General features: G+C 62.0%; 4 protein-coding genes across 4 annotated transcripts in view; 3 read left to right on the forward strand and 1 right to left on the reverse strand.

The window, feature by feature from the left end:
* The first annotated feature begins 2,452 nt into the window (after positions 1–2,452).
* On the forward strand, positions 2,453–17,618 carry CD81 (CD81 molecule). The gene is made up of 8 exons (XM_079102032.1): positions 2,453–2,580; positions 11,894–12,008; positions 14,724–14,821; positions 15,576–15,650; positions 15,880–15,984; positions 16,295–16,396; positions 16,909–16,995; positions 17,077–17,618. Exons 1-8 carry the CDS (start codon positions 2,515–2,517, stop codon positions 17,137–17,139), a joined length of 711 nt encoding a protein of 236 aa, XP_078958158.1. The 5' UTR covers positions 2,453–2,514; the 3' UTR covers positions 17,140–17,618.
* Positions 17,619–18,192: 574 nt separating this feature from the next.
* Positions 18,193–20,729, forward strand: TSSC4 (tumor suppressing subtransferable candidate 4). The gene has a single exon (XM_079102748.1). It carries the CDS (start codon positions 19,627–19,629, stop codon positions 20,533–20,535), a length of 909 nt encoding a protein of 302 aa, XP_078958874.1. The 5' UTR covers positions 18,193–19,626; the 3' UTR covers positions 20,536–20,729.
* A 1,197-nt stretch (positions 20,730–21,926) lies between these two features.
* TRPM5 (transient receptor potential cation channel subfamily M member 5) lies at positions 21,927–36,570 on the reverse strand. Its single transcript, XM_079104922.1, has 24 exons — positions 36,329–36,570; positions 35,682–35,862; positions 34,750–34,916; positions 33,997–34,180; positions 32,577–32,641; positions 32,208–32,399; positions 31,797–31,899; positions 30,793–30,911; positions 30,036–30,386; positions 29,827–29,967; positions 29,602–29,725; positions 29,017–29,162; positions 28,603–28,715; positions 28,334–28,426; positions 27,961–28,219; positions 27,483–27,601; positions 27,212–27,344; positions 26,865–27,039; positions 24,550–24,703; positions 23,993–24,174; positions 23,598–23,730; positions 22,850–22,922; positions 22,446–22,512; positions 21,927–22,106 (listed from the first exon to the last, which is right to left on the reverse strand). Exons 1-24 carry the CDS (start codon positions 36,443–36,445, stop codon positions 22,000–22,002), a joined length of 3,498 nt encoding a protein of 1,165 aa, XP_078961048.1. The 5' UTR covers positions 36,446–36,570; the 3' UTR covers positions 21,927–21,999.
* Positions 36,571–53,132: 16,562 nt separating this feature from the next.
* Positions 53,133–67,510, forward strand: part of KCNQ1 (potassium voltage-gated channel subfamily Q member 1) — a 321,727-nt gene continuing 307,349 nt past the window's right edge. Inside the window, exon 1 of the mRNA XM_079104939.1 lies at positions 53,133–53,176. The gene's annotated coding sequence lies outside the window, so the exon portion shown is untranslated. The remainder of the gene's footprint in view (positions 53,177–67,510) is intronic.

Here is a 67,510-nt window from a genome sequence, read left to right on the forward strand (position 1 = left end):
GCCCCCTCTTCGGTCGCCAGCCCTTCAGCGGTGGCTGGACGGGGAGGCCCAGGGTGGGGCCGGCCTTCCCAGGCACACCTGTAGGCCAGCCCTCCCCTCCTGCCCTCACCCCGGCACAGCTCATGCGTGTGTCCACTGTGGCTTGCAGCAACCGCAGAAGCCATTCCCAATAAGCCTGCGGGTACCCACCAGCCACGGAAGCACAGGGACACATGTCACATATGCTGCCCCTGGGGGTCCTGAGGTCCTTATGTGGTTGAGCTGGTGGGCTGCTGGGCAGGGTGCTTCAGGTGCAGACCCCAAGAGGAGACCCATATGCTCTTGCAGCCGATCCCCTAGCAAGCCTCCAGGTGTCCAGGGGGCTGCGGCAGCTCCTGCCACTGTGTCCTCATTCAACCCCAGTGCCAGGCCTGGGGACCCTCCCATTGCCCCACTGCAGTAGGGACGGAAAGTAGAACCATGCTGGCCTAGGGCCCAAAGCCTGCCCACCTAGTCCAGAGCTTGCCACCTGCCCGCCCTGTCTAGACCCGCCCCCCGCCATCTGTTCCCAGTTGGAGAACTTTCCTTCTGTTCCTCCCACCTTACCCCTCTGCCTGGAAAGCACCTCTCGGCTCTGAGGCTGGCTCCAAGCAGGCGTCAAGGTCTGGATCCATCCTGGCTCCTTGAAGAAGCCCTGCAGGGGGGGAATCCCATGCCCCTCCATCGACATCCTGGGAGCCCCTTCCCTCCTGAACATGGATATCAGGAGACACCTGTCACCCCCACCAGAGCCTAAGGTCCTTGAGGGGAGGGGTCCTGGCAGCCAGGTGCTCCACAGCCAGTTCCTGGAGCAGCGCCTGGCACACAGTGGGCACCTGAGAAATGTTTGATGCACGACCAGGGAAGAGGACAGAACGAGCTGACCAGGCACGGCCTGCCTCAGGCTGATGGGCCAGGGACAGGACATGCATCCCACACCTATGGGGAGAAGCATCCCCATCCCTGGGGAGGGCAGGGAGCTGATGGGAAAGCAGGCATCCAGGGCATGCAGAGAAACATCCCCCCACACAACAGAAAGCATCTCACAGACCCCCACATGGAGGGTTCCACCCTTCACTCTGGTTCTCTCCGACATGCGCAAACAAAACCACACTGTGCTTGTCACTCAGGCACAAGCATGAAGCAAAAACGAATTTACAAGTTGACCGCCCAAGAGAGTTGCTTTGTCCAGGATGGTAGCCACTGGCCACCCAAGGCTATTTAAATGCAAACTACAATGACATACAATTAACACTTCAGTTCCTCGGTGGCCACATTCCCAGTGCCCACTTCTGCCGCGTTACCTTATGCAGAACAAACTCATCACAGCAGGTAGCTCCATCAGACAGCCCTGGGATGCTGCTGTTGCTGAGATGAACTGGCCTGGTGATGAAGGCTGGGTTTCCATAGGTGGCCCACACGGTCCCCAGGTGAGGCCCTGCTCAGGAAGCAGCCCCATTCTCCCCCAGCTTTTGGGGGGAGGAGGACATAGGACACCTTGGTAGAGGTGTCACCTAGGGTGACAGACAGCACTTCCTCTTCACCTAGGAGAAAGCACTCCTCACTCCAATGGGAATCGGTCCCCACTTTCTCCTTACTAGAGGCAGCGGGGACAGCAGGACCCCCACCGTCAGGAGGACAGCTGAAAGACCCGGGAGCCTGCAACCAGGCCGCCCGCGGCATGAGACGCAGTATCTGGACGTTCTTGCAGGCGTTTGGGGCCCGCTAGGTACATAACGCTGGTCTGGGGTAATCTCTGGGTGCAGCAGTGACCTTTCCAAAGGCAGACTCCACTAACAGCAGCCAGCGACACCCCTTTCTATGGGACAAGGAGATGGATGACTAGAATCGCTTTCTAGACCGTCAGGCCCAACTTCATGCCCACCCACTTTCCTTCCCGAGAGAGTACTGCGAACAAAGCGCCTTCTTAGCAGCACATTTCGCAGGCGCATCTCGGCTTCCAGGAGTCCTCCTGGAATGTCCAGGGAGTCTGAGGGAGGAAGAAAGAGGTCGCTCCTCAGGCGCGGCTCTGCAGGCAGCCCCGGGGACTTGGAGCCCTACTTAAGCTCCAGGACGCGTCCCGGCCGCACCAAGGTCGCGAACCCCAAAGTATTCGAGCACCCGAAGGTCGAAGGAGGTTCTGCAGCCCCTGCCCCGCGGCCAGTGGCAGGAGGCGGGGCAAGGGGGAGGGGCGCGGAGCGCTGCGGAGGCGGGGCCTGAGGGGGGCGGGGCCGCGGCGGCCTATAAGCGACGCGGACGGGTCGCGCGCCCGGCCACAGAGCGAGCGCGCAGCAGCAGCAGCAGGAGCAGCCGCAACCCCCGCGCAACCCTCCGGGCACCGAGTCTTCTTCTCGCCAGCGCCCCGCGCCCGCAGGTCGCTCGCGCCCCGACGCCCCCTGCCCATCAGGCCCTCCGGCCCGCCCGGCCCCGCGTCCCCGCGCGCCCGCCGCCCAGGACCGGCCCGCGCCCCGCAGGCCGCCCACCGCCCGCTCGGCCATGGGGGTGGAGGGCTGCACCAAGTGCATCAAGTACCTGCTCTTCGTCTTCAATTTCGTCTTCTGGGTGAGCGGCGGCGGGGTGGAGGAGCGGCGGGCGGGGGCCGGGCGCACCCCCCTTGGGCAGGCGCGGCGGCTGCGCTAGGCCCCGCGAGGGGTTGCAGCGCGGCGCGAAGTTGAGGGGCCACCTGTGGGCTCGGGGCGCAGGGCGGGATCCGGGGCCGCCGCGCCCCTGGGCAGCCGGGCCAAGTCTCCGCGCGTCGCGGCCCAGCCCCCACCGTCTGGCCCGGGCGTCTGGGGACCGTTAACCTGACCCTATTGCGTGATGGCGATGGTGCGGGGCGTGCGAACCCGGGCCCGGGACCCCAACCCCTCCGCGGCGGAGGAGCCCGCGCGGCCCTCTTGGCGGCTGTTTCGGGGACCACCCTGCTTCGCTAGCACCGAGGGGCCTCGAGGGCGGGGCTCCCGGCGCCCCGCCCCCATGAGCTCATCCGGGCCACCGCCCCTAGATGGGCGGCCGGGAGCTGGGGCTTGGGGGCGCACACTCTTCTCCAGCCGTGGGGACCATCCACCTCACTTTTTCCCTTTCCCTGCTCACCCTCCACTCTGAAGTCGCCACCCTGGAGAGCGTCCTGGGGGTCGGGTTTAGGGCGGAGTGCACAACAGGATGGCCTGATGACCCTCCTGCTGGTGCGCGCCTTGCCCCAGTTCCTGGAAGCGGATCTTAGCCTCCTCAACCGCAGATTCCAGCCCCAGTCTGGCCGCTGCCGGCCTATGGAAGCTTTGGGGGAAGAGGGGGCCTGGGATCTGAGTTGACACAGGCTAAGGGTGACCGTAAGAACAGAGGGTCTGTCTGCTAATGTTCAAGGTCTGATCCACTTTGGAGAGAGTTGCCCACCCATTTGTCCTCTTGGAATGCAGACTCTAGTCTCCTTGGGTCTCTGGGCAGAGAAGTACTTTCTCCTGGCCCCAGTCTTCACTGCTGGGAAGTGATGATGTTGCTCTGGCCTTTTGTTTCCATTTCCTGCGGTGTTGGAATTGAGAAGGGATGGAGACTCTTCCCAGCCTGCAGGGAATGTGGGTGGGCGTTGCTGGCCACTCCTCTGGGCCTCCCAGCTGCTGTGCACCCCAGGGCTCCCTTCACAGGCAGTCTGTGTCTCAAGTTGAGACAGGATGGGTAAACTTTCTAAAGCAGCCCCTGGAGTGAGTGCGTGGGACCAGGGACATCTGTTTTCCATCTGGACTGCCGAGGATCCCAGGGTGGATCTAGGGTCAGTGGGATGTTTGTGGGGGGAGACAGATTAGTCTGGACTCAGCTGGAGTAGATTGGGGGGAGCACATTGTGTCTTCCCAAGCCAGGAAGTGTTGCATGGCCTGCTGTGGGACGCCAGTTGGGAGTCAAGGTGGCTGTGGGGAACAGCAAGGCCATCTGGGAAGGGCTGACCCTGCCAGGCATGGCCCTCGGGGCCACTGCTGAGTGGCAATGCTGATCAGTGTTTGTCTTCTTTGGACCAGGCCAGTAGGAGGCACGCATATGCCAGGGTGTCCCTGCTGGTCTTGAGCCCAGATGTGGGTTGAGGACCCTGAGAGGAGCTGAAGGGCAGGTGGCAAAGGTGCTCCTTTTCTCCTCTGGGCTGTGTGTCAGCCTATGAGGCCCACCCCTGCCCCAGCTGGGAGTCCACCCAGGCTCCCTGGGAGCTGGACCCAAGCGGCCAGCAAGGCCCAGCACATCCCCACGCGCTGCTCCCCACCCCTCCCAGGGGCCTACCTGGCGCAGACCTGTCTTCACAGTCACGTTCTGTGGGCCCATCCACTCATGCTGGACCCTGCAGTGGCTGGAAATGCATGCTGCATGGCAGGGCTGGTCCTGTGCTAAGGGCCCCCTGGTGCCAGGGCTGGACCTCGGGGTCCTCAGACCCCTTTCTCCTGAGGCTGGGCACAGATTAGCTAATGTGCCTGTCTACAGAGTGATGGGCTCAGCACCGGGAGAGCTCAGGAAACGGATGCTGGGCATGATGTCCAACAGGGAGTCCAGCCACAGAGCGTGAAGCCGAGGGTGGGAAGTGCATGGGAAGGGGCTGTGGCTCCTGGGGTGCCCGGAAGGCCCTGCGGCGCCTGGCCTGTCACGGACACAGCATAGTACCAGGGGCTCAGGTGAAGCTGGGGGCGGGTGAGCACAGATTGATAGTGGATATCTGGATGCGGCACTTTAAAAAGTTCTGTGTTAGCGAGGAAGAAAGCTCCCCTGAGGTTGGAGGTTGGAGGTTGGAGCGCCCAGGCCCCAGCCTGCCTCTGCAGGAGCACTCTCCACGCATGGTCTCGCAGGCACACTCCGCTTGCTGGCGTCCCTCCTGCACTGGGAGGCAGAGCCCCAGGCAGCCTGTGCTCTCAGCCTCTCCTGTCTGGACTTTGCTTTGGGGCCAGTGAGGTTCTGGACACTCTGTGGGCATCAGGCTCCAGATGGGACAGGGCAGGAGGACAAGCAGCAGGCCAGCCCAAGTAGGGAGACTGCACGGGTGCCTGACCAAGCAGTGTGGATGTCCCATCCCTCAGGGTGGGTTCAGGGGCTCCTAGGGGAGCGTTGGTGCCCAAGGCTGGCTGCTTTGAGACTTGCTGCTGGAGGAGGGCAGGAGGAGGGTAGGGCCCTGTCCTGGCAGGAGATGGGCCTGCAGAGTCCCCTTCCTCATCTCGGGGAACGGGTGTCATGAGGGTCTTCTCCATGGCTTCTGACCAGGGAGCCTGGGAGAGGCTTTGCAGCCACCAGTCTTTACTAGAGAAGGGCCCTGTCTCCTGCCCAGGACTGGCCACCCCTCTGACCTGAGGTGGCTAGTGGCAAGGCAACCAGGCCTGCCTCAAAGGAGACTGATTAGCAGCCGCGCGAACTGGCATTTAATTTCCCTCCAGACAGCACATGACTGTCACTTGGCGACTTGCCTTCCTTCCGGCAGAGGGGCTACAATCAGGCAGGCTCTGGGTGGGGGCAGGGCTTCCTGTGCCTGGTTGCACCCAGGGGGCGATGGACTTCCCCTGGTGCCCCGAGGCCCCCAGGTCGTCTGGCTTCCTGACTGCCCGTCTTTGGAGAGACAACCGTTGGTGCAGGATGGGTCAAGAAGAGGAAGTCTGTGGTTTGTCCCTTGGCAGGCTGGCTCCAGCCAGGGTGTCTGAGCAGAGAGGGGCAGACCTGGAGCAGGAGGCAGGGGGACCCCAGTAGCCCCTCAGCCAACCCTGCTCCGTGCCCACGCAGTGCCACTGTCCCAGTGAGAGCCCCTGCTCTGTTCCTCCGAGGGCATGCCGGGTTTCTCCCCACCTCCCACCCCAGCTCAGTTCTGCCTCCAGAAATCAAAGTCAGTCCCAATTCTATCTCAACTCCTTCCAAGCCCAGACAGGGAGGCGACCTCACACCTTCCCAGCCCAAAGTCCTGTCAAGGGGAGGCGCTTCGGCCACCAGATCAATACAGTTCAGAGTCCAGGCGCCATGGAGTGGGCAGGCTGAAACCCTTGCACTGGCCTTGGGTCGTGGCAGGGCTAGGAAGGCGCCCAGGTCCTCATTGCTCTGGTCCTGACACCTGGGCCACAGAACATCCAGGCACAGGTGCCAGGGCGATTGTCCAGCCCTGCAGGTGTCCACCGTGTTCTGGGGACTGCTGCATGGACAACCAGGCTTGTGGAGGATTGTCTTCAGGGCCCTCACCTGTCCAGTGCTCTGACCTGGCATGCTGGGTGGCCTTCCAGGACCCTCCAGACCTCCTGTTGCCCTGTCCCTTCTACACACTACTGAGTACCTCTGGGTGAACAGAAGCCACTTCACCGGGTGGGCTGCAGAGCAGGTGCTGAGTCTGAGCTCAAGACTGCTGGATCCTCCAGATGGCCCTGGTGGATGAGGGCATCCCCCAACCCCAAGGGCTGGCCCATGGTAGTTGGATTTCAGCCCCATCCACAGGTGTCCTTTGCTGTACCAGCACAGGAGGGGAGGGTGCTAGTGGGGGAGCTGTCCTCCTGGCCTGCATAGCTGGGGAAGGCAGAGGGTGCAGGGAAGCCATTAGAACGAGTGCCCAGAGTTTCACAGCCTGGAAACACTGAGTGGGTGGTGAGGGTCCTCCTTGCAAGGGGCAGAGTGCCCAGGTGGGGTCCCAACGCCACGGAGGCGTGGGGCCGCAGGGAGCCGGCCCAGCTGGAGTCTAGGGCTCATGGCCCTGCCCTCCTTTCTGAAGATACGCCCCTTTTCTGATTTGGAGTTGATCTGCCCGTCTTTGTCCTTGCCCCAGTTATCGAGGTAACTCGGCCATTGTCAGGAAGGTGGAGGCTGGAGGGCCCTGGCAGGGAGGCCCCTAGACACCCTGGGCTTCCACGAGGGGTATCTTACCCGCCAGTCACCGGGCCCCATGTCGGCTCGCCTGGGGTCTGTGTGGTTACCTGCGACTACACACCGAGGTGTGCCGCAGCTGACAGCAAGCTCCTAGTGGTGCCACAAGGTGCCCAGCATGGCAGGGCACAGAGCAAGACCCCAGGTCGCCTGCCCTGCCAGAGCTGCAGTCCTGGGGCCGGGGGCCTGAGCCCTGTGCTCCACGTGGGCCCCGCTGGAGGGAAGCAGACCGCAGCCAGCATGGCCGGCTCTCAGCAGCTCCCACAGCCTGGCGGGGCTCCGCTCCCCGCTCTCCTCCTTGGGCGAAGCAGCCTCGGCTACACAGAATACGCCTTCCCTCTTGCCCGAGGAGATGATATTGGTTGCTGAAGAAGCTCTGTGCCAGGCAAGGAGTGGGAGACCCTGGCCTCCAGCTGTGCTGGACTGTTATCCATGGGGTGATAAGGAGACCGAGGTTCCCAAACAACCACTGGAGGAGAGGGCGGGGGAGGCTGGCACTGCAGCCCATCCCACAGCCTCCGACTCCTCTGTGTCCTCATTCGGGGGGGCAGGCAGTCCTGCCAGGTGGGAGCAGGTACAACCCTGTACCAGTGGGTGACACCCAGCCTGCCTGTCCGCCGACCCTGCCCGAGGCCCCCCTCCCACGGCTGTCCCCAGACCTCTTAGGAGCACATGGCTCCGAGGGTCCTGGCCACCTGCAGCCCCCTGCACACCTCTGTGCACATCTCTGGCCCCTCGGGGCAGATGGGCTTCCCAGGAGGCAGACATGGGGTGAGCGAGCCGGCACCTGGGGCTCCCACTCCCCTGTGACCAAGTGCTCATGCCCTGGCCCCCCGCATCCCCCAGATGGACGCCAGGGCCAGGTCTGGGTCCTCTCCTGGCACTTATTTTTAGACACTGGACAGGCAGCTTCCTGAGAACTTCCTGGCCGAGGGGGTCCTGCTCCCGCCAGGCTGCCTCCTTCCTGCCCGGCCACAGCAGCTCTACTTCCAAGGCCACACCAGGGACCTGGCTGGGCAGGGCCATAGCTGGGCCTCTCCCCGCCCACCCCAGCATCCCCTGAGCACTCCTGCAAGGGGCTTGCCTACGCAAGAATCGTCCTTGTCCTCTGGCGCTGTGGTCAGCACTGAAGCGACCATTCAGGCCAGCCAGCTGGGGGGCTAGAGCCTCGTCCCTTTCTGGAAGGGGCACGTGTGCTGAAACGGGAGAGCCCCAGAGAAGCCCTGGCTCCGGCCGGGTCCTGGGTCTGGCTAAGGGTCACTGTAGGCAGCTGGCACAGAGGAGGAAGCTGCCCCGGGCCTGCGCCCCATCAGCTGCTGCTGGGAACGGCAGACAGGCTGGGCAGGGACCCAGCGTGCTTGGCAGCCCCCTTGTTGAAGTCAAGTCTGTTGCTCATTAATCCCCAGGGAGGAGGAAGAAGCCGTCCTCTAGAGGGTCCTGGACGTGCCTTCCTGCTCCCTCGCGCGCGGCCCCCAGAACCTGGACACCACCTGGGCTTTGCTCCACCCCCGGCCCTGAGCAGGGAGTATCTTGGGGTCAGGGAACAGGTGGGGACTGCTGCCTGCAGACCGGCTTTGAGTGGAGGTGTCTCTGAGAGGGGCGCTTGGGGACACTGCGGACTGCTTGCTTCTGATCACCGTCACTGTGCTGTCCAGGGCTGGGTACTGCCCATCGAGTGGCAGCCGCCATGCCTGTGCTTCCTTATTCTACAAGTGAGGATGTTGGGGGCAGGAGCGTTGAGATGGGCCTGTGGTCACTTGGTCAGACGTGACCCAGCAGCCAGGAGCTCAGGCCTTTCTTCATGCCTGGGCCCCTGTCCAGCTCCGTCACTCATGGTTTTCCAGGGACACTGGACTCTGCAGTTGGCCTGTGTGTCCTGTAGTCACACAGTCCCTTACTTTTGGTTTTTCCGTCCCTGTGGACAAGCCCCCAGCACGTGCAAGTGCTTGCTGCCAGCCCAGGGGGTCTGGCTCCTGCCCGGAAGGCGTGAGTGCCCGGAGGGCGGCCAGGTCCCTTCTCCCCTTAGTGGTCGGCGTGCAGGGCACGGGTGGGGGTTTCTAAATGGCTCTGTGGATGCAGTTGGGACACAGCACAGGCTTGGGTTCAAAGTGTGCAGCCGAGTCAAACCGTGAAACCGTGGCCAGCGTCAGGCGGGGTCCTTTGCGGTGCCTGCCTGGCCCTGGCCTGGACCTCCCTCACAGCTGTGCTCACACGGCACATCAGAGGCACCTGCGCTTGTGCTGTCCTGCCCTTTTCACTGATGAGGATCCACGATGGGGTGGACCCCGGGGCCCGGCCAGTCGCCAGCCAGCGAGCACCCAGGCGACACCCAGGAGTTGGGCGACACAGCAAAGTCGTGGGTCTCATGCAGCCCTGTGCCCGTTCTCGCAGTGAATTCCTGGAGGGGCCCCTGGGTACGCGGCAGGTGTAGGGTTGACTTCCAAGGAAGCAGTTTCAGAATCAGCCACAGCTGCGCTGGGCTCGAGAACCCCCTACTGCCCTGTGGGCATGTGGTGGCGGGAACAAGATGGGGGTGGGTTGAGCACTGCCCTCACCCACATCCCTCAGGAGCACGTGACCCCCTGGGCCAGGCCCCCAGCTGCACCGGGTGGTGAGGGTGGCCCAGCCCAGCCCTGGAGGACATGGGCCTGCTGCATGCTCAGCTTTCACAGGCGGGGACACTGAGGCAGAGGGAGGTGGGATGGCCTGCCAGTAGCCCCACAGCTTCCGCGGCTGAGTCAGAGTTGGGACCAGGCCTTTGTGACCACAGAGGGACAGGTGGGGACAGAGGCCCCTCCTCCAGGAGCCACCCCTTGCCCTAGAACATCTCTCCATGAACTCTGAACCAGTTTCCAAACAAAATACATAATGTTGTCAAAGCCTCAGAAGCAGCCAGAGTTACCAGGGCAACTCAGCCTGCCCCCTCCTCCCCGAGCCACAGATGGCAGCCGGCACAGAGGAGCCCAGAGTGGCTCCCTGGGGCTGCCCGCGGTCTCCTCCTGCCCCTTCCCCCATCCAGCAGCCTCCCTGCCTCTGCCTTCCTGATGTGAGGCACAGGGCACTAAGCCCTGGGGAGCCCTGTTGTCACCACAGGGCCTTGTGACATGAGGGGGTGTACTGCCAGGCCGTTTCCAGTGTGGCCAGCAAGTGCACAGAAAGCCCTCAGTGGCAGGAATGTCCACCCTGCTGGCTGATGGAGTGAGCCTCAGTCCGGGGCCTGGGGGTGAGTAGGCCCCATTCCTCTCCTCAGAGAAGCCCACATGGGACGGGCAGGTGCAGCTACCAGAATGACTGAGGAACTTCGGCAGCCGGGTGCACGGAGAGGACACCCGGCCTGCATCCTGGGGGCGGGGCCTTGGCCCTCCCTTGAGTGTGCAGGGCCAGCGCCTGGCCGGCACACCCCCTGGGACCTAAGCCGGCCTGCTTTGGGGCTCCCAGGGCCACCTGGGGCTTTCCTTCGGGCGCCGTTGGTTACGCATGCTCTCCTAGGTGCGTCTCCCTTCCCCGCAGGGCCTGCTGCCGGGGCAGGACCTGGCCACGGGCTCTCCTTGGGGCCAGGTTTCAGTTTCCCTCCCGTCTGACAGCTGGGTCTGTTGTGGGGTGAGCATCAGCCCCCACCTGCAGACAGGGGTGGGCCAGGCCTAGAGGGACGCAGCTGGCCCCTGCAGGCGGCCCTGCACAGCACCCAGCATGTCTGGTGGAGGGCAGCTGGCCGTGGCACTCACAGGGCTGTGCGGGCTGCGTCCCCATGCCCCTGCCTCCAGGAAGCCCTCTCGGCCTGGCCCTCGGAAGGGTGGAGTGGAAGATGAAACCCGGGCTGCCAAGGCCCAAAGGGGCTGCGTGGAAGGTCCCCCACGGGAGACCTGGCGCCACCCAGACCTTGTGCCCTTGCCTCTGGCAGGGGCTCCTCAGCAGGCACCTCCCCAGGGTCTCTGCACAGGTGTTAGGTTTCCATGTCCTCCAGGGAAGCAGAGGTCCCCCAGACAGCCCAGGGATGTTGGCCACCACTGTGAGTCAGGGACCCCAGAAGAGCTTGTTCCTATGGCCCAGGGTCACAGTGTCCCCAGGCTGAAGGAGAGATTGTGCGACTGTGCTTTACACCAAGGACAGGGAGGAACAGGAGGAGTTTGAGGGGACCGTGTCTGTGCCCACTGCTCCCTGGAATATCTGAAGGCTTTGGCTGAGAGGTGCTAGACGGAGGAGGCCGGGGCAGGCAGGACGCAGGGCTTCCAGCTGTGCTGGGGACTCATGTCTACAAAAGCCCTTCGTGGTGCTGGGTTCCAGGATCAGGAGCAGGGCCAGCCTGCAGCCACCACCAGTGAGCGTCTGCAGCCGGAAGAAGGGGGGCTGGGCCTGGCGCAGACCTGGCCGCAAGGACAGACCCCAGCTGGCTAGAGGTGGTCACAGACGCACAGCATGGCGTGTCACTGAGGGCTCCCTCAGCCTGAGCCCTGGCCCCTGCGCGCCAGCCCTGAGCAGAGGCCCCCTCCCCACCAGCCGCTTCCATGAGCCTCTCTCCTGAGTAGCAGGGATTCGTCCCACAAGCCACCGCAGGCCATGCCCCTGCCGCTTCCTAGATGCCACCAGCCCACAGGGCGTTCTCAGCACCTGAGCCCCACCCTTGGAGAAGGCCCAGCATTCCTTGGGGTGGCCCCTAGCCAGATCTGGGAACTAAAGGCACAGGACATCAGGTCAACCTGGCACTCGGGGTGCGTGGGTTTCTGGTGCGGCTCTGCAGCCTGGGTGTGCCTGGGCGGAAGCAGTGTCCTTGTCCATCCGAGATGCACATTTCGCTGCATGTCCAGCATCTCACCTGGTGTCCCTGCCCTGGAGTCGCTGCTCAGATGCTGGGGCGGCCCTGGAGCCGCAGTGAATGGCCGCTGGCAGACCAGCCCGTGGTCCCTGCTGAGGGCCCCTCCTGACAAAGTGGCGGCTCAGGGTGCTTAGCACAGTGGGGCTCTCACTACCTCCTGGGACTGCAGGCCACAGGTGACACTGCTCCCCACTCTTTCTCCAGCTGGCTGGAGGCGTGATCCTGGGTGTGGCCCTGTGGCTGCGCCATGACCCTCAGACCACCAGCCTGCTTTACCTGGAGCTGGGAGACAAGCCTGCACCCAGCACCTTCTATGTGGGTAAGTGACACATGGCCCAGGGTCTGCTCAGAGCCAGGCTGTCGGGCAGCACTTCCAGGAGGATGCAGGACCCAAGGTTGAGTGGGCATCAGTACAGGGTCCTGGCAGCCCAGAAGGGGCTTTTGTGGCTGGAGGATTGACCCAGGGATAGGCATGTGGCTGGTGGGGATCTCACCAGTCACCTCAGACTAGCTGGGGCCCAGGGCGGGAGGGAGGACAGCCGGCAGAGCTGGGGAGTGGTTTCAAGACCTTATTTTAACTCAGGCATTTCTGGGGAGGCTCTGGGTGGGTGGGGCCGGATGCCTGGGCTGCATCTGAGGCTGCCCCCTCCCCCATGCCACTGCCACACCTTGCTGCCTTATTAGGCTGCCTGTGGGGAACTGGGCTGCCAGCGCCCCAGAGGCAGAGTGACCAGGAGGAGGGCCCTGGCTGTGCAGGCCAGTTCTCCCCCTGGCCCTCCCTGTGGAGGGCGGGCCTGGCGCCTGGGAGCTCTGGCAATGTTGTTGAAATGTCTCTGCCCTTTAAAGGAGGGGCCCCTGGTTCAGGGCTCCATCTGGGGCCTGGATGGGGTCTGGCCTTCTCACCAACTTGGAAGACTTGCCTGGCCGCTCAGTAGGCCCTGGGAGCCCAGAAAGGCCCCTCCCCTGTGCACCCAAGTGTCCCAGGGCAGGCAAGAGCTGATCACCCCGGGTGTCACTTGCCTTATCCACCATCCTCCGGGGCCTCTGTCTTCCACGGGTAGGATGGACAGGGCTGGGGTCCAGGGTTGGAGTCCAGGCCTGGGGCTGGGGCTAGTGCTGGTTTCCAGGCCCAGCTGTTCTGGGGAGGGCCCCTTGCACTGACCCAGGTTCCTGGCAGCCTTGGTATTGCTTACCCTCCCGGGGGCCAGCCACCCACCCACCCGGCAGGCTCATGTGCAGACTGGCCTGCGGCATGCTGGTGACCAGCCACCTTGAGCAGACTGTTCGATTTGCCCCACATCTGAGGGGGCCCCTGACCAGTGTCCTCTGAACTCCCGAGGGTGGATTTCTCCAGGGTGGGCCCTCCCTGACATCTTGCTCCCTCTTCCAAGATAATCAGGAGCACTGGGGGTTCAGAGCGGCCACCCAGCTGATAGCAGCCAGGCATGTTCCTCCTCCTCCTGTGTGAGTGCTGCCGCCCCTCCCTGCTCCCGGGCCTGGGGCACCCTGACTGGTCAGTTCTATGAGGCAGAGTCCAGTCCCCTTGGGGCAGGCACCCTCTTGGGGACACGGCAGCCGAGCCCGTGGCTAGAGCAGCTGTGTAGATGGATGTTGACCCCGGGGGCTGAACAGGAGTAGAGGGCTCACTTCACTTCAGATGGGGTCAGCTGGCTGCAGGAAGCAAGCTGGACAGGGGCAAGGACAGGCAGGCAGATGGGCCCTCAGGGCTGCAGCTGCAGGCCTCCTCCGACCCTCTGCAGGGTGGACACCATGGGGCTTGTCGAGGCACCTGCTGAGGTGGTACCATGGGAAGGGTTCCCCGCAGGCCCCACAGTGCCAGGGCAGGGGGCTCAGGCACGGGACTCGTGGGAAGGCTGGGCTGCATGTCAGGGTTTGGCGCCTCTGGCTCTGCCTGTGCCCTGTGGGTATGGGCCACTCAGAGACCCTCTAGCCCCAAGTCTCTCCCCATTCAAAATTGGCCCTCCTGAGTCCCCACTGCTTCTGGGTCGGGTCCTGCAGGGGCAGATGCCAACCCTGACAAAGGCGCTTTGTGCGGCGCTGGGGGAGGGCGCGTGGGCCGCTGCCTCGGCGCCCCGGGACCCAGCGGCCCGGAGGGGCTCTGGGCAGCCCTGAGACTGCTCCTGTCGGTCTGTCCAAGGCAGGAAAGGCAGTGCCCTGCTGTCCTGGCACACAAAGTGGCGCTGAGGCTCGAGGGCGCAGCTCTCCCGAGTGGGCAGCGGCCTGTGATGGGGGGCTCCTCAGGTGTCCTCTGGCCAGGGAGGGGGCCTAGGAGACCAGACCCCAGATCTGCTTTTCTAAGCCTGGTGGTGGGTCCTGGCCCCTGGCTCCTTCTCCCTGGACTGACCAGCCTTGGGGACAATGGGTCTGGCTTTGAGCAGAGAGGTTTGGGCTGCTCAGCAGCGTTGCCATGGTGACTGGGGGATGGGACGAGGGGCTGGGCGAGCCCTGCAGGGACACTGTGGCCTTTCCCATGGGATGGGGGGCTGGCATGGGCTCCAGAACAGCCACATGGCAGACCCCTCCTGGGCCTAGGTGCCCCCTGCCCTTTGGGGTATCTGCCTGCCTCCCCAGGAACACATGCCACGCTGGTGGGTGTGGGCAGGTCAGCAGGGAAGCCTCGCCCTGACATGCTCTCCTCAGCTGCCCCAGCCACCCCTCAGCTCTCAGAGGACTGCGTTGCAACCTGGCCAAACGTGACATCCCTGTGACGGGGTCAGCTGGAGTGGACTGCTGTGTGCTGGCAGGGGACCTCCACCTCCTTGCCCTTCACCACTGACCCTGGGCAGCCCCTGACACTACAGTGGGCGTCCCTCTCGGCCTTCAGGCTGGCATGGACCTGGGTACTGGGTGGTGGGGCACAGGTCACCAGCACTCTGCTCACTTGGTGCCGTGCAGCTGTCCCCTTGGCATTGTAGGCCCTCTCCTGTGTCACAGCAGAGCTGAAGCCCAGGGGAGCTCATGTGCCCGTCAGCAGTGCCAAACAGCAGCTCACCCGGGTCCCTGTCCCACACAGGCATCTACATCCTCATTGCCGTGGGGGCTGTGATGATGTTCGTCGGCTTCCTGGGCTGCTACGGGGCCATTCAGGAATCCCAGTGCCTGCTGGGGACGGTAAGGTCAGGAGGTCGGGGGGTCTGGGCCAGGGCTGAGGGGCAGCATCTAGCTGGCCAAGGAGGTGGGTGGCCATGGGCATGGGGTCCCCAGGGACTTTGGTTCAGTCCAGCAGACCTTGGGGTAGCCTCTGCATCTCCCCAGAATTGGGGCGCTGGGTCGTTTTATTCTTAAATCTCACGGTGCTTTAGTTCCATCTAGTTCCTGAGGCTAATAAGTTCAAAGAGGACTTTGTATTTTCTTTAAAAACGATTCACAAACGTCACAGGATTAAGTCCCTGAGATCAGCTTCAGGTGTCGCTGGGCACCACCCACTGGCAGGAAACCAAGGCCCTGCTGTGCCTCCCAGGCCTGGCCACTCTGGAAAGGGGCGCTGTGCTAATGTCCCCGGCTGGGGAAGGAAGCACGCGTCAGGTCTCCTTCCCAGGGGAAGCGGGAGAAAGGGTGGCATCAGGAGACACACTGCCACATGCGCCGTCCAGGGCTTCAGCTACCTGGCTTGCAGCACGACCCCCAGGAGCCGTCCCGCAGAGCCCTGGCAGTGCGGGGGCTGAGTGCTTTGGCATCTCGCTAGAGGGGCTGTATCTCATGCTGTGCTTCAGGTCGCTGTGTGGCTCACTCCTGGTCGGATGTGGGCTGGGGGACACTGCCGGCCCCTCCCCTGGCCAAGACACGCACACCCGCTGATCCCACGGGCAGCTGCCCTCTTCAGGCCAGCCCCTGCCCGCAGCCTGACCCCTCCTCTTCTCCCCAGTTCTTCACCTGCCTAGTGATCCTCTTTGCCTGTGAGGTGGCTGCTGGCATCTGGGGCTTTGTCCACAAGGACCAGGTGAGCCCGGGTCCCCCAGGGAGCCCCAACGGCGGGAGGCATGCCCTCTGCCCAGGTCTTGGTTGGTGGGTAGATCTTGACCCAGGGTTTTGGGGTTGCTCTGGGGAGTCCTTGTGGGGTCTGCCTGGTAGGCAGATCTCGAGGCTCCAAGAGGGAGCACACTGCGGGGAGCGTAGTGCGGGGCCCACCCTTGGGGACGGCCCCTGCTAACGCAACTGCCCTGCCGCAGATTGCTAAGGATGTGAAGCAGTTCTACGACCAGGCCCTGCAGCAGGCCGTGGTGGACGACGACGCCAGCAACGCCAAGGCCGTGGTCAAGACCTTCCACGAGACGGTGCGGCCGCCCACTTTGGGCCCCCACGGGGTGCTCACCTCTCTGACGGGTCCTGCCACAGCCCAGACCTCAGGAGCAGGATGGGACCTAGCCGGGCAGTCTGTGTGACGCTGGCATCCCCGGGTGGGAACCTCACGTCCTGGTCAGCCAGGAGTGCGGGCTATCTGAGCAGGGCAGCTGAGCACCACCCAGCGCCCTCCACCCGTGCACTGCAGGGCATGTGATGTGTCCCCGCCCCCCATAACGCCCAGAGCTCTGGCTGCTCTCCTCCCACGCCCAGAGCTGACCAAGACACTCTGGGTCTCTGCAGCTCAATTGCTGTGGCTCCAGCACCTTGACCACGCTGTCCACCTTAGTGCTGAGGAACAACCTTTGTCCATCGGGCAGCAACTTCTTCACCAATCTCTTCAAGGTGTGCGGTGGTGGGTGGGGCAGAGGCAGGAGCCTCCGCGTGCCTGGATGGGTCCCGGGTGGGGTGGCACCAAGGCTGCTCTGTTGGGAGGGCTAGGCGGGCCCAGTATGGTCCTCGAGGAACACGGAAGCCACAGATGGACCTTACCCAGGGCCCGCAGCTCCACTCAAGCTAGTGGGCACACAGGGTCCTCAGCACCCGGATCAGTGCACCAGCTGCTGGTGCCCCTGAGGCACAGCACCACGTGGAAGTTGCCCTCGGTGAACGCGCGTCACACCAGTGACCCAGGGGCACCAGTGATACCAATGATCGTGGCCTTGGGGTAGGAAGGGCCACGGGCAGTATGTCCCTGTGCTTTGGATTTCTTTTTAAACAGACAGAACATAACCCTGGGCAGAGAACCAGCTGCTGCTGAGGCAGGGGGTGGGGGACGGTGAGGTGGTGGGCAAAGCCGAGAGCCCCTTCTGCTTTGGGCCTAGCTGGCCGCTGACCGCCCACTGGCTGCCCCACAGGAGGACTGCCACCAGAAGATCGACGAGCTCTTCTCGGGAAAGCTGTACCTCATTGGCATTGCCGCCATCGTGGTCGCGGTCATCATGGTGAGCCAGGGCAGGGTCTGCTCACGGGCGCGGCCCCTCCCCGCCTCCCAGGAGCTGACCTCGCCCTGCTCCTCCCTACAGATCTTCGAGATGATCCTGAGCATGGTGCTGTGCTGTGGCATCCGGAACAGCTCTGTGTACTGACCCCCGGTGCCCAGAGTGACCCGGAGGTGCTGCAGGCTGTCACCACCTGTGTATATAACGTTTCCGGTATTACTCTGCTACACTTAGCCTTTTTACTTTTGAGGTTTTGTTTTTGTTCTGAACTTTCCCGTTACCTTTTGGGAGCTGACGTCACCTGTGGGTGGCGGGTGTGGGGTGGAGCCAACTGAGGCCTTGGGGACCCTGTGCTTCTGGGCCCCATAGAGAGCTCTGCCTACTAAGCCAGGCTCCTCCCAGGGCCACCTGCCCTGAGGCCCTGCGGGGCTGGTCTGGGGGTCTGTTGCCCCATCCTCGGCTGCACCCCACCTTTTTAGTCCTTGTTCCTCTCCTGCGCCCATTTTGAGAGCCGGGTCTAGCACTCTTATGCCTTCAATGCACCTGTCCTTTCTAACACGTCACCTTCAATGTAATTACAACATCTTGAAAGTCATTTAATAAAGAAGGAAAATCAGGCATGCTAACGGACTGTGGAGCCCGTTCCTGTGCCAAGGGCACCTGAGGCCCAGGTGAGCCCCTGTGGGTATGGCTCAGCTCTGGACTTTGCCAGGCCCCGGGAAGCTAATCCAAGAGGGGCTGCTGGCCACAGTGGGTGGGCAAGGTTGGACCCCAGGGACACTCCATGTGGTGATTGACCCTTTTTTTGCTCTCTGCTGCCACAGCAGCCTTGACCTCACTCCCACCTCACACCATGCCCAGAGAGGGGCAGGAGGGGCCCGACAGGGAATTCAGTGCAGGAAGTGCAGGGGGTAGGGCTGCAAGGCCCACCCCAGGCATTCCAGGGTGTCTTCCTACCTAGGTGCCGGGTATCTCACAACCAGTGGGTTGACCAGATACCCTGCTTTGGGACAGCCCCACCCCCCCCCCCCCCCCGGCCTGGGTCAGGCTGCTTTCCCCCTAGTCTGGGCAGGGCTGGGCAGTATGGAAAACTGCCACCCAGCAGCCTCCTTGAGGCTGACGCTGGAGCACCGCGGGGTCCCAGCAGCGACGCCCTGCCCCCTTCCTTGCTCGGGTTGGCTGGTGGCTGGGGGAGCCTAGTGGCCTGGGTGCTTCAGCATGGGCTTCTGGAAGCAAGACCGCCACTCCTGGCAAGGCCCTGGGGCGGGAGGTTAAGGCGTTCTGCGGTGCACGGCAGAGCCGGGGGCGGAGGAGCCGGTGCCTCTAGGAGAGGCCACAACAGGCCCTTGGTCCCGGCCTCCCCGGGGCTGCCAGGAAGGCAGGCCCTGGTGGAGGGAGACCAGAGGTCGGTGGTAGAGCAGCCCAGAGGACGGAGTCGCCCCCAGGGAGAAGGGACAACGGGTGTCGCCTAGCTGGGGCCTGTGGCCACGGCGACGCGGCCTGTCGAGGGGAGAACCGGGCCCTGCGTGCCAGCAGGAAGCTGGCCCGCCCCTTGCCGTGGAAGGCCGAGCCTTGCCCCGCGCCCAGCACTCCCTGGGTCAGCCTTCGGGGCCTGGTGGGCCGGCGGCCTGGCAGCGACGGAGCGCACAGCCGGAGACACGACCGGTCACCGGTATCCGGCACCGGCTCCTGCGGACAGACCGCTTCAACATTGCGGGGGCGGCGGCTGACGCTTCCGGCCACTACCGGAAGTGCGCGGGGAACGGATTCGCGCCCACGGTGCGCTATGACGCACTTCCTGCCGGAGGCGGTCGCTGTCCTCGCGGCCTCCAGCAGGCGGCACTACAGCTCCGGTGAGCGGCAGCCCCGGGGCACTGTGGGACCCGCAGTCTGGGCTCCGCCCTTTCCTCTTCGTCACTTCCGGGGTCGTGGGCCCACGGGGAGGAGCGTTGGCAAGGCAGGGCGTGCGCGCAGGGTGCGCGTCCCGGCAGGCCTCGGGGTGGCCGTCGCGGCCTTCTGGGAGTGGTAGTTCCTCGGGCGCGGCGGCCGCGGTGCGCGGGCAGCCGGGAACTCGGTTTCCCAGAGCACCACGCGCGGGCGGGAGGGACCGCGTCCGGAGGCGGCGGCCGCGCGGGTGTGCCGGGCTCCCGCGAGTTCCCGGTCGGTACTCGTGCGCCACGGTCCTGCCATCCTGCCGGGTCACCCGGCCCAGCCAGGAGCAGAGGCCGCCGTTCGGCCCGGCGGTCTTCCTTGACCGGATGCCGGCGCCGCCTCTCGACCGCGTCACGCCCACCGGCGGAGCGGGTCCCGAGCCAGCCCTGTAGCCGCCGGGGCCCCGCCGCCTCGGTGGCCCTCGCCGCGCCCCTTTTGCGGCCCGCACTGTGGTCCGATGGTCGGTTTTCCTTCCCAGCCCTCGCCCAGCCAGCGCCCGCGCTCCCGAGCCGGAGCCCGCGCGCCTCCGCACCGGGGACCCGCGCCGGCCCTCCGCCGGGCACCGGCACGCAGCGGGCCTCGGGGCCGGGGGCTTCGGGGACGCGCTTCTCGCCGCCGGATCTGCAGGCGCGCCGCGTGCCGAACACGCTCTCGCGGCCGACTCCCGCCGCTTGTCGCCGGGGGCCGCCGGGCCGGGGAGCCATGGCCGAGGCGGGGGCCGGCGAGCCGGCCCCTGGCGTGGAGGCGGAGCCGGCGACGGAGTGTGACACCCTGCCCTCCGACGCCGCCTCGCTCAGCGACTCGGACTCAGACCTCAGCGTGCCGGGCGCTGCCGAGGTGGAAGCGCCGTCCCCGGCGGACTCGGGCCCCGCCGGCCTCCCCAGCGCCGCCGCGCAGCCGTTCCTCCTTAGAGGCGTGAGCTCCACCTTCTCCCAGCGAAGCCACAGCATCTTTGACTGTCTGGAGGGCGCAGCCAGGCGGAGGCCAACCTCTGCCGCCCAGACCCGCACGAGTGACGGTGGTGGTCTCGAGCAGCCTCTGGTGCCCCTGAGCCCGCCAGTGGCAGACCCTGACCCTCCGAGGGTGCCACCCGTGCCCGACTACGTGGCTCACCCTGAGCGCTGGACCAAGTACAGCCTGGAAGACGTGGCCGAGGCCAGTGAGCAGGGCAACCAGGCAGCCGCCCTGGCCTTCCTGGGCTCCCGGAACCCGGCAGCCCCGGCTGACTACACGCCCTCCTTCAACCAGGATCCGTCCAGCTGCGGGGAGGGAAGAGTCGTCTTTACCAAACCTGCCCGAGTTGGCGAGGCCAGACCCGAGAGGAAGAGGGCCCTCAAGAAGGGGGGTGTGCCAGGCGTTGGGGGCGAGGGCCCTGTGGAGCTGGCCCACCTGGTTGGGCTTGGGAGCCCGGAGGCCGAGGAGTGTGGTAGTGCCTTGGGGGTGCAGGATTTGGGGACACCTTCAGAGCCTGTCCACCCCGGGTCCTCTCCAGGACCCCCCGGGGTGGAGACAGTTGGTTTCCACGGCACCAAGAAGCGGAGTCGAGAGCACCTCCGCAACAGGGGCAGCAGCCCAGAAGCCTCGGGGGCTGGGATCCGAGGGGGACACTGACTGACTGCACTACCATTGCCTGCCTGCCTGCCCACCCAGGCTGACTGCTGAGGGGGCCGGTATCTGGAGCCATGGTTGCTGGGGTGGATGGGGACCACTCCCCTGGCAAGGAAGCCAGTTGGCTGCCTGATAGAGGGGTCAGAAACCCTGGCTACTTGCCCGTGAGGGACAATAAAGGATTTGGTTGTTCTTCAGGTTCTGTTTCTGCCTGGGCTCCTCCACCCAAGGGCTCTGTGGACAGCCTTCTTCTGCCTTCCAGCCTCTCTCTGACCCTCCTGCCTAGCATGGGCTCTGAGATCTCCGGTAGACACCTGTGTCCACCACTGGCAGTTGGACCCAGGTGGGAGTGGCAGCAGGAGGCTGAAGCCCCATTTCCCTTCAGGGCTGCAGCTCACAGTCCAGTGTCCAGGCCTGTGTCCTGCAGGGTGGGGAGCAGACCTTACAGGTGGGCTGGAGCTTGAACAGAACCATGGGCAGCCTCCCTCCCAACCCTGGCCACACTTGCCACAGCCTTGGATCCCACTTGGGTGTATGTGAAGATGGGCACATGACGGATGTCCAAGAGTGCACCACCAGGACACCCGACCTGTATGTGGGGCATACAGGTGCCTCGAGTCAGCACTCGAGGCTATTCCTGACTGGGCAGTGGAGGGACAAGGTTGGCTCTACAGGACAGTGGGCAAGACAAAGGAGGGGCCACATCTCCCCTGTGACCCAGAGGGTCTCGGGGTCAGGGTAGCCTACTGTGCCCTGCCCTGGCAGCCCCCATTCCTAGACTCATCTCTGGGGAAAGGAGAGACCAACCCAGCTGGTCATTTCACGTAGGGTTGGGGAGCTCAGGAGGTCAGACTCCACCCACATGGGGCAGTAGACCTCCCTGCCCTCAGACGTACTGACAGCATCCTGGGGCCTGTTTGGTCTGGGCAGATGGGGTGTGGTTTCCAGGATCCTTTGTAAGTAAATCTGGGGCACCTGGCTGGGCTGTGTCCTGGGACCACTGCTATAGATGCACAGCACTCCCCGTACTGGCCACAGGGGCAGATGGTCACTATTGCCATCTGGCCCTTCCCACCAGAAGGTGGTCACCTGACTCCCAAAGGGCGCTTGGGTCTTCAGGGGTAGAGATATCGATCACATGCATTTCAAGGAAGATGAGTTTCTTGTCAGATGATACGGGTTGGGGCAAACCCTTTCCTGGGGTTTGGCCAAAGCTTGCTGTCCAGTCCAGGTCAGCCAGGTTCTGGGTGGGGACGTGGAGGAGCTCACCCTGTGAGGGACACTGCTGCCAGTGCTGCTGGGGTCCTGGGAAGGTCCATTTGCACAGGGACATATCCAGGAGGGCCATTGCTCTGGGAGCTCCATGGAGCTGGAGGAAGGTCGGTGTGTTTCCAAGCCCAGGATGACCAGTGAGGGGCCAGGCCTGGCCTCAGACAGGTGGGCCTGCGGCATGGCAGGCCAAGCAGCTCATGTGTTTGAGGGTGGCTGGCCAGCCTCCGGGTATTCTTTGCCACCAGGACCCGCTCCGTGGCCAGCAGCGTCCTGCTGGCTCCCATTACCACAGCCCCGAGAGCCTGGCGGGAGGAAGAACCCAGCTCAGCTGTTGAGAGCCAGGAGGCAAGGGCAGCTGTGGTGGCCCTCAGACCCGTGGGGAAGGCTGGGAGCCCAGAGCAAGCCTGGTGTCCTCAGGGCTCTGGACTTCGTAGGGTCCAGAGTAGGACAGTGGCCGGCAGAGCCTCAGGATCTGAGGGTGCCAGGCCTTGTATCCTGGCTGGGCATGCACAGCATCCCAGAAGCGGTAGCCAGCCAAGGGGGCGGAGACTCCAGAGTGGGATGGCAGAGCGCAACCTGCCCCTCCTGGTTGTGGAGGGAGCCCATGCCCACCCCCCTCCATGCCCCAGCTGTGCACTTACGCCAGTAGGTGCTGCCCGGGACTAGCACGTCAGCTATGGAGGACAGGAGAAGTGTGCAGTAGTTGACCTGGAAGTGGGTGGGCCGGGAGACACCAGTGTATGGTGACAGGGCCCACCCGTCTACCCCACTCTCCTTCAGGGCCCCCTGCCTAAGGACCCCTCCTCAGTGAGGACTCCACGCACGACGGGCAGCTGCAGGATCAGCTCGGAGGGCACTTCCACTCTCAGGTGGTGGCAGGGCAGGTACAGGCTGCGTGCACCTCTGTCCTGGGACTCGCCTGCCGCTTCCACGGGAGCCCACCACTCTGTCCAGGCCCCAGCCCAGCCCATCAGTTTGGATGTGCTCACAGCACAGGTGGATGGCCTAACCCCAGGAAGGAACGGGGCCTGGGATCGCTGCTTGCCTGTGACTCCAGACACCGGATCCGCTTTTCTTGCTCTCTCAGCCCCCCGAGGTACTTGGCAACAGAATCCACTCTGGAGAAGCAAGGGCAGCCGTGGGCCATGACAGCCGGGTACTCCCTCGCCCACCCCCAGGCCTCTGGGTACTGAGTCTGATGTGTTGGCCCCTTCCTGTCCTGCTCTCCCCAGTGGGACCCGCGGCTCGGGGCTGGTTGCATGCCCAACTGCTCTGGATGAGGCCAGTCTGCTCGCAGAGCACCTCCTGCCCTCCTAGGGCCTGGGCCCTGCCCCGCCTGGGCCACATCATTCAGCAAGAGGAGGATGTCCCTCTCTGCCCCCCAGGCATCAGGACAAGGTCCTCTGGAGCCAGGGCTGGGGTCAGACCATTCAGGGACCTGAAAGAAGGAAGGATTCCCCGGGAGGAAGAGGCCCTGCTCTTCTGGCCCGTGTCTGCCAGCTGCAGAGCAGGCAAGTCCCTGGCAGAGCCCCTCCAGGGGGCAAGAGGCTGGGCTGCTGGATCCAGGGACCCAGCTGCGTCCCTGCCACTCTGAGCCTCCGTTTCCTCAGCTCAGATCCTGGCACTGACACTGGAGGTCCTCGCCCAGCTTTCAACAGCTCAACTGTGACCAGTGAGAACAACAGTGGTCTTCCAGATGCCAGGCTGGGCAGTCGCTGCCCAGACCTGCTCCCCTCACACAGCCCACCTGCCTCCAAGGCAAGCCCTTCCCTTTGGACAGCCCAGGTGTGCACCTGTGGGCGGTTTTCCGCAGCACCTCCCCCTCGCTGTCCCTCCTTCTCTTCTCCATGTTGCTCAGGAAGTTCTCCTTCTGAACAGTCTCCCAGGTGACGATCTTCTGGTCCAGGGGGTCCGGCAGGTCTCTCTCTGGGGAGGTGGGTCAGCAGGAGCCATGCTGGAGCCGCAGGGCAGACCCAGGGGCGCCGGGCAGGGGATGAGGCAGGAGGACTTAGGCCCCATGTGGAGACCCCCAGCTGCTGCAAGACAGGCTGGGCCTATGTCCATCTCCTCTGGACCTGGGGCTTTGGTCAGCCTAGAGGGCCAGGCTGGGGGGATCTAGGACCCCGCGCCCCATGTGCATCTTGCCCGGCAGCAAGGCCCCTCAGGCAGGGTCTGACAAGCGCCTCACCCAGATGCTCCCGCTTCTGCTGGGCTGCCTTCCTGAGGACCCGCTTGAGCGCCAGGCTCAGGTGGCTGAGGAGGATGAGGGGCGGGGCCAGCGCCGGGCGCCCGTGGTACTCCACAATGAGGTGGTAGCGCTGGAACTTCCAGAACATGTCGGCGTTCCCCTGCACCACCTGGAAGGTGTAGCTGCGGGACAGCACACCCACGCTGTCAGCCTCCGCCACCTCAGCTGGGGGCAGTCTGGGCCCTCCCTGGAGCCACGGGGCCCTGCACCCTGGGTGCTGCAGGGAGGGTCCACCCACTGGCTCTTCCGCAGCTCTTCTGCCCTCCCGGTAAGCTTGGGCCACTCCACACACCACTGAGCCCCCAGGCCCTGCTTCCCAGGATGAGGGAGTGACTGGGGAGCGCTGGGGCGGTGGAGGACTTGCCGTGCAGGCTACACCCTGGTCTCACCCCGCAGTGAGATACCAAGGACCACCCTCCATCTGCTCACTCCACAGGAGCAGGGCAGGGCTGGTGCAGCGAGGGCAGGGTGGCCCGGGAGGGGCAGGGCACGGGCACCTGAACATGGCGATGAGCAGGTTCATGAGCAGCACGTTGGTGACCAACAGGAAGGTGACCAGCAGGAGAATGACCAGCCAGTTGGCATAGAGGTTGGGGCAGGAGGCCGAGTCCTCCAGCAGCAGCGGGTGGACAGAGCAGTTCACACGGGCTTCTGGAAGACCAGTGGGCACTCTCAGACTTGGGGGCTCTGTCCTGGGGCTGAGGCCACTAGGGCACAGGGTGCTGGCGAGGTGACCCACTGCCCTGGTTCATACAGCATCATCGGGCACTAAAAGCCCACCATGGAAGCCCCAGCCCGGCAACCAGACAGGGGCTGCCCAGCCCATCTCCCACCTCTGCTGGGCTTCCACCAGGAGCCACGGACCCAAGACCATGGGAGCTGGAAACGGAAACATCAGGGACCGACTTCTGGCTCCCGTACGAACTGGCTCCCATGCCGGCCATGGGAAGCCCATCACTGGCCCCAAGCTCCCGAGAGTCTGTGGACTTTCAGGATCACTGCGCACCCCTCAGCCTCCCCACCGTCTCCAGGCTGTGTGCCAGTGTGCACCTGCGTGTCTGTCTCTGTGCACATGTGTGGATGCATGTGTCTGCTCTCTTCTGTACACTCCAGGGTGTTCTGGTGCCTGCCCCTCGGTCTCTGGGCCAACTGACTCCAGGCTGCCCGGGGCGGGCCTCTGGGTCCCCATCTCTCCAAGGCAGCCGTGTCCCAATGTCCCTGTGGTTCCCTCACTGGGGCGAATTCCTGCCTCGTCCTCAGAGTGAGTTAGGGTGCTGGGTGGGGGGTTCATGCTGCAGCCAGAGAGCAGCCCCGCCCTTCCCAGGCACCCTGGCAGCCCTCAACCCGTGAATCTGCTCCGGGACTGATTCGCCAGCCTCCTCCGGTGCCCTAAAGGAGCCAAGCTGTAAGTCTGTCTGACAGAAGCAGCTGGGAGGTACGGAGACTGCCCCCCAGGTTACCAGCAGGCTGGCTGGAAGCTACATGGCCCCTGGCCCGGGAGCCCAGGGGAGAGACCGAGCACCCTGGCCCCAGGCTTTTCCTCCTGGTCCAGGGTGGTAGACTGGCCGTCTATCAGGCAGCAGAGTGGTCTCAGTGAATGGCTAAGGTTGGTGCCTGAGGGCCCAGAGAGAGGAGAGGACGTGGGCAAGGGCGCAGCAAGGCCTGACCCTGCCGGCCATACGTGCAGATCTTCTGGGCCTGGCTGCAGCCCCTGCGCCTTCCCAGCTGCCACTGCCCAGTGAGAAAGGCGCCAGACCAGGCCTGTCCCTTAACCACCATGGAGGGCATGCGGCTGAGACTGACTGGGCTGGACACCAGCCCCTGAGGAAGGAGGACCTGAGGTGTCCACTCCTGCCTCAAGGGCCCTGAGGGGCTGGGGCTGTGGGGACTGCCCGGTGAGGGCAGAGCAGGCGAGAGTAGGCAGGGCCTGGTCAAAGTGATCCCTGAGGGCGCTGAGGAAGCAGCCCCAGGAAACGGGCCCAAGAAGCACCCCCGTAGGAGAGGGTTTCCAGCCCCGGCCGTCCCCATCCCCAAGGCCTGTGTTGCTCCATCTCCCGTCATCCATTGACAAGTGTGTGTTGCATGCCGCGACTGCTGGCCTGGTCGCCTCCACCCCATCCTGCCATGGTGGCCCCACCCCCTGACACCAGGCCCCCCAGGCCCTGTCTCCAAGCCTTGGCACCCTAGGGCCTGCACAGTCCCCCTCCATCCATCACCCCAAGACCCCACCACGCAGCTGCCCCTCCACAGCACACTGCACCCACTCATCTTGGGAACGTGCCCAGAACCCCACCAGCTCCATTCAGGTACAGGGTCTGGCTTGGGGACACCCACACCACAGAACGGCCACTGCCCCTGGTGACAATAGGAGGCACACACATGGGTGGGTCCCCAGCAGAGGCTGTCAGGAAGGGCCTCCACCCTGGTCCCCTGGAGGGTGACAGGGAGACCTTCCACTGAGGCCCCGGGATGGTCAGAGTGCCCTGGACTGCCTTTCTGTGCCTCCTACCCCCCACCCCTCGCTAACCCCCAGGCCAGGCCCGAGGCTGCCAGGCAGGAAGTGAGTCCCATCGTCCCCAGGCCTCAGTTCCTGGCCTGAGAGTGAGGCTGGGGTTCCTCCCGGCCTGACCCTGCCCTACTGCAGTTCCAGGCCTGGCCCATGACCTCAGCAGGCCTTCTCCATCTGAGATGGCCTTCTCCATCTCAGCGGGCTCCAGGCCAGGCCCATGACTTCAGCAGACCCCTCTGGGCAGCAGGGCCTGTCCACTGGCAGGGGCCCCACCAGCCCCCTCCCGCCCGGCTGCGGGCGCACCGTCTATCTCGTCCAGAGGGATCTGCCCAAAAATCTGCAGGTAGGGCCGGTAGAGCACGCGGCGGAAGATCCACTCCAGACGGCCGTCATGCGGGTGCAGCAGAGCCTGGGTGGTCACGCCGTAGGCCACGAGCCACACACTCAGGAAGAAGAGGAAGAAGAAGACGTCCTTCATCTTCGGGGGGCGGGGAGGGGGTCAGTGGCCACCTGAGTGGGCCTCATGGGGCTCACCACCTCCTAGCTGGGGACCCCAGGTTGGAGGGATTCACCATCCACCAGGGTCAGAGCCCCGGGTCGGGGAGCTGGGGCTCGCTGTCCACCAGGGTCAGGGCCAGGGGAGCGCTCACCATCCGCTCCACAATGATGATCTTGGGGCCCAGCTGCTTGTGGATGGCAAAGATGTGGATGAGCCGGAGTGTGAAGACCATGAAGTCAATGGCAAGGATGGTCCGGCCAGCCTCAAACAAGGAGGGCAGCACCCTGCAGAGGACACGGGCCGCTGGTCCTCGGAGAGGGGAAGACATTCCCCAAGGACACAGCTTGACCGGAAGGCAGGGGCCAGGCTTCCAGAGGCCTGAGCGGCTTCACAGGAAGCCCACCGCCAGCCCCGCCACAGACCTGCAGGTGACGCCGACGGTGAACAGGAAGATGGCTACCATGTCACACTTGTTCCAGTTATCCTCCACGTACAGAGTGAGCTTCTTCACCAGGTGTGTGTCCTCATCCGTGAAGAAGCCCTGGGAGAAGGGACAGGCTGAGGGCTGCTGCCCAGGCGGGGCCAGGATGGGGTCTGCAGGATCAGGGCTCCTTTTGTGGCTAGGATTGACCATGTCCAGGGCTAAGTCCAGAGACAGACTTGGAGTCCAGGGCCAGCCAGTGATTCAGGCCAGGATCTGGGGAGACCATGGTCATGCTCAGTCTGGACCTGGGCTCAGTGCGTGACAGGGATCAAGGCTGGGGACACTGGGAAGACAGGAGGCCCTGTGCTGCTCCTGTTCTGCAGGCAGGAGTCCAGCCCCTAGGCAGGCTGTGCCCCCCATGGCCACACGGCCTGAAGCTGAAGAGCCAAGAGCCCAGGGCTGGGCCGGCCACTGACCTGCCGGATCTCCTCTAGCACCAGTGTGAAGACCCAGAAATACAGGGTGACCTCAGGCCCAGACGGCCCCTGGGGAGGCGGCCTGAAGTCCACCAGCAGCACGTAGGTGAAGAGGAAGAGGAAGGCGAAGTACATGACCACATTCCCCAGGAACACCGTCACGGGCGCCCCCCAGAACTTCCGCCAGCGTGTGAGCAGGAAGGCGACCTGCGGGCCTCGGTCACCTCCACCTCTCGGTGCCTCCACTGGCTCCTCCACCCTGAACCAGTGCAAAGAAGGTTGCCGTGGTGAGGCTGGCCCTGGTCACTGTGCCCCCAGAACCCACCTCTGCCCAGCAGGGTCCTGCTTCCTGCCACCCCCACCAGCCCCTGACCGGCTGCCCGAGCCGCACAGCAGGCTCTTCTCCGTGTCCAGGCTGTCCACGTCCTGCAGGTCCTCCAGGCCCGTCCTCAGAGGGGTTTCCTTACTGTGGTACAGAGGGACACTCAGGGCCCTCGGGAGAGGCACCTGCGCAGCCATGAGCGTCTAGCCAGCAGAGCCGCGGTCTGCTGAGAAGCATGAGGCCCACGCGCCCAGCTGAACACGGGGCTGTGGGCGGGGACAGAGAGGCTCTGGCCAGTGTCTGGGGCCAGCATGACCCACCTGAATGTGATGAGGTTGGTGTAAATGAGAGGCGGGCAGGCGAAGGCGCCCAGCAGCTTCAGGACGGGTGTGCCCGCAGCCATGTCCCCCCACCAGATCTTGGTCAGGAAGGCCTGAAATGGAGATGCACGTGGCTGCCCCACCCCTGGCCCCTGCCGTGCCCCCTGCCGGGAATGTCCTTCCCTCAGGCGCCTGACCATGGCCACTGCTCTTCCTCTGCCCCATCCTGGTGGGAAGGGGGGTGGGTCCCCCTAGAGGCCAGATAAGGTTCAGTAAGGGGAGGGGGGTTCGGGCTGGAAGGCTGTACTGAGGAAGCCAGTGGGGGTCTCCCTGAGCCCAGGCGGGAAGGGCACAGCGGCCACCGCCCTGCTGGCTGGGAGGTGGGGAGGGGCCCCGCCCCCAACTGCCCCGCACCTGCACACCGTCGTGGGCGAAGAAGGCCTTGGCGTCCGCCTCAGTGGCCAGGTGCAGGCAGGTGGTCCTGCTCCAGCTGCGGTTGCGGCGCACCAGCAGGGCGAAGGCCCGGTCCTCGCTGTTGCTATAGCACTCAGAGAACAGGTCTGCCCGCAGGGCCTGGCCGCTGCGACGGTGCCGACGCCCACCCCATCTTCCACCCCCGCCAGGCCTCCTGGGGGCCGCTGACCATCCCTGCCTGGCTGCCGGGTGTCCTGCCTAACCTTTGTCCTTCTCCAGCCCCTCTCCTCCCCTGTCAAGACTGCAGGGGTCTCTGTCCCCTGGAAGGTCCTCCACCCTGTGGCAGGACCCAAGGGTCTAGGGCCACCGGGCTGGGCAGTCCCAGCCACGTGTTCTCACTTAGTACTTCAGGGCCTAAGTGGACCTAAGGAGGGGCCGTGCCTCGGTCCCGTTCTAAAGCGAGGCCACGAGGTGTCCGGGGCACACAGCCGTGGAAGGTGGCCTGAGGGGAGCCCAGGCCCCATCTGACCCTCACGTGCCTGTCCCTCAGCCTGTCCTGCAGTCGGTCGGCCTGCTGTCACTCACCCAGGGCCAGCTGCTCGTACTTGGCCTCTCGCATGGTGCGGGCCACCCCAGCCTCGGTCTCCAGGTGGGACATTTCCTTGAGGATCTTACAGGCCGCCAGAGCTGCTGCCACACCCTCCTGGCCCTAGGAAAGGGGGTCTCAGGAGGCCAGCCCACCCAGTCCCCTCTTCCCAGGAACCCCGAGGAAGCCCAGGCTCAACCCAGGGCCCTGTGGCCACTGCTCACCATGGCCCAGAAGTAGTTGGCCATCTCGTGGTGGTTCTGCAGCACCGCCCACAGGAACAGGTCCCTCCAGGGATCCTCGCTCTTCTGGCTGAGGTCCAGCAGCCACTTCTGGCCGGTGGGCCTCTTGGCCGGCCCCCTCTCCTGGAGGACATGCAGACGTTGGGCTCCAGTTGCGGCCCAGGCCCGCGCCCCGCCTGGCCCCTGCTCACCACCCTCCTCCGGCCGGTGGCCCGGCTGTCCTGGTAGAAGCCCCGGCAGGCGTCCTGCAGGAAGTCCTTGAGCACGCGGGAGACCTCGTGCAGGGAGAAGGCCGGAGGCCCCGCGGGCAGGTCCCGCGCCTGCTGGGCGCCCAGGCCGGCCAGCGTCAGCCGGCCCTCCTCGTGCTTGCGCTGCAGCAGGTCGAAGAGCAGGCTCTTGGGGGACACGGAGCGGTAGAGCTGCTGCAGCCGCCCGTAGGTCAGGAAGTCGGCCACGTCCGCACCGCTGTCCACAAAGAGGCGCACGAACTCGGGCTTGTTGCTCACCAGGGCGTCCATCATCACCTCCTCCAGGTCACAGGACTGGACCCGCCCAAGGGAGGGACGGGACAGTGAGTGTGAGGTCAGGGAGGCTGCCGCTGGGAGCCCCACCCAGGGCTGGACCAGCACGGAGCCCCGGTCCCCACGGTCCCCACGCTGGGGCTGCCATGAGGCAGGAGAGCTTGCTCCAGGGCAGGAAGGGCCCAGATGTGCAGGTGAGATCGGGCGTCCGGAGCCTGGACTCGGGCTGGCCCACACTAAGGGCAATCCCACCTGCGCAGTGCAGGTGCCCTGGCCTTGTCTGGACCCTCAGCCTGGGCGACAGCTGGGTCAGATGGGCCCAGTCAGCAGCCCCGGACCCTGGCTGCTCCTGCCTCCAGCACAGGCCCTGCCCTGTTTAGCTGGAACTGGGGCCCAGGATGCACCACAGATGGGGCCAGGGAGGCACCTTCCACTCCACGTCCCCACTGAAGATCTCGCTCTTGGCGATGTCCACACGGTCCCAGGCCACGGCCAGCTTGAGCTCGTCCAGGTAATCCTGAGCCTCTTGGCTGTGGCTCTTGCAGGCTGTGGGGAGGGTGGGGGTTGAGGCCCCGGAGCCAGGATGCAGAAGCTGGAGCTCTGTGCTAGGACTTGAGGAGACTTGAAGGGAAGAGCCTGAGACGGTGAGAAGCCAGGAGCCCAGGGGCACCCTGTCCCCTTGGGACCAGGTCCAGTGGAGCAGAAGGGATTCTCACAGTAACAGGGCCTCAGATGACCTGCAGACCTCGCAGGCCCTCCCCAGCACTGCTGGCCCAAGTCTCCTTCCCTGGGACAGCATGGCCAGCACATGCCCACCTCCCACATTTCCTCCACGGGGAAGGGCTTTTGCCATGACTTGGCCCTGCGGAGCCGCTGGTGCGAGGTCCACAGCGCCTGGCAGGATTCTGCCTCCTCCCGAGAGTCCGGGCACCAGGCCTTGGGTTCTCAGGCTGCTGAGACCCAGCTGCCTGGTGGGAAGCCAGAGGATGCTGGCCCTCCCGTGGGGAGGTGCCACACGGCCAGCCCTGAAGACAGCGAGGAAGTTGGACACAGAGGCCACGCCGTACTCTGTTTCTGTGCAATGCGCCCAGGGGTCGGGTCCACAGGGGCAGAAGGCAGGCGGGTGGTGGCTGGGCATGGGGCGGTGGGGTGCCTGCTGGGGGCAGGACTGCTTTTTAGGGCAACAGAGACGTTCTGGAATTGGTGTTGGCTGCACAGCGTGTGAATAGGTCAGAAACCACTGGACTGAACACTTGAATCTTTTAAAGTTGTGGTAATGCACTGTGTGTGTGTGTGACCAAGTTCCCCAACACAGCACCTCGTGGGTGTGCGCATCACTTCCCCACTGGGGAGGGCAGGCAGGCGTCCATCAGGGATGCTGGCGGGCCACCTGGCCCTAAGTGGCCCAAGTGCAGCAGGGAGCCCGCCCACCTTTCACCAGCGCCTTGAGGATGACAGTGTCCAGGTCCTCGGAGCCTTCCTGCTCGAAGTCGTACACAGTGAGCAGGTGTGGGTGGGAAGTGATGTTCTGTAGCTGTGGACAACAGGAGAGGCCACGGGGTGACCATGGCAGCACTGGTGGCAGTGGGCCAGCCTGGGACCCAGCATGTGTGCCCGCCACCCGCTGGGCCTGGCTCAGGATCACCCCACAGACCCAGGAGCTGGTTGCCAAGTCCCCAAACCCGACCAGGGCCTGAAGCAGGAACCCTGGGGGTCCTGGCAGCGACGGCACGGGCACAGAGGCTGCGCTGGCAGAAGTTCCCAAGAACCAGCCCAGCCCAGGTGGAGGAGTTGGAGGGACGGAGGAGGAAATCGCCCTCCTGAGCCCTAGGCAGCACGTACCAGCTTGGTCCAGTGCACGACGTCCTCCCAGGAGAAGTGCTCACTGGGGAACTTCTCTCTAAACTGCTTCTCAGCCATCTGGGGCACCAGGAGGTGGGGCTGGCTCACCAGGGCAGCGAGCACGTCAGCGATGCCCCCTGAGCCCGCCAGGATCAGCCACGGGGCAGCTTGCTCCACGGCCCTGGAAATCCTCTGGGGGCGGGCAGGCAGACCCTGAGTCGCCCCGAGTGGCGTCTGCGTGCCCACCAGGAGCACCCTCAGCCCTCCCCGCGCCACGCCGTGGGCTCCCTGAGAGCCGCCACTCGCTGCAGGACGCTCTGGACAGCCAGGGGCCGTCAGCCAGGCCCACACCCCCTCCCCAGCACCTACCTCCAGGGTGCTGGGGTCACCGTTGACCAGCAGGCAAAGGACAGGGATCTCAATGCTGCCAGTGCCTGCAGATGAGCAGCCATGAGGTCCCTCCAGTGCCCGGGCAGACCCGGCTAGGGAGGTGAGGAGGGCCTGGGGACCCTCCTCATGAGGTGGGTGACCACTCAGACCTCAGACTCTTGAGCTCCACATGATGATCAGAGGCTTTTCCTCACGAAGGGTGGGCATCGAGCTACATGTCAAACCCATGGGGACCATGGGGACCAATTCTACACCTGCACTGTCCAAGACGACCCCCTGTGGCTAGAGCCAGTGTGTGGCCACGTTAAGATTCTCCTTTTCTCTTTTTAATTGGTGCATAACGATCGCACGCCAGAGAGGGACGCACACCACATCCACACAGGCACATAACAAGATGGGGCCCATCTCCTTCCCCAGTACCCTCCTCACCTGGCCATTTAGAAACAAGGTGAGGCAGAGGCAATTAAGCACCCCATGGCTCTGCCAGCACAGGATGCCTGGTGGGACTGCTCTGCGCCCCAGGAGGCACACTGAGCAAATCACAGAGGCAGAGCGGGGGCCTTTTCCCGGCTTCGCCCCCCACAACAGAAGCTGAAAATGAGACTTCCACATATGAAGTCCCCAGAGAAGCAAGGACCTGCCAGGGTCTTCTGGCAGGGCCAAGAGTCACTGCACACGGCAGGAAAAGCCCTGGATCATCCACAGGGTAGCCCAGTGCTCGGCAGGGACCCTCTAACTATGAAGGCCTCCTGACTGAACTTCCAGGTAAACGGGCTGGCCACAAGGGCTGGCCACAGAGTGCCAGCCTGCTGGGGGGCAGGGCTGGCGCTGGCAGCTGGTGTGGGTGTAGACGCAACTTAGTTTCCAGGGTTGAGCACGCTCAGTCGGCATGCAGAAATTCCATTTTTAAAAATCAATATTTCACATTACTCATACACGTCGTATCTTTTGCTTCTAAATGCTGCTTACACACTAGCATTTTGCTAGTAAATCCAGCTCTCCAGCCTGCCACTGACCACAGCGGTGCCCTTCCTTCAGGCAACGCTGCCCCCTGGTGGCAGTGTGCCTTATGGCCGTGGCGGGCTTCTTAGGAAATTACAGGTCTCTGCTTCTCAAAGGTCCAAGCTCATGGCCAGAGCTGCAGCCAGGACGGCCCCAACAAAAACAGAGACAGACTGCCCTGCTGTCTGACCGGATGTCACTGCCCAGCTGAGGCTGCTCTGCCCCTCCGCCGCCCCGACAGCTCCTCCTCCCAGGCCTGGTCACCTAGGTCTCAATGCTCAGGTACGCTGGGGGCCTTTTGCCCAGAAGACTCTTCCCCCTCCCCGGGCTCTCCCACCCCACTGCTGCGTGCCAGGTCCTGTGTCCCCTGGGGCCAGGTGGCTGGAGCAGACCTTACCCCCGTAGCCGGTCCTCTGCTGAGAGATGTGCTTCTCCAGCCTCAGCCGCAGTTCTGCCAACCCATCGCCCTTCCCTGGGATGTCCGACTCCACCAGGATGAAGTGGGAGAGATTGCTGTCCAGGGCGCAGAGGGGCCCCTGGCTGCCGCCCTCCTCGGCTGGGTAGTGGATGGGGCTGTCCTCCTGTGCCGTGGAGAGGAGAGCCCTCAGGAGGTAGCGTGGGCCGTGCACAGGCCCACGGGGCCCTGGGCAAGGCTTCAGCGTGGGCCTTAGTTTCCCCACCCTTAGGAGGCTGAGCTGCTGGGCCCGGGGCCTCCTGGACAGAATCACAGAGACAGCCGGGACTGCGGAACTCCTCCTTCTGGACTCTTCTGGGCTGGAGTCCAGACTTCGCTGGGGCTGCCTGGGCCTCTACTTGGCCATGTCATAGACCCCCTGCATGAAGGATGTGAACAGGGACCAGCGAGCAAAACCACACGCTGAGGGTTTCTCGGGGCCCTGGGGTGGTGCCCAGGTTGTGCCCCTGAGAGCCAGGTCCACCTCCAGAGGGTCTGTGCGCTGAGTGATGCTGCCACCCGCTGGCACATGCTGGATCTGCGGCCCTGGCCCCGCCCCTCCCTCGGTCCCCAGTTCTGTGTCCAGTCCTCCTGGAGCTTTACTCTGTGGGCAAGGGCTGGCCTGTTCACTGTGGCTTCCCGCCTCCCAGACCTGCTGAGACACTGCGGCCGTGGAAACACGAGCCGGCTGATTACCTGGGCATCCTCTAGCAGCTGATGGTGCAGAACGCGGCCCAGCGAGGCCATGCCGATGGCCACCACACGGACCTTGGTGGACGTGCTGGCCAGGGAGTGGTCACGCACAGCCTGGCCGACATGCCGGGCCAGGCCGACGCGAAGGGCGCTGGTCAGGATCCAGGCGCCTGCGGGAACGGGGCAGGTGAGGGCTCCCGGTGCTGTATGGTCCAGGTCCTCCCCAGTTGGCCCGCCCAGGTCCAGCAGATGGGCCCCGGGTTCTCAGGCCTGGGAGCTGAGGTTGGGCTGCTGGGGACTGCCTTGAGGCAACAGTGGAGAAACTGAGGCCGGGGCGCAGAGCAGCTGCCCGGAGTCGCTCCGCAGCGCGTGCCTGGCCCCAGAGCCCAGCTCTCCAGCCTGGCGGAGCCGTGCGGCCCGGACCCTCTGACCTGCAGGGTGTTCCCGGGGACACCCCACACACTGGTTCTTCCTGAACAACGCAGGGCGCGGCTCTGCCCCGTTGCCTGTGCTGGGACAGAGCCGTCAGCCTGTGCTGGGTGCAGACTGGTTTTCTTTGCTACGCTCATTTCTGCGGCAACCTCGAGTCCTCCTAAGGGTCTGATAGCAAAGCTAGCCTCAGTCAAACCAGAGGCTTGATTCTGATCCCACAAATGGCCACCCAGATGCTCCCCGGGAGGCGAGGGGTGATGGACCCCACCCTGGAGGCACCTGGGTGCCCTGGCACAGCTGAGTGACAGCCATGTGGAGGCGGCAGCCCAGCGTGAACAGGCACCAGCTGGGAAGGCCTTCAGTCTCACCGTGTAGCCTCGCCAGCAGCCTCCTCCACAGCCCTGCACCCACGGAGCGCGTGGGCAGGCATGCCCGGGGATCATGGCAGCCATGCCCGGGACTGGAGGTGGTGGGTGGGACGCTGCCAGAGGGGCTGGCCTCACCTGTGCTTTGAGCCGCCTTCACCAGCCCCTTTCGCAGGACGTCCCGCAGCCAGGACTTCATGGCAAAAGGCCGCTCCTCACCCACCAGGGACACCACCAGGTTGGGGGCTGGCAGGTGCCACTCAGCAAGCAGCAGGTCGAAGAGCACAGAGGGGTCCACACCGCTGGGCACCTTCACAAACTGTGGAGCAGGGCGCTGCGGAGCTCAGGCGAGCGGCCTGCGAGCACGCAGTGGGGCCGACAGGACATGGGCCCCGCGGGGCCTCTGGACACTGGGATGGGGCTGTGCACACGTGTGCCGAGGGAGAGGCCCCTCAGACCCTGGTGCAACAGGACCGGTCCAGCCTGGGCCTCCACGTGGAGGGGCCACCCAGAGCCTCGCTGGCCTGGCTTCCTTCTCAGGGAGTGGAGGCACCAGCAGGGGAGGGGTCCCGGCATGCTGGCCCCCACGCCTCCCACACCTGCAGGTGGATCTTTGGCAGTTCCAGTTACTGCTGGCGGGAGGAGACGGGCACTGAGTCGGCCAGCTCTGAAAATCTGCCTGTCTGGCCTGGGGCCTGACCCTGGCCCTGGGGGCGTGGCCTCAGGAGTGAAGGAGGCAGGCTCAGGGGTTCTGAGTGCGGCGGAGGCCGTGGGGTCACCCCTACCTTGCTTCGCTTCTTCCCGGACCCTCCAAAGTCAACCTCTCCCCGGCACAGGCCCAGCCCCCGCCCGTCTCCTGCATCTGGGGGGCTGCCAGGACAGAAGCTGTGGGCCGTCTGCATGGTGGCTTCTCTGTGGGGACACAGTGGACCCTGAAGATGGAGAGCCCAATCCCCGCCTCCCTCATGGCAGTGGGCTGCAGCTACCTTCCCCAGGGAAGACCCTCTCCAGCCAACAGGTCTGCAGAGATCTGCCCTGGTGACCTTCTCCCCAGCCAGCCCCTGCCCGAGACCTCCAGCCTCAGCATGGCCCGCCAGGCTCCCCCAGAGGAAGTGCCCAGCCCTCTGCCCAACTCTGGCCCAGGGTTCAGTCCACCAGGCCCTGTCCTCAGCCACACCCCTCTACCCGTCCCCAGAGGCTCTGGCTGGGTATCCTGGAAACCCTACAGAGACTTAGCGGAGGACTGGCAGTGCTTACTTAGCCGCCCATTCCACACCTGTCAGCCCCAGCGCAGGCGTGAGGACACCCCAGTGCAGGGGCCTGGGAGCCATGTGCAGGAGGGCGCCCCTCCCTGTCCCGAGCACAGAGCCTCACCCGGGCTTCCAGGTGGGCGCAGTGCCTCGACCCCCCAGGCTCTTCCCACCATCCCTGTCTCAGCAAGGACAGGGAGAAGAGGCTGCCAGCCTCACCCGGCCTGTTCACAGGACTTTCCAAAGGTCATATCAGCAGCGAGCAGGGGTCAGGGATCAGAGGCAACCTGGAAAAGCCAGGCCCAGCCTCACTCCTCGCAGCAGGGACCCAAAAGGCCTAGTCCATGTGACCTAGAGCCTGGTCCCTCAAGACGCTCAGGCACCTGACCAGGTGCCTGGTGTCACCTATCCACCAGCATCAGCCTTAGCTGAGCTGCACCCATGCACAGCGTCTTCCGAAAACATCGTCTTGTGAGCACAAGGCTCCTCCTCATCCCTCGGTGCCCCACTGGGGCCAGGACACTCCATGGGCAAGGGTCCACTCCAGGAGGGACCAGGCACCCTGACCTACCAAGACTGCCCCCAGGTCCCTGCTTCCAGCTGAGCAGTGTCCCAGGTTCAACAGACAGTGTCTGACCACAGATGGCCTCTGGGAAACCTGAGTTTCTTAGCTAGCGGCTGCCTGTGACATGGGGGACAGCAGAGGTGGACAGGGTGACCTCAGAAGGCCAGGGATGCATTCTGCGCCTCCTGGAGCTGGCCTCAGGGTGAGGCCGCAGCTGAGTTCCTCCCCACTATGCTGCTGGACCCAGCACAGGGGCTGTATTCCCCAGAAGAACATGTCCCCTCAAAAGTATGCATCCAAGACCTGACCCCTGGTAGCTTTGGGTGTGCCTTTTGGAAATAGGGTCTTTGTAGATGTGATTGAGGTATTCAGATGCTACTGCCTGTAATCTTGGCAAGTCTGGAGGCCGAGGCAGGAGGATCACAAGTTCAAGGCCAGTCTTAGCAACGAAGTGAGACCCTAAGCAACTTAGCAAGACTGTCTCAAAATAAAAAAGGCTGGGGATGTAGCTCAGTGGTTAAGTGCTCCTGGGCTCAAAACCCAGTACTTGAAAAAAAAAAAAAGATACGCTTTGGCTGGCACACTTGCTGGAAGTGAAACTCCCTTCTGGCACCTCTGCCCTTTTGTGCATAGACACAAAGAGAAACTGCATGCGGGTCATTTTGAACTTGATCAAATGAACTTTTAGCGTTGATCTTCCGAGTTTCTAACGATGAATAGGCAATTTCTCCTCCCCTGACATTGTAATTGTTCCTAGAGTCCAATACCCAATAAAAATGTCATTAATGCTGGGTGCTGTGGCGCACGCCGGTAATCCCAGCTGCTTGGGAGGCTGATTTAGGAGCATCACAAGCTCAGGCCAACCTGGGCAACTTAGGGAGACCCTGTCTCAAAACATTAAAAAGGGGGGGGCTGGGGATGTAGCTCTTTATGGATGCGTTCAATCCATAAAAAGATAAAGGAAAAAGAAAAGGAAAGAAAGATACACTAGATGAGGTCCTGCAGAGGAGGGGAGCCTCTTCCGTGTGAGTGGAGTCCTTATAGAAAGGGAGGTTTTGGGCGCAGAGACACAACAGAGAGAGGGTGTGGAGATGGAGGTGTACTGCAGAAGCTGGCGCCTGGGCCTGGAGCCCCGGAGGCTGGCTGGGGCAGAAGGACCCTCGCTGGGAAACTTGAGAGCTAATGTGGCCCTACACGCCCTAGCTTAGGAGTGTGGCCTCCAGGACTGTGAGCTAAGTTCCTGTCATGTTCAGACACCCTTTGTTATGTCAGCTGCCCACGTGGCCACTGACCAAGATGGACTGCAGCTCGGCCAGCCCTGCCCTCCTGGGCCCATCCTCCTGAGCTGGGCACACTCATCTGCCAGGCCTACAGGCTCTCTCAGGCTGTCACCACCCCACTGGCCTCTGTCCCCGGGAATGCAAATCCTTCCCACTTCCCAGTCCCAGAGAGGAAGCTGGCGTCCAGGGCCCACACAGGGGCAGGGTTTGCATGTGGCCTTTCCGAGCTGGCAGAAGTGGTTTCATGGTTTTCAATTGGGGTCTGAGGACAAGACCTGGCCAGGGGCGGGGCAGACAGGACCCGGGCAAAGAACCACAAGCCCAGATGCCTAGCTCCTCAGAAATGGGTCTCCCGCAGTTCCGAAGGAGGAAGTCTCAGATCCAGGAGTGGCAGGGCTGCTCCCTCCAGAGGCTCCAGGGAGGGTCCCTGGGGTACAGCGAGGACGACATCCTCTGCTACCCCTGAGCCTCAGGCCAGGGAAGGGTCCCCTTCATCCCTGGTGAGGAAGGCGGTGGGCGTCCTGGCCATGGGAGAGCTGCTGCCCGGCTCCCCTACCCCTGAAGTCCCTCTCCCACGAGGCCCAGGCCCTCAGTGGGTGCTTGTCAGCCTGGGGCTCAGTCATGCCCCCTCCACAGGAGGAGCAGCACACGGGGAGTTGGGGACAGGCCGTGAGCCCAGGTCCCCAGCATGTCCCACAGCCCGCCACCTCTTTCCTGGCTGCAGGACAGGGGGGCACGCCTGGACCCCTGCAGCTGGCGGGACCAAGCGCAGATGAGAGCAGTCTCGCCTTTCCTAGGCCGAGGCGGCCACCCCACACTGGCTTCCCAGCCCAGGGGCTGAGGGGCATTTGGACCGGTGCCAGGCCCAGGCAAATGGGGCCACCAGGAGGGAAGGCATGCAAATGGCTGGGGATTTGCATGAGCAGGTGCTGGGTCTTCAAGGCCCCTCCCTGCATGTCCCTGAGGGGTGGGGGAGCCGGGGCAACTGGGGGTCCCGCAGGCTGCTGGGCCCAGAACTCCTGAGGGGCAGAGCCGAGGCAGACGCCTGGCCTTGGCAGTGAGCACTGGGGGCTCTTGCAGGGCAGATGGCCAGGCCAACTGGAGGCTGGCCCCAAAACAGCCCGAGCAGAGGGCAGCCCCAGGGAAGAAAGGGCCAGCGTGGGCAGAGCCGGTGCCGGGCCCCGGGTCCCAGTCCACTTTGTCCCCCGGCTCTGGCTTTGGCAGCTCCCTTGGACTCCTGGGTCACCTGCCCAAGAGTTGTGGGGAGTGGAAGCAGAGGTAGGTCCTGCACATGGTGGGCACAAGGTGGTGGCCTGCCCGTGTCCCTGCAGCAGGATGTCCATGCACATACAGCCTCCCCCTGCTGCCACTCGCTGGCCCTTAGCATGCCTGCCTCCCCAGGCTGCCGCGGACACACTCTGAAGTGTCCCAAACCCTCCCATCCCTGGGAAGGCCCTTTCCTCACCTGTGGCCAGCCTGCTCCTCCACAGCCCAGGAAGAAGGCGCCCTGTGCCTGCTACAGACAAGGGGGCTGAGGCAGAGGCCGCCGCACAGCCCTGGCCCGGCTCCCCTGCCCACCCTGGGCAGGAGTGGCTTCTGCGCTGCACCCTGGGGCCTGCGGGTGGGCCTACCTGCCAAGGGAGCGTTGCCCGCAGCTGTGCCCGAGGCGCCTTCCCCTCCACTCCTCACTTTCCCCACCCACTACACCTGGCGCCTGGGCAGCCAATGGGGCCCAGGAAGCTGGCGAACAGCAAGGCTCCAAGGCCAGGCCTCCTCGGGTCTGATTGGCCGTGGCCCCAGGACACATCCAGGCCAGTTGGGGAACAGTGCCTGCTGCTGAGATGACCCCCACGGTGCCACAGTCAGTCCTGCCGTGGGCCCCGCCTGGGCCCCAGCCTGGACGAGTCCACTAGGGTGGCACCCCACCACCAAGTGGAACGGGGCCCCTGGCTCCAGTTCCCCCCAACCTCGATTTCCCCAGTAAGTGAGAATGGGAGCTGCCCAAGGGCCAGTGGCCACGCCTGGGCTCAGGACCAGGACAGGCAGACAGAGGGACCGTCCTTCCCCTGCGGTCCCCAGAGGCCACGAGAGCAGCTCTGGGTGCGCTGGTGGATGGCCTCCACTCACCATCAGGCAGCTGCTCTGGGTGCTGCCTGGGCACGGTCCCCGCCTCAGGTGCAGGACGGAGGGCAGTGGGCAGACTGCCTTCTGCAGCCCGCAGCCCTGGCTCAGGCCGTGTGCCCCCCACCCCTCACCCTCTTGGCCTCAGCTTGTCCGCAGAGTGGGGGTCCGCATGGTCCAGCCTCCTGGAGTCGGGGTGACACTGGGAGAGCCTGCACACTGGCCTCAGGAGCCAGCCCTTCCCAGGGGACGGCGGCCAGGACCCAACACCCGCCACCAGAGGGCGCCCCAGGACCACGGGCGAGGCCCACAGGCTTTGTCCTGGGCGGAAGGGCTCAGGTCACTCCTCAGTGGCACCTGTGGCAGGCTGGGCATGCCCCTTAGTGCCCAGCACAGCCGGAACCCAGGCCCCAAGAGAAGGGCCATCTGAGGTCCCCAGTAGCTACAGGGGCCTTCAGGTCGAATGCCCAGTACTAGCCACTGGTACATGGGACACCAGGACAGGGACCCCAAAGCCTATGGGGCCTGAGGCCCGGTGGGTCCAGTTCTGAGTGGAAAGGCCCCTCTTCAGGCCTGTGCAGAAGGTGCTGACCTTCGGCCTGGGCACGGGAAGGCGTCCACTGGGACCCGGAAGTCCAGCCTGAGCTTGTAGTCGCCCTGCCAGCCTGGAGCCTGGTCCTACTGTGGTTGCTGCTGGTGTTGGGTGTACGTGAAGAGGGGTCCCCAGGGACCTCCGAGTCTGCAGGAGTGGAGGCAGCCCTTCCCAACGCACCCTCTATCCTGCGCCACCCCCCCCCCCGAAAGCCCACCGCTGACCTGCTGGCCTGAGGGATGGCGGCAGACCCCTTCTGGACATCCCAGTCTCCTGCTTCTTCCTGCCTGGAACCCTCCATGACTCCCTGTCACCCTAACAATGAGACTGAAAGAAGCTTCCAACTTGGTTTCTGCTGCCTGACCACCGGCCTCCATGTCCTTCCTCGAAGACCCTCGTGGTCCTCACCACCCATCCCAGGGCTCCCGAGCTCTCCCCACGTGCCCTGTGCTATCTTTCAGGGTGCCCTGCATCTGAGATGACCTTTCATTTCCTCCTCTGCTTGTCTGCACCTGCTTCCCCCTTGGGACTGTGGACACCAGGTGTTCACTGCTCCTGAGCCCAGAGGTGCTGGCATAGGGCACGAGCTTGGCAGTGGTTGGGTGGGTCAGTGAGTGCATGTGAGGGCCGCTGGGGGGTGAGGCGGGACTCGGCTGCCCACCCACTCCCTGGACTATGCACTGCCCCAAGGGGAGGACGTCCAGCTGGCCATAAGACCAGCCTCGCCCGCCTGCCCTGCGGTGGCTTGTTCTCCCTCGTTAGAGCGGCCCAGGCAGGCCCCATGAGGGAACTTCCTCTTGGGAGGGTCACACTCACAGAGCGGGGCCTGGCCCTGACCCCCACCAGGCCTCTGACTCTGGGCAGCAGGCCCCTTCCAGACCCCCAGTGCCTGCCAGCTGCCTGTGCGGCCCCTCTTAGGCCCTGGGCAGGAGGCAGCCCTGCTGTCCAGGAGGGCCAGAACCCTGGTGGCCTGACCACCCGCACGGGGGCCCTTAGGCCTGGGCTGGCTCCTACCTGTCCCCACAGGCTCCCGGGTCCACCACCAGGCCAGGGAGGACGCAGGCTCCCTGGGGACCACACAGAGGAGTTCAGACTCGGGTGGGAGGGAGGCAGGCAGCCCGGGCCCCTCCACAGCAAGAACTGATGCTGAGGAGAGTCCACCAACATCTCACTGCTGACCACCACTGGTCGGGGACAGCAGGGCTGCAGGCCAGCTCTGCAGGAGGCAGCCACCCTCCAAAGCCTCTGACCAGTCCTGAACACCCAGCAGTGGAGGCTGAGAACTCAGAGGGGGCCAGCAGAGACCTTCCCTTCCCCACCACTGAAGGCCACCCACACGGAGGTGGGCCAGGCACCAGCCCTCCGACTGCCCCGGGAAGCTGCTGCATCCCTGCTGCCCTATCCCAGGACTCCCCGCAGCCCCACCTCAGCACACAGGGCCCAGTCTCCTCCCACGCGGTGCTTCCAGTCTGCAGCCGCTCACGTGGGTGCTTGTCCCTCATGACAGGGTCAGGCTCTCCCCAGGCCAGATCAGAGTCCAGCAGGCTGGAGCCTTGTCTGTGGTCTGTCCCTGGAGAAGGACCAGGAAGGGCGGGGACCCCTGCAGCACCTGCAGTGGCCACCTCTGTGCCTGCCGCCCTCCTTGGACCCTCGGGCCCCGGAAGGGAGACCTGGTCCTGTTCTACAGGTGGGGCTGGAGGACAGGCAGGCTGCATGACCAGCCTCGAGGCCCGGCTTTCTGGGACTGCCGTCTCGTCCTGCGCTCTGGAGCTGCAGGAAGGAGCCCACCCAGCTGGCATGGAGTGGGCCCGGTGGCCCCATGGCAGCCCTGCAAGCAAAGGGCTGCTCTGGGCAGCACAAGAGAGCAGCGGCCAACTCTGGCCATCAGGAGCAGGAGGAGGCCAAGCAGCTGCCTGGCCCCCGGGCCTGGGCTGGGGCCCACACGCGTCTGTGCGAGGCGTGTCCATCCTGCAACCGTGCGCACCTGAACGTGGGTCCCCCAAGTGTGTGCCACGCAGAGCTGGCTGCAGGGTGACCTCAGGGACCTGGGCTCCAGTAGGAAGAGACAGTGAAATGAGCACCTCGCGGGGTGGACGAGCCCAGGACAGCGCCCAGGACCTGCTGAGGAGAGACCGCACCCAAGGGCCAGACAGCGGGGAAGCATGAGAGCAGGCCAGCGTGGGCCTGTGCATGTCAGGGCGGACAGCTGTGTGTGGACGGTGTGTATGTGTCAGGGAGGACAGCTGTGTGTGGACGGTGTGTATGTGTCAGGGAGGACAGCTGTGTGTGGACGGTGTGTGTCAGGGTGGACAGCTGTGTGTGGACAGTGTGTGTGTGCGTGTCAGGGCGGACAGCTGTGTGTGGATGGTGTGTGTCAGGGTGGACAGCTGTGTGTGTGTGTGTGTGTGTCAGGGCGGACAGCTGTGTGTGGATGGTGTGTGTGTGTCAGGGTGGACAGCTGTGTGTGTGTGTCAGGGCGGACAGCTGTGTGTGGACGGTGTGTGTCAGGGTGGACAGCTGTGTGTGGACGGTGTGTGAGTGTCAGGGTGGACAGCTGTGTGTGGACAGTGTGTGTTTGCGTGTCAGGGCGGACAGCTGTGTGTGGATGGTGTATGTGTGTCAGGGCGGACAGCTGTGTGTGGACAGTGTGTGTTTGCGTGTCAGGGCGGACAGCTGTGTATGGACGGTGTGTGTGTGTCAGGGTGGACAGCTGTGTGTGGACAGTGTGTGTTTGCGTGTCAGGGCGGACAGCTGTGTGTGGATGGTGTGTGTCAGGGTGGACAGCTGTGTGTGGACGGTGTGTGAGTGTCAGGGTGGACAGCTGTGTGTGGACAGTGTGTGTTTGCGTGTCACGGCGGACAGCTGTGTGTGCATGGTGTGTGTGTGTCAGGGCGGACAGCTGTGTGTGGACAGTGTGTGTTTGCGTGTCAGGGCGGACAGCTGTGTATGGACGGTGTGTGTGTGTCAGGGTGGACAGCTGTGTGTGGACAGTGTGTGTTTGCGTGTCAGGGCGGACAGCTGTGTGTGGATGGTGTGTGTCAGGGCGGACAGCTGTGTGTGGACGGTGTGTGTCAGGGTGGACAGCTGTGTGTGGACGGTGTGTGAGTGTCAGGGTGGACAGCTGTGTGTGGACAGTGTGTGTTTGCGTGTCAGGGCGGACAGCTGTGTGTGGATGGTGTGTGTGTGTCAGGGCGGACAGCTGTGTGTGGACGGTGTGTGTGTGTCAGGGCAGACAGCTGTGTGTGGACAGGGCGGACAGCTGTGTGTGGACGGTATGTGTGTGTGTGTGTCAGGGTGGACAGCTATGTGTGGATGGTGTGTGTGTGCGTGTCAGGGTGGACAGCTGTGTGTTTACAGTGTGTGTGTGTGTGTGTGTCAGGTGGACAGTTGTGTGTGGACGGTGTGTGTGTGTGTGAGTGTGGACATTGTGTGTGTCAGTGTGGACACCTGTGTGTGGACAATGTGTGTGTGTGTGGACACAGTGTGTGTGCATCCCAGCATTATTTGTCATGGGCGTGCTTCGAGTGCGTGTGGATGGAATCTGTGTGTACCTTTGCATTTGGACACTGTGTGGAGGCTGCAGGTGTGTAAGTGCCCGTTGCGTGCCCTCGGCGTGCCATGCTCTGGGCATCTGTGGTGTGTGGGGCTGAGGGAGCACCACCCTGCTCCCGGCCGTCCGATCACCTGGGGACTCCTCAGTCACACAGCAGACTGTCTGAGCGATGCTGTGTGCCAGATACTGCGGTGGGTGTCGGGGAAAACCAGACAACCAACAAGGACAGACCCCCGTGAGAGGAAGTGGGAAAGAGCGAACAGGAGGCCCAGAGGACGGGTTCCATGTTTAAACGAGCTGGTCGGGGACGATGTCTTAGTCAGCTGTCCTGCTGCTGTGGCTGAAAGGTCCGAGCAGCGCGACTGTGGAGGAGAAAAGCTTCCCCGGGGTCCTCGGCTTCAGAGCTTAGTCCATCGAAGGCCGGCTCCACTGGTCTGGCTCGAGGTGAGGCTGAACATCATGGCAGAAGAGCGTGGCGGAGGGAAGCAGCTCTCGCCATGGGAAGCAGGCTCCACTCACCAGGAACGATAAACACCCACAGCCACACCCCGATTCCCACCTCCTCCAGCCGCACACACCACGTCAGCTACCACTCAGTTAATCCTGTCGGGGGATTAAATCACGGATGGGTTAAGACTCTCAACCCAATCATTCCTCCTCTGAACCTTCCTGCATGTCTCACACGTGAGCTTTTTGGGGACGCCACATCTAAACCATAAAGAAGACCTCATGGAGAAGGTGAGATTTCTGAAAGTAACAAGGAAAGATGGTCCACATGTGTGTCTATTTGTCCACTCTCTCACTCACCTACTCATCTCATGTCCATAACCATACATTGACCTACTCATCCATCTCCAGCCATCCACCTGTCCATCATTCACCCATCCACTGGTTTACCCATTCAACCACTCTTCCACCCACCCACAAACCATCTGTCCATGTTATGTACCCACTCACCCTGATCCTTTCATCCTCTATCCAACCACTAGCCCATTCATTCCTCTCTCCACTCATCATCCCTTCCTCCTTCCATCCATCTACCCATCCACTTGTCCATCTACCCACCTGCTCACCCAGCAACATCAGTCTATTCATCCATCCACCCCCATCCTCTCACTCATCCATTCACCTACCCACCCATCCATTCATCTATCCATCTGCTCATGCATTCTTCCTTATATCTAACTATATAACCACCACCATCCACCCAGGCTTCTACTCACATCCATCCATGTACCTGTTTATCCATGCACATCCATCCATCCATCCACCCACCCATTCATGTGTCTATCTCCTCATCCATCACCACCATCCATTTATTGATCTATTCACCCACCCATCATCATCCACCCACTCATCCACCCACTCAACCATCCATCCACCCATCCATGCATCCATCCAATCATCCATGTACCCACCCATCCATGCCTCTATCTACCAAAGCATCTCCAACCAGCCAGCCACCACTCGATTCACATACTCATCCACCCATAAAACCATTCACAGTTCTGTCTACATACCATCACCATCCACCCACCCACCCATGCATGCTTCTGTCTCCACATCTATCACCATCCATCAATTTATTGGTCCATCCACCCATCCACCCATCCAGCCAGCCATCCAAATATCCACTCATCCACATATCTGTCTACCCAAGTAGCCCCAGCCAGCCAGCCAGTTAGCCACCTGTCAGTTCACCTGCTCATCCATCCATAAAACCATCCACATCTGTCTAACCACCTGTCACCGTCCATCCATGTATCTACCTGTCCAACCATCCACATATCCACCCACTCACTCATTGACTTCTCAGCGGCTGGACCCACCAAGATGGATGAGTCAGCTCCTGGTCTCATGATGCCACACACAGAGCAGAGGCAGCTCTCTCACAAGCTCTGGGTAGCCATGGGGGTTGGGGATTGGTCCAAGCACTCATGGCATGCAAGTTCCATGTGGTCACTCCCTGGGTGCATGTATCTCACAGACAAGGTCACCATCTCCAGAGATTGGGGGCCTTGACTTCCACTCCTCTGGCCTCCCCACACTGGCACCAAGCAAAGCTAGGAATTCAGTAGGCACACAATAAATACCACAGGCTAGCTGAGTCACCCCTGTCTCCTCCCCTGCTCATTTCCTGAGTGCTGCTGTCTCTGTTACCCGGCCCTCCCCACCATTCTGAGTTGGCCTGTTCACCTGCTGCCTGGAGCCCATTCCCAGCTGGGGCAACTCCCAGCTCTGTCCCTGTGCTGTGCCCTGCTAGAGGGCAAACCCTGCTGGTTGTCGTGCTGGGCTGGGAGCTCCTGCTGGGAGATAAAGGCCCCAGCTGGGAACTGCCCACCATGGCTTTGAAGGATCTGGGACAGGCCACCTACTCTGGGTCTCCCACACTCTACTCTCTGAGTTCCAGGAACACCCACACAAAAGACTCGGTGACCTAACAAATGCCTGGCTGGAGGGGTGCATGGGAGGATCTTCTGAGGCTGGTGGGTGGTGGGCTGTCTTATGGGGGCCCTGCCAGGGCTGGGGAGGCACCAACACAGCCACCTGGCGGAAAGAGCCAGGCTCAGCAGCCAGTGGAGGGGACCCTTGAAGGTTTGTTGAAGCTGACCCCTAGCCACAGAGCAAGTGCCATCAGCTCCAGACTTATATATGTCTTTCCTTCACTTTGGAGAACTGACTTGGAGCCCTAGATTGAGGTCCAGACAGACTTTCCACAGCGCAGGCCATCCCCCAGGAGGTGTCTGAGTGGAGAGTGGGGAGCACGGTGTCACCAGGAGTCTGCGTGAGGTCAGATCAAAGCCTCGTACCAAAGCCAGCACAGGGGCAGCAGCTCCCTCTCCAGCCTGGGCTTCTGGGCTGGGACCTGGGGGGGCGGGTGTGTGACTCTGCCGGCCAGTCGGCCGCAGCTGTGTCCCCGCGGGGTGGCTGCCGGTTCTGCCACTGCTCTTCTGGGGGCACCATTAGCAGGCCGACATGTCTAGTTGCTCCCAGCCTGCCTTTCTCCAGAGTGGGGACAGGAGGGTCCCCAAACTCTTTGTGGTCACAAAAGGACTCCTTTGCACATGCACACACCCCTCCTACACACAGCCCTGTCTTCCCGTCAGAGTGGCATCTTGGAGAAGAGGGGCGGGGTGCACAGAGGCCATGAGGGGGCTGGTGGAGCAATGTACAGTGGTGGCCTGCCAGCCTGCCCTTCACATGCTCCCTCTGTACCAGGCCTGAGACGGGAGGAATGTCCAGTTTCACAGGTGAGAAAAGTGCCCAGGGAGACCCTGGCCCTCAGAGGCACGTGGCCTCCTTCACCTCAGCATGCTTAGGCTGCTCGTCCAGCCCTTGCCCACATGCAGGGCACACAGGTGCCAGGGCCCCTGGTGGAGTGTCATCAGACAACATGAGTCAGGGACAAAGGGCCCTGGACTTCTGTCCTGCAGTGACACCCACATTCAGGGACGCTCAGAGAATAGAACTCATCAAAATACAAATTCTGGGCCTCACTGGCCACCCTGCTCTGGGTCTGCCCAGAAACTGTTTGCAGAGTCCCTGGACTACCAGGGGCCCCTCCCCAGGCCTGCTGGCGAAGGACAGGCCGGAGCTGCCGGTCCTTGTACACATGGGGAGGCTAGCTGGGGCTCAGGCAAGGTGAGGAGGGACCAGGAGCTGCCTGTGGGGTGAAAGCAGGGGACAGTGGCCCTAGCCCTGCTGTTGGGGCACCCCGTCCATAAGGGACACTTGCCATCCCTCCCTCTTTAGAGAGACATCGGCTTGAGGAATGTAGGGTGGTGATATTTGTCCCTCTACCTCCCTTGCCATCCATCCATTCTGTATTGAGCACTTGCTGTATGCAGAGTCCTTTGACAGCAAATTTCTCTCAGATTAGCTGAGGGCCCCACTGGAAAGTCTCTGGAGCTGCTCCTGCAGCTCCCACCAGTCCCCTTGAAGGCCTGCTGCCATGCCCCTCGCCCCTTGGTTCTCTCTATTTAAGGTACCTCTGCCTGGTGATCCTGCGCGTGGCTCTGTGGCCCGCATGTTGAAGAGTGCCTGGCATACAGTGGTGTTCAATGCAGATTTGGGGAGTAAGTGAATGGATGAATGGAATCAAGCTGAAGGAAGGTGCTGACCAACAAGGCTTTGGTGGCCTGGCTGCCCCAGTGGCCCACACTTGGCAGCAGACACTGACCCCCGCAGCAGCTATATCCTTTCCTTCACCAGCCTGTTTCCCCTTTCCTCCTGATGCCCTGGGAGGCTCCTCCCACTGATGCCCTCTGACCCTAAGGCACGCTGGTAAAGAGCCCTTGGAAAGCACGTTTGTGGGAGGATGGGCACCATGTTTCCAGAATGTTCCAAGGCCTCAAGACAGCCTGCAGGCAGAGGCAGGGAGAGGGCGCTGGGCAGACCTGAGCCTCTGTGTTCAGGATGCCCCTGGCCAATGCACAACTAGAAGGCCGGAAGGGCTCTGGTGGGGTGAGAGGGGGCCTCTCAGAGAGGGAACCCTGAGGGGAGCAGGCAGCCGCTGGCGGGGGACCCCAGGCTCCTGCCTCTGTGTCCAGAGCTCCAGGCCCCTCTTGCAGCCACTCACTCCCCACTATCAATGTTCCTCTCTCCTTGGCTGATGGCCCCCCGGGGGGGCACTCCTCCCTCCCTAGCCAGGGCAGAGTGGCCATGGGCTGGGTCAGGCCCTGCTACTCACCAACAAATAGGCCTTTCCTGCTGCGCCTGACTGGTCCCTCACTCCCCTACGCTCAGTGTCACCGGAGCCTTGCCCGGCCCAGCTCTTTGCCTCCCCTGTGAGCCTGGCCGCCCTCCCTTCTCGGCTCCCAGCTACCTCAGCCTGGCCCCCACCCCCGGGCCCTCCCCAGCCGTGGTGCTGCTCAGTATCCCTGGGTCAGGCTTTGCCACAGCTCAAGGCCTCCCCAGGAGTTCTTACTTGCTCTTCCACCTGGCCGAGTGCTCAGGAGGCCAGGATGGTTAGAGAAATAGGGCCATGTACATAAGAGCACAGCTCAACGAGAGCACTTACCACCACTCCATGACGGGCTCGAGCCAGTTCTGTTGACCTCCCTGACCCGCCCCTCCTGCAAGTATTTTTCAAGCAATGTCCCCCATCACATACTTCCACCTGCAAATCCTTCAGTGCAGCCTCTGGCGGCTGGTGGCCTCTTTTTGCTCCGAGGTTTGTACAGAGGGGCCCTGGCCCCTGCTGCAGGTTCTCAGGATAACGCACCAGGCCACTCACCAAGAAGTTTCCAGTCTTCTTACATAGTGTTTAAGATTTCTGACATGTTTTAATTCATAATTCTTTTGATGTTCAAATTGTCCTGCTGCCGATCAGATCCTTTTAAAAGTAGGAAGTAGACAACACAGGGAAATCATTTTAAGACAAAATGGCCAAGGAATTGACTCTAAGATTTGCAGTGTTTATATATATATACATTTATATGATTTGGAACTAATAAGACCATCTGCCCTCCATACCTGCGGCTTCTGCATCCACAAGTCCAACCAACCCCAGTTGGCAAATATTTGAAGAGCAAACTGCCAGGAGGGAACATGTACAGACATTTTTCTTGTCGTTATTCCCTAAACAGTACAGTGTAACAACTATTTAAGTACAATTCTGTTGTGTTCAGCATTAGGAGTCTAGAGGGGACTCGGGGTGCACAGAGGGTACACCTGGGCCAAGTGCCAGCGCTACCCTGTTTTATACAAGGATTTGAGCACCTGAGCATTTTGATATCCAAGGGAGGGGGTGGTCCTGAAACCAGTCCCCTGTAGATTCTGGGGGATGACTGTACCAGTTTATTACCAGCAGTAGAATTCTTGGGGTTCCTTGGACCCCTTGCATGTGAGTGGGACTCCTGACCATGATTCTATGTGTGCGCTATACCGTAGCAGAATTCAACCAACCAAAGGGCACTGTCTTTTGCTTGCATAAAAGGTGTAGTGAGGCACAGCCTCACATCCCTATCTTTCTCTGGTGTATCTCTGGGTTAGTTTCTAGCAGTGTGATTTCCGGGTGAAAGGGTACATGTACTTTTGCTAATATTGTCAGAATTTCCTCCCCATGGGTGACGGGGAAAGCACCTGCCACCCTGGCCTCGCCTGAGAGCATGCCATCAAACGTCTGGATCTTCGCCCATCAGATAGGGAGCAATGGTCTCAGAGTGTACTTCAGTCTGCATCTCACTCACTAGGAGTGAGGCTGAGCATTCCCTCAGATGCAGAGGCCCACTCTCTCCCCCCGTGTGCTGTGTATGTCTTCCCTCACGCTTCCACAGACGGTCCCTTTCCTCGCCTCAGTTTCAGATGTCCATGTATCAGTGATTAATTCTTTGCCTGTGATGGAAATCGCAAATACTTCCTCCAGTTTGTCACTTATCTCTTTTACTTCACTGATGGTGGTTTTCTTTTCCCTTTATCTATTACTTCTAGCTTCCAAGTCGTAGTTGGAGATGTTTTCCCTGCCCACTTGTCCCTTCTTATGGAACCTGCACAGCTTCATTTGACTTCTACATGGAAGTTATTCTTGGGCATGGTGAGAAAGGAAGGAGCCTGTGAATCCTTGGTCTTATGGCTATTGTTGCTCCCACATGCTTATTAAAAAAACTCATCTTCCCCCCCCACCCCCCGATCTGAGACGTGGGCACTGGTCACTTGATGTGCCTTCACCCAGAAAGTTTACAGAATGCCTGCTGTGAGCTGGCAGCTACGACTGCTCCTTTCCTGCCTATTTTGTGGCAAGTGGGAAGTTCCCCTCACCTATTGGTCCCCTCAGTCTCCCAATACCTGCCCTGCAACCTGCTGGAACTTCTTTCTGAAACTTCTTTCTGAGTTCAGCCCAGAGCTGAGAGCCCAGGACACTCAGTGAACACCTGCAAGCATCTTTATGAGCTACTGTCCCCTGGCTGCAGGGGAATCACAGCTGAGCTCCATCACTCCTTCCTGCGGAGGGAGAGGGGTTGGCAATGTCGGTGAAGTCAGTCTTTTCTGTTTGCAACAACCCCCCTCAAACACCAGTGCAGCAGGGCTGGGGCCCTGCAGTGGAACACTTGCCACCACATGACTCACCTCTGTACCCACCCAGGGAACCATGAGGTGCCTGTCAAACCAGGTTCTGAGGAAGGAGGGAAAGGAGAGCAAGGGGGACCAGGAGGACAAGGAGCCCATTCTCCAAGTCCCTCCCATTTCTCCCCACCGAGCCCAGCAGCCAAACCCATGGTCCAGCCCCCACTCCCAGGCTCCCACTGTGCTGTCCCTGACCATCTACTGACAGTTCTTCCTCACTCCCCCGTCCCTGGGCGTTAGTGGGCAGCGACTCCAGCCAACCGGGAGCCAACACCTACCCATTCCCTAGTGTGCCTCAGGATGCTCCTCTTCACTCCTTGCCTCCCACTCTCTTCCTGGAAAGGCTCAAAGGGCGGGAAAGTGGGTGCCCGCATCCTAACGGGCTGGGAGGGCAGTTTGCGGAGGGCGGGGCACCTGCTGGCCCCCAGCTTTCCTCCCTTGCTGGGCTGGGGACCTCCCGAGGCAGACGGTCAAACGGGAATGAGGAGCTGGGTTCAAGCACGTGGGCGAGAACCGGGTTTAGCAGGTGAGCGCAGCAGGGAGAGGGCAGAACAGGTGGGCACCCTCCCGCAGCCTTCCCTGCGCACTGGGCGGTCGGGGGCCGGGGTGTCCCGGGAGGGGCGGGGCCTTCGTCCCCCGGGACCGCCAGCGGCTCCCGCCCCCTCCGGCCCCGCCCGGGGCTGGGGCGGGGGCGGGCAGCGACCCGGGCGGCGGGGGCTGCAGCCTCGCTGCCGGCAGTGTGCCCCGGCGCCCGCCTTATGCTGCAGCTCCCGTGAGGTGCCCGGGCCCCCCCGACCGGCTCTAGGCCTCGCTATGGCCGCGGCCTCCTCCCCGCCATGGCCGAGAGGAAGCGCGGGGGCTGGGGCGCCTGCTGGGCGTCCCGGCGGGGCAGCGCGGCCTGGCCAAGAATGCCCCTTCGCCCTGGAGCTGGCAGAGGGCGGCCCCGACGGGGCGTGCACGCTCTCATGCGCCCTTCTGCGCCTGCCAGCACCCTTGGGTCCAGCGTCCCCCACGACCCCCGCTGCGCCCTCGGCGTCCCCGGGTCGTTCGCCGACCTCGGCCCGCGGCCGCCTGTGAGCCTCGACCCGCGCGTCTCCATCTACAGCGCCCGCCGCCCGCTGCTCGCGCGCACCCACGTCCAGGGACGCGTCTACAACTTCCTCGAACGCCCCACGGGCTGGAAGTGCTTCGTCTACCACTTCGCTGTGTGAGTCCCGCGACGCGGCTCGGACGCCTTCGGGGGCGCGTGGGGGAGCGTGGTCCTGGCCCCTGCTGCCGCCTCGACCCCCGCCCTAGCTGTGACCCCGGGCAGCCGCGAGGAGAGGAATGGGTTGACGGGAAAACAGGCCCCATGAAATTCAGGGACTGTGCTGGGGAAGGGGGCTCCCCACAGGCCCTGAGGGGTGCACCTGATCAGGTTTGCTGCGCTCCTCCAGGCAGGGCTGTCTGGGTGGTAAAGCTCTGGGCAGAGAAGCAAGATGGGGAAGCTCAGCCTTGGGCGCAGTGAGAGAATTCCCCCGGGGCGGCAGGGAGAGTAGCCTCATAAGCCCCCAGGAGTAGAAGTCCTGAGGCTCAGACCCTTGGGAGCCCAGGTAGGTCTCGGTCTAGGGGACTCATGGGCAGGGATCCATCAGCACAGCAGGTGCACTGGCCTTCCCCGGGGCTGCAGCAGCACCCGCGGGTCCTGATTAACCCAAGCTCATAAAATCCTGGAAGGGTCCAGAGGGGCAAGTGTTCAGGCATCCATCAAAGGCAGCTGTGCTCCCAGAGGAAGCAGGGCAGCAGCACCTGGCCCTTGTGCTACCAGGTGGTTCCCACTCCTGTAGGCGGGACTCAGTTTGGCACTTGATTTCTCAAGGGACAGGGGCACAGGAAGTTACCCTCCCAGAAGGGTCAGGCTGCACTCCTTGCTGCCTCCCCTGCTGTCCCCGTGGCCCTACTTCCTGGCTGCCCAGCCAGTGGCTGCTTGGTATCTTGCCAACCTCTGGCCTGTGAGTCTGCTCAGATGTCCCCTTGCTGATTGCTGTGGGGGCTCCTTTGGGGCCGCATGGGGTATTCCCACAGGTGGGGTGTGCTCAGCCCTGCTGCCTTGGCTGGCCTGGGAGGATACCCAGGGGCCTGTCGACCCCACGGGTAGCTGTCACCAGGGCCCCTAGCTTGTAGCAGGAGCTGGCTCAGGTAGCTGTCCTTTTGAAGAGAAGTAGGACCTTCTCTTCCTGCAGGAAGGGCAGGTCTCAGGATGGCTGAGCCATGGCCATGCAGGTCTGGGGAGGTGGAGGCTTTGCAGCAGGAGTGGGGAACGTTTATATGCAGTGATTCCAAGGGACTTCACCTGAGTCCAGCCCTGCTGGGAAAATGTTCTACAAACAGCAGACGGGTGGGTGTGCGGTGTAGATGGACTGCCTGCCCCCCAGAAGTCCCCTGCAGGACTCTACACTCCCTGTGGTGCTGGGGTGGGGGAGGCAGTGTAGCCCCCTCAGCAGATGCTGGAGAAGACCTGCCCGGTTACCTCTTGTCCAGGAGCCCCACCTGCCCAGGCAGGATGCCTGCAGGCACTCACTGGATGGCAGGTGGGGGTGCCATCCAGTGGGTGAGCGTTGCCTGAGCACCAGCTGCAGCGCGGGCAGAGGAAGAAGGCTCGCCATGCCCCAGAGGAAGTCTCTGCTTACACTGCGCTTTCTTCCTGATTAGGATTGTTCAGCCCTCGGAAGTTTGCTCAGTGGAGTCTGCCTTCGCCCAGCCTCCTGGAGGCAGGGCAGTGGCAGCTCAACTCCTCTGCTGTGGAGGGCAGGGGAAAGGGATGCCTATGAGTGGCCAAGTGGCAGTGGGCCAGTCTTTTCCAGCTCAGGTCCCTGGCCCTGCGAGAGGTGTGGCTGGCCCTGGGAAGTTGATGAACATCCCCCACCATCTTGGGATGGGGCTGCAGGTGGACCCTGGCTGGGCAGAGCACGCGGCTTGCCTGGGACCTGAGAAGGGGTCTTCTTACCCCCGGAGTCTCCAGGAGGTAGGTGGGGCCCTCAGAATTGGCCAGTCTCCTGAGGGAAGACCTGGCTTGGAGCCAGGGTCCCAAGGGGGCTGAAGCCTGGCTGCAGCCTCGTGAAACACACTGGTCAGTGCCGACTGGCCCTGGTTTTGCTGTATGAAGTCGGATGGGACGGGGACGAGCTTGGGCTCTGTCCTTGTAAGGCAGATTAGGAAACATGAGGGATTTTGGTTTCTGGGCCCAAGAAGGATAAGCCTACCCTAGGAGGGTTGGGTCCCGTGGTGGGCAGGGGATCAAGGTAGGGACTGGAGTCCTGCAGGCATGGACATGCGTTCCCTTGTGCAGCTGGGGAAGCAGGCCCGGACATCCTGTCCCCTCCTTGGGGAACCCCTGCTCCGGCCCAAGGAGAGCAGCCCTTCCTGTGTCCGTTCTGGCCTTCCCTGACTGGCCAGGGAGCAGAATGCAGCACCCGGGCACTGCCCTTTGCTTTATTGGGCTTCCTGTCCCCTCTTGCCCTCAGTCTTCTTTCACGGCCCTTTACATCCCCACTGTGGGGTAACTCTCACCCTGGCTGAGGGCACAGGGGCCAGATGGGTCCAAGCCACCTTGCTGATGGGTCTTGGCAGGGTCGGTCTACTCTGGTTGCTGAGCTGCTTAGAATCCTGGCTGTGACCGAGGGATCTGAGGAAGAGGCACAGAGAGGAGCCTTCCCATATCCCTGACTCTCGAACCCAAACTGGGCTGGCTCAGCACTCCTGCCCCCACCCTCCCACACCCCCGGCCCTCCTGAGTTCTCAAGAACTTTCTGGTGTCTTTTGGCAGCACCTCACAGCATGTGTTAATCATTGATGGAGCTTGCAACTGGGTCTGGCGGTTTATTGGGCTGATCTGGCTGCTTTTCCAAAAGTAGGAGCCATATCACCCTGACTGTGGCCCAGAGAGGTCACCATGCAGACCTGAGAAGGGAACTGGGCAGGGTGGATGGTGGCCAGCTGAGACAGCTGCGGGGGTGGGCTTGGAGGACAGGGCTGTCTGGGTGCCAGGTCTCTCTCCCTGTCCCCTTCAAATCCTGCCACCAGCTCATCAGCCCTGGATTCCAGGTAAAAACTGATTTCCTTTTGGGACTTCTCACTGTGCCACCGCCTCTGGGGCCTGTCCGTTGGTCGCCTGCTCTGGTTGCCCAGAGACCCCTCAACCCTGCTGCAGAACAGCCCACCTTTCTGGAGGCACTGGTGCCCAAGTGCTGAGCACGTCCCCCTGACCCAGTCTTGGTTGGGTGACCACAACACCTTCTGAGCCAGGGCTGGGGAGGGATTGAAGCTCCCTGCAAGGGTCTCCCCCACTAGCATGGAGGCCTGCATCCTCTCAGGGCTGCCTGGGTGAGCAGTGCTCCAGGGCTGGAAGCAGACTGTGTTGAGCTAAGTGGTAGCCAGAGCAGCCGAGGCCAGGCGGGATGGCCTGCTTGCCCAGAGTGCGGAAGTGACCACCCACCGCCCATGCCCTGCTGCTGAGGGGGCTGGTGGCCTGCTCCTGGTGCAAAGGCCAGTTCCTGAGAGCACCTCTGCGTGAAGCATCCTCCCAGGTGTGAACAGAGCTCCTCAGAGCTCAGCAGCTGTGGGATGGGGTTGCTTGAGTCTGCTGCCCTCACCAGCTCCTGGGCCAGGGCAGCTGCTGGTCTGTATTGCGCACGCTGAGCAGCCAGGCTGCAGGACGAGGGCTCTGGTCTCCTGCACCTGCTCAGCCTGCTCCCAACCGGCCCAGGCAGGGCCCGCCTCCCCTGGCACCCAGCCTTCCAGTGGATAAACGGAACGCGGATGAGCCCCAGGGCCTCTTCAGCCCAACATTCCCAGCCAGCTCTTGGCTCCTGGTGTATTTTCCTGTGATCGAATCCCCGGTCCCTCATCAAGAATGATGGGCTGGAGACTGAACCTCAGGTGCCAGAGGTGGACAATGGCTGTCAAGGATGACGGTCTCCAAGGAGGACCGTTCCAAGGCCCAGAAGGAGCCTGGGTGTAAGGCCAGCCTGGGGAGCGTCTGCAGAGGAAGCTTCTGGGAGCATGCTGGCTCCCAGCCTCTGCTTCTCAGAGACTGAGACGCTGCAGCCACCACGTGGGCTGCAACACAGACCCCGGGGTTTTTACGGGGGTGGTGGGGAAGTACCGTGGGGGGAGGTTGGCCTGAGCTGGCTGGTAGAGGAGGTGCCACGCAGGTGCCCTGCAGCCCAAGTGTGTCACAGTGACACTCTGTGCAGGGCCCACGTGCCCTCCGTGGGTGTGAGGCGAGATGTGCTGTGCCACCCTTCTCCTGGCAGGTGCTTGTTTCTCTCCAGTGGCCTCTGAGCATGAGACAGCCCAGAGCGGGGGGCAGGGAGTACCAGGGCAGGTGAGGCAGTGGGGCGGAGACTGTGGCTGAGCGACCGCAGTGACACCTTGGGACCATGTTACTTGTGCTTCTGAGCCTGTGAAGGACTTGGCCTCCGTGGATGTCCGTCCTTCTGCTGCCCTGCCCAGCCTGATCCCCTTCTCTGGACTCTGTGGGTGCTGCCCAGGGCAGGGGACCTCCTGGCTCTCTCCAGGGGCCTTGGGGAAGGATGGAGGAGCATGACAGTACTGGAGGAGGGACAGGGCCCACTGTCTGCCCAGGGTGGCCCTTTGGCTGTGTGTGCCTGGGAACCCTGGGCTCAGATAGGGCAGGCTACTTATCCAAGGGCCACATAGCTGTGGAGTCCAAGGCTGCCTGGTCCTGAACCAAAAGCTTCTCTTGCCACAATGGTGTGGCATGGCAGCTAGGACTCAGGCCTCCTCCAAACCCACTGCCCCACCTTGGGTGAATGGGGGTCACAACGTCAACCCTGTGGTGGCTTGGCTGTGTGAGGAAAGGGCAGCTGCCATTTGTGCTGGAAGGAGAGGAGAGAAAGCCGCTGGGCAGAAGCAGCTGCTCCTGATGGGTGGTGGAGCCTAGCCCAGTGCTCCCCCCGGCCACGGCTGGTGAACCCACCCTCGGTCCCGTCCTGGCAGTGGGGAGGTCACTTTCAGACGCCTTTGAGCTTCTGCTGAGGCTTGGTGGGGTGCCACCTCCTGCAAGAAGCCTTCCTGGCTGCCCCTGGCTGTCCCTGGCAGAGCAGAGCTCTTCATTATCAGTGCCCTGGAGCCCTGGCCCCTCATCTGCCTGGGTGTCCTGTGGGGTGTTAGCAGATGCCCACCTCAGCGAGTCTGTGCTGGAGGGCCTGCAGGCATCTGGTCACAGGAACCTGGGTCCTTCCTCACCTCCCCCCGGCTCTGGCCCCCGCTCTACACCCACAGGCTGCTGCCCTGTCACGGCAGCCCCTCGGGGAGGTTGGGCCTTGGGACACCCGCTGTGAGTATTTTTATCTAGTGGCATTCCTGAGCTTGGGAAAGCAGCCGGCAGAAGCTGTCAGACCTTCAGGGAGAGTCCTCATCCAGGGAGGAGTACCTGAGGTGGCGTCACCCTCCTGGCGGGGTGGGGCAGATTCGAGATCAGGCCTCCTGAGCTTTGGTTCAGGGTGTGAGGGCTGAGCAGGCCCTGTCTGGAGTGGACTTCTCTACACAGTCCCTGATAAAGACGTGGTCTGCTTGTCCCTCTGCCTGGCCACCTGCTGCGGTAGGAGGAACTGGTCCACACACACGTGCGTGTGTGTAGTCATGCGTATCGATGGGGACCAGTGTGGCATTCCCAGGCCAGGGGACGACCTGTACTGATCACTCGGGGTAACTGGCACCCCACCCCTTTTGTGTGCGGGGCACATGAAGCCCTCTCTGCCAGCTGTCACCAAGTGCTCAGTTGCTGTCAGCCCGTTACTCCGCTGTGCCATGGAACGGGCACAGTGACGCCTCCTGCCCAATTGCTCCCTGAGCCCGTTCGCCATCCCCTCTCCAGCCACCCTTCCTGCACCCTTCCTGGGCTCTGTGGCCACTGCCCCCCCACCCCCCGCTTTGGGACCCACGTTTTCGCTTCTGCGTGAGAGCACGGAGCACCCTGTGCCCGGCGTGTGTCGCTGTGCCTGGGTTCTCCGGTTCTGTTGGTTTCGCTGCAGATGGCAGGACCTTCTCGCTGAGGCCGAGCGCTCTTCTCGTGTGTGCACACATCCACCCGCCGGCCGCCTTGACTGGCTTCTCCCCTGGGTTGAGTGGTGCTGCGGGGAGCGCGGGCGCCAGTGTCATGTGGGCATGCTGACTGGGGACCTTTGAATGCATACCCAGGAGCAGGACAGCTCGGCCCACGCAGCTCTGTTTCAGCGTCTGAGCACCCGCCCTGCTGCTCGCGCAACCCTGTCCTAGCCAGCGTCCCCACCGGCAGTGTGCCAGGGCGCCCCTTTCTCCACATCCTCGCCTGCACCTGTCCTTTGCTTTTGGACAATGACCAGTCTGAGGAGGGTTGATGCCTCATGTGGTTCTGGCCTGCATCTCCTTTATCAGCGACGTTGAATGGTGTTCCGTGTGCTTGCTGGCCCTTGTGCATCCCGCTTTGAGAAGTGTCTTCACTTTCTTAAACGGTGTTATTTTTGCTCTTGAGGCTTTTGAGTTCCTTATACATGCTGGAAATGGGTCCCCTGTCTGATGGACAGTGTGTGAACCTTCCCCTCATCCTCTAAGATGCCTCTTCACTCTGTTGATTCTTTGGTAGTACTGAAAATTTTTGGTTTGAATGAAATTCCATTTGTCAGATTTTGCTTTTGTTGCCAAAACGATCTTTACCCAGACCCTGTCTGGAAGCACTTCTCCAGTGTTTGTTTCCTAGTTTGGGGCCTTACACGTAAGTCGTCGATACCCTTTGAATTGATTCTTGTGTGTGGTGGGAGGTGGGGCCTGCTTTCTTCTGCACAGGGGTGTCCAGTTTCTCACTAATTGAAGACTTCCTCTCTAGTGTGTATTCTTGCTGCCTTGACCAGCAGTCAGCTGGCCTTAAGCACATGGACTTGTTTCTGGGTTCTCTGTTCTAGTCTATCGGTCTCCGTCTGTTTTCACAGCAGTGCCTTGCTCTTGTGGTGACCATAGCTCTGTCACCTGGTTTGAAGTTGAGAATTAGAATGTCTCTGCATTTTCTTTGCTCAGGATTCCTTTGCTATTCAGAGTCCTGTGTGGTTCCATACAAATGTCAAAAATGATTTTCCCACTTCCATGAATACTGTCATTGATATTTGAATAGGATTTGTACTGAATCTTTTAGACTTTGGGAAATATATACATTTTAACAATATTCTAATCCACAAACATGGGATACCTTTTCATTTTTTTATACCCTCTTTAATTTCTTTTCATAACTTTCATTGTAAAATTATTATCTCTTTGGATAAATCTATTTCTCAGCATTTTATTTTTGCTATTGCAAATGAATTGCTTTCTTGATTTCTTTCTTAGAAATTTTGTGATTGGCATGTAAAAGGCTATTAATTTGCATATGTTGATTTCATACCCTTGCAACTTTACTGAATTTGGCTATCAATTCTAGCAGGGTTGTGTGTGTGTGTGTGTGTGTGTGTGTGTGTGTGTGTGTGTATAGTCTTTAATTTTTTCTCTGTATAAAACCACACATTTCCAATACAGTATTGAAAAAGACAAGAGTGGTGAAAGTAGTAGACATCCTCACCTTGTTCCTGACCTTTGAGGAAATGATAATGATTTTAGCTTTCCCTATTCAGTATGATGTTGTCTATGGGGTTGTCATATATGGCCTTTACTGTGTTGAGGTGAATTCCCTCTATCCCTGATTTTTTTTTTTAAATTTTAAATCATGAGTTGTTGAAATTTATTAAATGCTTTTTCTGCATCCATTGAGATGATCATTTGGGTTTTGTCTTTCATTCTGTTGATGTGAGGTATTACAGCTATTGATTTGATATGTATTACAGCATATGTTGAAGCATCCTTGTGTGACTGGGATGAATCCACTTGATCGTGATGTGTAATCTTTTTAATGTGCTGCTGGACTAGTTTGTTAATAACTTGTCGAGAACTTTTGCATCTGTGTTTATCAGGGATTCTGACCAGTAGCTCCATTTTTTGTTTGTCTTTGCAGCTGTGTCCCCGCGGGGTGGCTGCCGGTTCTGCCACTGCTCTTCTGGGGGCACCATTAGCAGGCCGACATGTCTAGTTGCTCCCAGCCTGCCTTTCTCCAGAGTGGGGACAGGAGGGTCCCCAAACTCTTTGTGGTCACAAAAGGACTCCTTTGCACATGCACACACCCCTCCTACACACAGCCCTGTCTTCCCGTCAGAGTGGCATCTTGGAGAAGAGGGGCGGGTGCACAGAGGCCATGAGGGGCTGGTGGAGCAATGTACAGTGGTGGCCTGCCAGCCTGCCCTTCACATGCTCCCTCTGTACCAGGCCTGAGACGGGAGGAATGTCCAGTTTCACAGGTGAGAAAAGTGCCCAGGGAGACCCTGGCCCTCAGAGGCACGTGGCCTCCTTCACCTCAGCATGCTTAGGCTGCTCGTCCAGCCCTTGCCCACATGCAGGGCACACAGGTGCCAGGGCCCCTGGTGGAGTGTCATCAGACAACATGAGTCAGGGACAAAGGCCCTGGACTTCTGTCCTGCAGTGACACCCACATTCAGGGACGCTCAGAGAATAGAACTCATCAAAATACAAATTCTGGGCCTCACTGGCCACCCTGCTCTGGGTCTGCCCAGAAACTGTTTGCAGAGTCCCTGGACTACCAGGGGCCCCTCCCCAGGCCTGCTGGCGAAGGAGGCCGGAGCTGCCGTCCTTGTACACATGGGGAGGCTAGCTGGGGCTCAGGCAAGGTGAGGAGGGACCAGGAGCTGCCTGTGGGGTGAAAGCAGGGACAGTGGCCCTAGCCCTGCTGTTGGGGCACCCCGTCCATAAGGGACACTTGCCATCCCTCTTTAGAGAGACATGGCTTGAGGAATGTAGGGTGGTGATATTTGTCCCTCTACCTCCCTTGCCATCCATCCATTCTGTATTGAGCACTTGCTGTATGCAGAGTCCTTTGACAGCAAATTTCTCTCAGATTAGCTGAGGGCCCCACTGGAAAGTCTCTGGAGCTGCTCCTGCAGCTCCCACCAGTCCCCTTGAAGGCCTGCTGCCATGCCCCTCGCCCCGGTTCTCTCTATTTAAGGTACCTCTGCCTGGTGATCCTGCGCGTGGCTCTGTGGCCCGCATGTTGAAGAGTGCCTGGCATACAGTGGTGTTCAATGCAGATTTGGGGAGTAAGTGAATGGATGAATGGAATCAAGCTGAAGGAAGGTGCTGACCAACAAGGCTTTGGTGGCCTGGCTGCCCCAGTGGCCCACAATTGGCAGCAGACACTGACCCCCGCAGCAGCCATATCCTTTCCTTCACCAGCCTGTTTCCCCTTTCCTCCTGATGCCCTGGGAGGCTCCTCCCACTGATGCCCTCTGACCCTAAGGCACGCTGGTAAAGAGCCCTTGGAAAGCACGTTTGTGGGAGGATGGGCACCATGTTTCCAGAATGTTCCAAGGCCTCAAGACAGCCTGCAGGCAGAGGCAGGGAGAGGGCGCTGGGCAGACCTGAGCCTCTGTGTTCAGGATGCCCCTGGCCAATGCACAACTAGAAGGCCGGAAGGGCTCTGGTGGGGTGAGAGGGGGCCTCTCAGAGAGGGAACCCTGAGGGGAGCAGGCAGCCGCTGGCGGGGGACCCCAGGCTCCTGCCTCTGTGTCCAGAGCTCCAGGCCCCTCATGCAGCCACTCACTCCCCACTATCAATGTTCCTCTCTCCTTGGCTGATGGCCCCCCGGGGGGGCACTCCCCCTCCCTAGCCAGGGCAGAGTGGCCATGGGCTGGGTCAGGCCCTGCTACTCACCAACAAATAGGCCTTTCCTGCTGCGCCTGACTGGTCCCTCACTCCCCTACGCTCAGTGTCACCGGAGCCTTGCCCGGCCCAGCTCTTTGCCTCCCCTGTGAGCCTGGCCACCCTCCCTTCTCGGCTCCCAGCTACCTCAGCCTGGCCCCCACCCCCGGGCCCTCCCCAGCTGTGGTGCTGCTCAGTATCCCTGGGTCAGGCTTTGCCACAGCTCAAGGCCTCCCCAGGAGTTCTTACTTGCTCTTCCACCTGGCCGAGTGCTCAGGAGGCCAGGATGGTTAGAGAAATAGGGCCATGTACATAAGAGCACAGCTCAACGAGAGCACTTACCACCACTCCATGACGGGCTCGAGCCAGTTCTGTTGACCTCCCTGACCCGCCCCTCCTGCAAGTATTTTTCAAGCAATGTCCCCCATCACATACTTCCACCTGCAAATCCTTCAGTGCAGCCTCTGGCGGCTGGTGGCCTCTTTTTGCTCCGAGGTTTGTACAGAGGGGCCCTGGCCCCTGCTGCAGGTTCTCAGGATAACGCACCAGGCCACTCACCAAGAAGTTTCCAGTCTTCTTACATAGTGTTTAAGATTTCTGACATGTTTTAATTCATAATTCTTTTTGATGTTCAAATTGTCCTGCTGCCGATCAGATCCTTTTAAAAGTAGGAAGTAGACAACACAGGGAAATCATTTTAAGACAAAATGGCCAAGGAATTGACTCTAAGATTTGCAGTGTTTATATATATATACATTTATATGATTTGGAACTAATAAGACCATCTGCCCTCCATACCTGCGGCTTCTGCATCCACAAGTCCAACCAACCCCAGTTGGCAAATATTTGAAGAGCAAACTGCCTGCAGCGAACATGTACAGACATTTTTCTTGTCGTTATTCCCTAAACAGTACAGTGTAACAACTATTTAAGTACAATTCGTTGTGTTCAGCATTAGGAGTCTAGAGGGGACTCGGGGTGCACAGAGGGTACACCTGGGCCAAGTGCCAGCGCTACCCGTTTTATACAAGGATTTGAGCACCTGAGCATTTTGATATCCAAGGGAGGGGGTGGTCCTGAAACCAGTCCCCTGTAGATTCTGGGGGATGACTGTACCAGTTTATTACCAGCAGTAGAATTCTTGGGGTTCCTTGGACCCCTTGCATGTGAGTGGGACTCCTGACCATGATTCTATGTGTGCGCTATACCGTAGCAGAATTCAACCAACCAAAGGGCACTGTCTTTTGCTTGCATAAAAGGTGTAGTGAGGCACAGCCTCACATCCCTATCTTTCTCTGGTGTATCTCTGGGTTAGTTTCTAGCAGTGTGATTCCGGGTGAAAGGGTACATGTACTTTTGCTAATATTGTCAGAATTTCCTCCCCATGGGTGACGGGAAAGCACCTGCCACCCTGGCCTCGCCTGAGAGCATGCCATCAAAACGTCTGGATCTTCGCCCATCAGATAGGGAGCAATGGTCTCAGAGTGTACTTCAGTCTGCATCTCACTCACTAGGAGTGAGGCTGAGCATTCCCTCAGATGCAGAGGCCCACTCTCTCCCCCCGTGTGCTGTGTATGTCTTCCCTCACGCTTCCACAGACGGTCCCTTTCCTCGCCTCAGTTTCAGATGTCCATGTATCAGTGATTAATTCTTTGCCTGTGATGGAAATCGCAAATACTTCCTCCAGTTTGTCACTTATCTCTTTTACTTCACTGATGGTGGTTTTCTTTTCCCTTTATCTATTACTTCTAGCTTCCAAGTCGTAGTTGGAGATGTTTTCCCTGCCCACTTGTCCCTTCTTATGGAACCTGCACAGCTTCATTTGACTTCTACATGGAAGTTATTCTTGGGCATGGTGAGAAAGGAAGGAGCCTGTGAATCCTTGGTCTTATGGCTATTGTTGCTCCCACATGCTTATTAAAAAAACTCATCTTCCCCCCCCCCCCCCGATCTGAGACGTGGGCACTGGTCACTTGATGTGCCTTCACCCAGAAAGTTTACAGAATGCCTGCTGTGAGCTGGCAGCTGCGACTGCTCCTTTCCTGCCTATTTTGTGGCAAGTGGGAAGTTCCCCTCACCTATTGGTCCCCTCAGTCTCCCAATACCTGCCCTGCAACCTGCTGGAACTTCTTTCTGAAACTTCTTTCTGAGTTCAGCCCAGAGCTGAGAGCCCAGGACACTCAGTGAACACCTGCAAGCATCTTTATGAGCTACTGTCCCCTGGCTGCAGGGGAATCACAGCTGAGCTCCATCACTCCTTCCTGCGGAGGGAGAGGGGTTGGCAATGTCGGTGAAGTCAGTCTTTTCTGTTTGCAACAACCCCCCTCAAACACCAGTGCAGCAGGGCTGGGGCCCTGCAGTGGAACACTTGGCCACCACATGACTCACCTCTGTACCCACCCAGGGAACCATGAGGTGCCTGTCAACCAGGTTCTGAGGAAGGAGGGAAAGGAGAGCAAGGGGGACCAGGAGGACAAGGAGCCCATTCTCCAAGTCCCTCCCATTTCTCCCCACCGAGCCCAGCAGCCAAACCCATGGTCCAGCCCCCACTCCCAGGCTCCCACTGTGCTGTCCCTGACCATCTACTGACAGTTCTTCCTCACTCCCCCGTCCCTGGGCGTTAGTGGGCAGCGACTCCAGCCAACCGGGAGCCAACACCTACCCATTCCCTAGTGTGCCTCAGGATGCTCCTCTTCACTCCTTGCCTCCCACTCTCTTCCTGGAAAGGCTCAAAGGGCGGGAAAGTGGGTGCCCGCATCCTAACGGGCTGGGAGGGCAGTTTGCGGAGGGCGGGGGCACCTGCTGGCCCCCAGCTTTCCTCCCTTGCTGGGCTGGGGACCTCCCGAGGCAGACGGTCAAACGGGGAATGAGGACTGGGTTCAAGCACGTGGGCGAGAACCGGGTTTAGCAGGTGAGCGCAGCAGGGAAGGGCAGAACAGGTGGGCACCCTCCCGCAGCCTTCCCTGCGCACTGGGCGGTCGGGGGGCGGGGTGTCCGGTAGGGGCGGGGCCTTTCGGTCCCCCGGGAACCGCCAGCGGCTCCCTCCCCTCCGGCCCCCGCCCGGGGCTGGGGGCGGGGCGGGCAGCGACCCCGGGCGGCGGGGCTGGCAGCCTCGGCTGCCGGCAGTGTGCCCCGGCGCCCGCCTTAGCTGCAGCTCCCGTGAGGTGCCCGGTCCCCCCCGACCGGCTCTGGCCTCGCTATCGGCCTGCGGCCTCCTCCCCGCCAGGGCCGAGAGGAAGCGCGGGGGCTGGGGCCGCCTGCTGGGCGCCCGGCGGGGCAGCGCGGGCCTGGCCAAGAAGTGCCCCTTCTCCCTGGAGCTGGCAGAGGGCGGCCCGACGGGCGGCACGCTCTATGCGCCCGTCGCGCCTCTGCCAGCACCCTGGGCCAGCGTCCCCCACGACCCCCCGCTGCGCCCTCGGCGTCCCCGGTCGTCGGCCGACCTCGGCCCGCGTGCCGCCTGTGATCCTCGACCCGCGCGTCCTCCATCTACAGCGCCCGCCGCCCGCTGCTCTCGCGCACCCACGTCAGGGACGCGTCTACAACTTCCTCGAACGCCCCCACGGGCTGGAAGTGCTTCGTCTACCACTTCGCTGTGTGAGTCCCGCGACGCGGCTCGGACGCCTTCGGGGCGCGTGGGGGAGCGTGGTCCTGGCCCCTGCTGCCGCCTCGACCCCCGCCCTAGCTGTGACCCCGGGCAGCCGCGAGGAGAGGAATGGGTTGACGGAAAACAGGCCCCATGAAATTCAGGGACTGTGCTGGGGAAGGGGGCTCCCCACAGGCCCTGAGGGGTGCACCTGATCAGGTTTGCTGCGCTCCTCCAGGCAGGGCTGTCTGGGTGGTAAAGCTCTGGGCAGAGAAGCAAGATGGGGAAGCTCAGCCTTGGGCGCAGTGAGAGAATTCCCCCGGGGCGGCAGGGAGAGTAGCCTCATAAGCCCCCAGGAGTAGAAGTCCTGAGGCTCAGACCCTTGGGAGCCCAGGTAGGTCTCGGTCTAGGGGACTCATGGGCAGGGATCCATCAGCACAGCAGGTGCACTGGCCTTCCCCGGGGCTGCAGCAGCACCCCGGGTCCTGATTAACCCAAGCTCATAAAATCCTGGAAGGGTCCAGAGGGGCAAGTGTTCAGGCATCCATCAAAGGCAGCTGTGCTCCCAGAGGAAGCAGGGCAGCAGCACCTGGCCCTTGTGCTACCAGGTGGTTCCCACTCCTGTAGGCGGGACTCAGTTTGGCACTTGATTTCTCAAGGACAGGGGCACAGGAAGTTACCCTCCCAGAAGGGTCAGGCTGCACTCCTTGCTGCCTCCCCTGCTGTCCCCGTGGCCCTACTTCCTGGCTGCCCAGCCAGTGGCTGCTTGGTATCTTGCCAACCTCTGGCCTGTGAGTCTGCTCAGATGTCCCCTTGCTGATTGCTGTGGGGCTCCTTTGGGGCCGCATGGGGTATTTCCCACAGGTGGGGTGTGCTCAGCCCTGCTGCCTTGGCTGGCCTGGGAGGATACCCAGGGGCCTGTCGACCCCACGGGTAGCTGTCACCAGGGCCCCTAGCTTGTAGCAGGAGCTGGCTCAGGTAGCTGTCCTTTTGAAGAGAAGTAGGACCTTCTCTTCCTGCAGGAAGGGCAGGTCTCAGGATGGCTGAGCCATGGCCATGCAGGTCTGGGGGAGGTGGAGGCTTTGCAGCAGGAGTGGGGGAACGTTTATAGCAGTGATTCCAAGGGACTTCACCTGAGTCCAGCCCTGCTGGGAAAATGTTCTACAAACAGCAGACGGGTGGGTG

The sequence above is a fragment of the Sciurus vulgaris genome (assembly GCF_902686455.1).
Source record: "Sciurus vulgaris genome assembly, chromosome: 11".
NCBI classification, from domain to species: domain Eukaryota; kingdom Metazoa; phylum Chordata; class Mammalia; order Rodentia; family Sciuridae; genus Sciurus; species Sciurus vulgaris.

Bases quoted from the DNA above. Each gene is read 5' to 3' on its own strand.
- TSSC4 (XM_079102748.1), top strand. From the start codon at position 19,627: ATGGCCGAGGCGGGGGCCGGCGAGCCGGCCCCTGGCGTGGAGGCGGAG.
- CD81 (XM_079102032.1), top strand. From the start codon at position 2,515: ATGGGGGTGGAGGGCTGCACCAAGTGCATCAAGTACCTGCTCTTCGTC. The intron at 15,651-15,879 runs GTGAGCCCGGGT...GCCCTGCCGCAG, and splicing joins GCTTTGTCCACAAGGACCAG to ATTGCTAAGGATGTGAAGCA. The intron at 16,397-16,908 runs GTGTGCGGTGGT...GCTGCCCCACAG, and splicing joins TCTTCACCAATCTCTTCAAG to GAGGACTGCCACCAGAAGAT.
- TRPM5 (XM_079104922.1), bottom strand. From the start codon at position 36,445: ATGCAGACGGCCCACAGCTTCTGTCCTGGCAGCCCCCCAGATGCAGGA. The intron at 29,726-29,826 runs GTGAGCAGTGGC...CCCCTTTCCTAG, and splicing joins CCAACTACTTCTGGGCCATG to GGCCAGGAGGGTGTGGCAGC. The intron at 28,220-28,333 runs GTCAGGGGCTGG...GCACTGGTTCAG, and splicing joins CTGTGCGGCTCGGGCAGCCG to GGTGGAGGAGCCAGTGGAGG.